Source organism: Phoenix dactylifera, unplaced genomic scaffold (genome assembly GCF_009389715.1).
Source record: "Phoenix dactylifera cultivar Barhee BC4 unplaced genomic scaffold, palm_55x_up_171113_PBpolish2nd_filt_p 000294F, whole genome shotgun sequence".
NCBI lineage: Eukaryota > Viridiplantae > Streptophyta > Magnoliopsida > Arecales > Arecaceae > Phoenix > Phoenix dactylifera.
In genome coordinates this window covers 520,513-592,303 of record NW_024067773.1, presented here as the reverse complement: position 1 = coordinate 592,303, position 71,791 = coordinate 520,513, and the positions used below count along the sequence as shown (strand labels likewise).

The 71,791-nt window shown below is 40.2% G+C and overlaps 4 protein-coding genes across 8 annotated transcripts in view; 3 read left to right on the top strand and 1 right to left on the bottom strand.

The window, feature by feature from the left end:
* Positions 1-25,477: 25,477 nt before the first annotated feature.
* Positions 25,478-26,754, top strand: LOC120105477 (cyclin-dependent kinase inhibitor 1-like). The gene is made up of 4 exons (XM_039117999.1): positions 25,478-25,897; positions 25,984-26,036; positions 26,126-26,320; positions 26,411-26,754. Exons 1-4 carry the CDS (start codon positions 25,511-25,513, stop codon positions 26,478-26,480), a joined length of 705 nt encoding a protein of 234 aa, XP_038973927.1. The 5' UTR covers positions 25,478-25,510; the 3' UTR covers positions 26,481-26,754.
* Positions 26,755-38,268: 11,514 nt separating this feature from the next.
* Positions 38,269-46,772, top strand: LOC120105476. 5 transcript variants are annotated; one of them, XR_005507883.1, is made up of 6 exons: positions 38,269-38,728; positions 41,146-41,226; positions 41,323-41,358; positions 43,429-43,580; positions 43,710-43,957; positions 45,752-46,772. XR_005507883.1 is itself a non-coding variant. In XM_039117998.1 (5 exons), exons 1-4 carry the CDS (start codon positions 38,555-38,557, stop codon positions 43,444-43,446), a joined length of 309 nt encoding a protein of 102 aa, XP_038973926.1. In that variant the 5' UTR covers positions 38,273-38,554; the 3' UTR covers positions 43,447-43,580; positions 45,752-46,772. The 5 variants fall into 5 exon arrangements, 1 of the variants encoding a protein (XP_038973926.1); XR_005507882.1 differs by lacking the exon at positions 41,323-41,358 and having other exon boundaries at positions 38,270-38,728; XR_005507884.1 differs by lacking the exon at positions 41,323-41,358 and having other exon boundaries at positions 38,273-38,728; positions 43,710-43,746.
* Positions 46,773-48,974: 2,202 nt separating this feature from the next.
* On the top strand, positions 48,975-58,803 carry LOC103718666 (uncharacterized membrane protein At3g27390). The gene is made up of 9 exons (XM_008807586.4): positions 48,975-49,332; positions 49,440-49,548; positions 50,766-50,961; positions 51,070-51,203; positions 51,879-52,167; positions 52,235-52,341; positions 52,485-52,659; positions 57,182-57,627; positions 57,911-58,803. Exons 1-9 carry the CDS (start codon positions 49,185-49,187, stop codon positions 58,074-58,076), a joined length of 1,770 nt encoding a protein of 589 aa, XP_008805808.2. The 5' UTR covers positions 48,975-49,184; the 3' UTR covers positions 58,077-58,803.
* Positions 58,804-70,177: 11,374 nt separating this feature from the next.
* The window catches only part of LOC120105475 (prostaglandin reductase-3-like), an 18,327-nt gene continuing 16,713 nt past the window's right edge, over positions 70,178-71,791 (bottom strand). The window contains exons 8-9 of the mRNA XM_039117996.1: positions 70,627-70,713; positions 70,178-70,522 (exon numbers count right to left, since the gene is read on the bottom strand). Of these exons, the coding sequence (XP_038973924.1) occupies positions 70,472-70,522; positions 70,627-70,713 (138 nt within the window). The 3' untranslated portion in view covers positions 70,178-70,471. The remainder of the gene's footprint in view (positions 70,523-70,626; positions 70,714-71,791) is intronic.

The following is a 71,791-nucleotide window of genomic DNA, read 5'->3' as shown; positions in this document are numbered from 1 at the left end:
TTCCAAAAGGAACATCAAGTACTAACCCTAAAGGACCCAACATAGTTTGGGTACCTAAAGCTTATTCTTGGTCTTGATTGCAGGAGTGTCTTGCAGCTAAAAAGGCGGATAAACGATGGTATCTAGTTAGCGACTGTTCAAGACACATGACAGGTGACGTAGAACAATTTGTCACCTTAGAATCTAAGAAGGATGGAGTAGTAACCTATGGAGACAATTGATGCAAAAATAAAATTGTTCTCCCAAGTGCAGGAGAATCGCACAAGTAGTAAATTCTCGGGAGTCCGAGGTCGAATCCTCAGGGAACGAAATATATATGAGATTATTTAGTATAATTTTAGATTAATTAATTTAATAAATTTGTGGATTAAGATGATGTTTCGATTTTCAGAAATTAAAAGCAGAGAATAATATATCAATAAACAAAGTTCTATGAAATAAAGATGGCAGGGATCTGGAATCCCCCTTGATGATATTGCTTCCAAGAAATAAACTCTATGGTTCTTGATTAAAGATTAACTGTAGGATAGATCTAATCATGGTATATGTTTCATGAACATATGAACTCAATTTCTAAGCATTCATTGTACTTTCTACGTCTACGACGAATCAAATACTAAAGCAATCCATATATCAATAATCATAATCCATTAAAAAGCTATCTACGAAATAACTACGCATGGATCAAGAATATATCAGGAAATATAAGTCATTCAAAGCAAAAGTTTAGAGTTTACTTCAAAGAGCAATACATCAAAGGTTCCTCCATCACCCTTCCCTAAGAAATCAGCCACTCATTTTATACATTAGTCCCCCTTTCCTTTTCCCCCTTTTTTTTTCTTTTTCTTTTCGGAAACAGGGTCTCCCCTGTTTCCCTTTCTTTTTTTCTTTTCGGATGGCAGAGGCCCTCCTCTGTTTTTTTTCAATGGGAAAGAATGAGCCCCCACTCCCCCACCGAGAGAGACCTTATATATCCCCCTTGATGGATCTCTCATGCCAGCTGCAAGATACCTGGATGCGGAATCATGGAAGCTCGGACGTGGACGGCTGGATGAGGGATCGACGCTCGGATGAGAGCTGATCGCGGAAATCCCGGGATGCTGATCATCTTCGGACGCGGAGGGACGGCTGGATGAGGCTGTGATTGCGGGTGAATCGCCACGGACGGCTGCGGGATCTGGGGAAGAGATGCGGAAGAGGCTCGCGGGATGTGCTGTGAATGCGGACGCTGGGATCACGGAAGAGCTGAAATCGCTAAGGAATCCAACGCTTGAGATCTGGACGTGGAGGAGTGCTTCGCGGACGGCTGGAATGCGGAGATGCTCGCGCGGAAGCTTGGTCGCCGATGCTGAAATCACGGGATGCCGACCTACACGCGGACGGTTGGAGCTGAAGCGCGTGAGGTGCATGGGATCCTGATCTTCTTCAAATGGATGCACAGAGGTGCTCGGGAGCTTGCATCGCGGAAGGCTTGTTGGGACTTGGATGAACGCGTGGATGAGCGGAAACGAGCTGATCACGGGAGGAAGCTAAGATACAGGGCGCTGAAATCGCTGGGGAGTCCAATGCTGGCTCACGGACGGCTGGATCTCGAGGTCGGGATGCTGGGAATTGGTTGCATGCGAATCCATAAGAGATAGACGGTGAATGAAGCCAGAAGATCCGATCGCGGAAGACTGGGATCTAGATGAGATACGGATCCAGAAGCATGGGATGCACGAGATGCTGGAAGATAATGGGCATGCTGTTATGAACCCCACGGACCGTTGGATCCTTCCGGATAATGAATCTAGGCCCCTTTGGCTACTGCTCCATCAGGCTGAACTTGGTCTGCTAATACTCGTTTTAGTGTGCAAATGTGGCTGACCCATACGGTTGGCTGGTCACATATGGTGATGCATCTTTTTGGACCCAATGCGTATTTTAACTTTAATTTACGATCACCTGCACCCCACAAAAATATAATATTAATACAGCACTTCTATCATCATTTGTTAGCAATAATACTAATTTGAGTGATGTGTAGATTGCACTTTTGTGCTCTCATCAACAATGAAAAATGATTTATCATTGGAAAGGGTAAAATTTTTATTACTTCATCTATCTTTATAGAAAATGTCTTATTAGTTAATGGTTTGAAACATAACCTACTTAACATAAGTCAATTTTGTGATAAAGATTTTAAAGTCACATTTGAAGCCTCAGTATGCATAATCACAAATCCTAAAGATAACAGCATTGTACTTGTAGGGCAAAGGCAAAGAAATATTTACATGGTAGATCTTCATGAATTAGGCAAGAAAAATAGATTATGTTTAATCACTAATGAAGAAAGAAAAAGTGAAACAAGTTGGCTTTGGCATCGAAGACTAGGACATGCTAGTATAGACTTAATATCAAAACTAGTCAAGAAGAATTTGATAAAAGATGTGCCAAAATTGATCTTTGAAAAGGACAAAATCTGTGGTCCATGCTCATTAGGAAAGCAAACAAAATCATCCTTCAAATTAAAGAATGTAGTATCAACCACTAGGCCTTTTGAACTCATACACATGGATCTATTTGGACCTACTAGAACCATAAGTCTAGGAGGGAAGAAGTATGGACTTGTTATAGTAGATGATTTTTTAAGATATACATGGGTTTCATTTCTTGCACATAAGAATGAAGCATTTTCAGCATTCTTGAAATATTATAAGAATATCATAACTGAAAAGAAGCTCACCTTAATAGCAATTCGAAGTGATCATGGAACTGAATTTGAAAATCAATACTTTGAAGAATTTTGTAATGAAAATGGTATCTCACATCAATTTTCAACACCTAGAACGCCTCAACAAAATGGGGTTGTTGAAAGAAAAAATAGGACCTTGGCAGAAATGGCACGCACAATATTGTGTAAGTCAAGTCTTTCAAAGTACTTTTGGGCTGAAGCTATAAATACTGCTTGCCATATTCTAAATCGGGTTTTAATACGACCTATAACCAAGAAAACTCCTTATGAACTTTGGAAGAATAAGAAACCAACTGCTAAATATCTTAAAGTATTTGGATGTAGATGTTTTATTTTAAATAATGGCAAGGAGGATCTAAGTAAATTTGATGCCAAGTTAGATGAAGGTATCTTCTTAGGATACTCTACATCTAGTAGGGCATAAAGAGTATTCAACAAAAGAACTCTTGTAGTTGAAGAGTCAGTTAATATCATTTTTGATGAGTCTGATAGTGAGTCTCCTAGGAGAGAAAATATTCTTGATGATGATGCAGAAATTATTGACTTTGAAAAATTGAATCTTGATGACGTGCCAAATCAAGAAATGGAAAATGATTGCGTGCCACCACAATCTCAAGACTTGCCAAAGGTATGGAGGTATGCACATGGACACCCTAAAGACTTAATCATTGGTGATCCATCTCAAGGGGTAAGAACGCGATCACCTCTTAGAAATTTAAATGATTATCTTGCTTTTGTTTCACAATTAGAACCTAAGACTTATGAAGAAGCTGAAAAAGACACCAATTGGATAAATGCTATGCAAGAAGAATTAAATCAATTCAAAAGAAGTAATGTATGGACATTAACTGAGAGACCAAAGCATAACTCTGTAATTGGAACAAAATGGACTTTTAGAAATAAATTAGATGAAAATGGGGTAGTCATAAGAAATAAAGTTAGACTTGTAGCTAAGGGATACAATCAAGAAGAAGGGATAGATTTTGAGAAAATATTTGCTCCTGTGGCAAGATTAGAAGCTATTAGATTACTTCTAGCTTTTGCATATTTCATGGATTTCAAATTGTATCAAATGGATGTAAAAAGTGCCTTCTTAAATGGTTTTATAGAGGAAGAAGTATATGTAGAGCAACCTCCTGGTTTTGAGAATCATGAATTGCCAAATCATGTGTTTAGATTACATAAGGCATTGTATTGATTGAAACAAGCACCTAGAACTTGGTATGATCGACTAAGCAAATTTCTACTGAATAATGAATTCAGTAGGAGAAATGTAGATAAAACACTTTTTCTCAAAAGAAAAGACAAAAATCTGCTAGTAGTTCAAATATATGTAGATGACATAATTTTTGGTGCCACTAATGATGATCTTTGCAAAGAGTTTGCTAAATTAATGTAAGGAGAATTCGAGATGAGTATGATGGGAGAACTAAACTTCTTTCTCGGATTACAAATCAAGCAAACTAAGGAAGGTATCTTCATTCATCAAACTAAATACACAAAGGAAATATTAAAGAAGTTTGGAAATGAAAATCACAAGGGAATAAGCACCCCAATGAATCCCACTAATAAACTAGACAAAGATGAAAAAGGGAAAAGTATAGATATGAAGCTTTATAGAGGCTTAATTGGATATTTGCTTTACCTTACTGCTAGTAGGCCAGACATAGTGTTTGGTGTGGAAATATGTGCTAGATACCAATCAGATCCTAAGGAGTCACATCTAAGTGCTGTTAAAAGAATTCTTAGATATTTGAGAGGAACTACAAACATAGGATTATGGTACTCGAGAGACTCTTGTCTAGATTTGCTTGCATACTCTCATGCAGACTTTGCTGGTTGCAAATTAGATAGGAAGAGCACTAGTGGAACATGTCAATTTTTAGGAAATAACTTAGTATCTTGGTTTAGCAAAAAGCAGAATTCAGTAGCATTGTCAACAGCTGAAGCCGAATATATAGCTGCCGGCAGTTGCTGTGCTCAAGTACTTTCGCTCAAGCAACAACTAGAGGACTATGGAATTAAACTAGATAACATTCCTATAAAATGTGATAACACTAGTGCCATTAACCTTACCAAGAATCCAGTTCAGCACTCTAAAGCCAAACATATTGAAATAAGGTATCATTTTATTAGAGATCATGTTCAAAATGGAAATATATGTATTGAGTATGTGTGTACCGAGAAACAATTGGCTGACATATTCACAAAACCTTTAAGTGAAGACAAATTTTGCATGCTTAGGAGGGAATTAGGTATATGTGATCCCTTTGATTGAGGAGATATAAGAAGGAACAAGTTGTCTCATGATACTCTCCTTCCATTTCGAAAAATCCATGAAACATTAGTCAAACTAGTTATCTATAGATTCCTTACTCATGTATCATTGTCCTAGTAAGAATTTGTAAGGATTGGAGGAAAGGAAGAATTTTTAAAAGGAATAGGAAGAGAAAGAAAATTTTCTGAACTAGGATCGACCCAAACCAGAATGGGGTCGACCCAAGAAAAATCTGGGGTCGACCCAACGACGGGACCCCACTTTTAAAAGGGGGGCCCGTAAGCGACATTAGGGCACTATTTCATCTTGTCCTCTTCCTAAAACCCTATTTCCAACTTCCAATCTCTTCCAATCATCTCCAAACAGTAGAAGGAAGCTTCCATAAGCCGTTAGGTCAAGATCTTGGAAGGAATGGGACCCAAGCGAGCCGTTGCTAAGAGATCCGGGAGAGTTTCACAGACAACACGTGTTGATAGACATGCTGGAGAATCTTCTACAGTGCCTCCACAAGGTGAGACACATGTAGAGCCTCCTCCTCCTCCTCCCTCCCCCTCCGTACAGCTTGCAAAATATGCGGAGAGATCGGTGACCACGGGGAGAAGGATCCACTCTGAATTCTTGGATCAAGAAGGGTTCCGGTTGGGTGATTGGATCTGAAGGCAAGGATGGAAGTATCTTTGCTCCCTAGATGTGGTGATCTACCCTGGGTTGGTTCGTGAGTTCTATGCCTTCCTGAAAGTTGGAATAAGAGGGCTTATATCTGAAGTCCGAGGAGTAAGGGTTAGGGTTTTCGAAGAAAGCTTGAGTGAGTTGCTTCATCTCCCCTGCAAAGGAGCTACATCGGAAAAATCAGAAAGTAAGTTGAGAGCTCTATAGCTGATGTTTGAGAGAGAGGATTTTGATTATTCAGAAAATCTAGTAGCTAGCTCTCTATTAGCTGAGATGAGGTTATTGCATAACTTCATAGGTCGGATACTGTTTTCGAAGAGTGGAAGATTTGATCTCATATCTGAGCGAGATCTGGTTGTTATGGAGCACGTTATTCAGGGCATTCCCCTGAACCTCCCAGCTATGATGATCAGACAAATGAGAAAGGCAATATGCAATTCGAGAGTCTCCTTGCCCTATGGTATGATACTCACCCTGGTCTTCCGACAGCATGACATATCAGTAGAGGGAGAGATCTCCAGGCATCTACTATTTACTATCACGTGCACTGCACGATCCCTATTTCGCATGGGTTATGAGAAGGTGAACGGGCAGTGGGTGCGTGCAGGAGCTGGGATACATGCACCAGAGGGTGATGCACTAGAGGATGATGCACCAGAGATTGGAGACCCCATCCTTGAGGATGAGGAGCCTGCGGATCATCCTACAGCACCTTCAGAGGCTGGACCTTCGTCATCCATACCTACGGGATGTACAGAGGAGTTTTGGAGTAGGATGACTGAGCTTGTATTAGCTCAGGTGAGGACTCTCTCTGATGGGATGTGAAGCAGGATGGATAGCATGACTGCTGAGATTAGCAATCTCAGAGAGCAGGTAGGAGCATTACGGAGAGAGAGAGAGGCTCATGGTCCATCTGTGCCCCGAGCAGCTGAGTCAGAGGTATCGGCATAGAGTCATCCAGCTCAGCGAGGTCCACGCCAGACTCAGTCCCATCAGGCTCGACCTCCTCTCGCCACTTATGCTAGGAGGATGAGGACTAGATCACAGCAATTAGATACCCCCTAGGCTGATGTTAGCACTTTGATTAGTGCCTAGGATTTATCTAGTTCTCATATATATTTTGTGTTGATCATGTACTTTGCACTTTGATTGAAAATATTGTATTTTTGGCGTTAATGTACTACAATGTTTCATTTTGATCAGTAAAATTTCACTGTTTATTATTTACTACGTCTACTTATCAATTACCATGCACCTATTTGATGATAACAAAAAGGAGAAAAAGCAAGGAAAGAAATAAGTTGACAAACAAGATTGAAAATGATAATAGGAAAGATTATACACTTAAGGGGGAGCGATATGTAACTATGAAAATGTTAAAGTCTAAACTTTTAATCAAATTTCAGAATTTGACACATACCTTTTACATCTCGATACATAATCTGAAACTGTTGCTTTATCTCAAATTTTTGAAGTTTCATCTTTAATCAAATATAAAAGAAAGGGGGAGTAAATCAAAAAGTTCAAATTGGCAATATTTGGATGAAAAAGGGGGAGACTTCACTCTCAAATTTGAAAAGCAGAAATTCAGCAACTTGAGCTCTTCTAAAACTGATTTTAAGTTAAGTAACAATCTGCTCATACTCAATATTTTGTAATCATCAAAAAGGGGGAGATTGAGGATGATAGTGGTATTTTGATGATTAACACAACCATTGAAGGAATATCTAATTAAATATTACAAGGTAATATGATACATCATTACTAAGTTCGTCACTCTCAGTATATTAGTAGAATGAGATCAAGATGTATTTCAATGATTAAAAATGAGATAAAATTTACGATAGAAAAGGGATAGTGAATTCTAAATTCTAATTCGGCAAAGTTTCAAACAAAACGTACTCTCAAGGAGATGATAATAATTTTCATTGTTAAGAGTATGTAGCACCACCATGACATGTATTCAAAATTGCTTGAAGAATATTTCATTGATTATATGGATGAATCTAACCCTAAGTTGCAGCAAAGTGTGGAATGAGTCGACCCCGGCACATCAAGGAACTATCTGGCACACTTCTGCAAAAATGGCATGGATGAACAGTACTTGGGTCGACCCAAGTGGAAGTTGAGTCGACCCCATCTTCAAGCCTCATGAAAACAAGTCTCTGAAATCCCTGAGAGGGTCAACCCCAATAGAACTTGAGTCGACCCCACCTTGAGTCGACCCAAACTGAACATGAGTCGACCCAAAGGTTGTGTCATTCAAAAACTGATTTTCTGGAATCTCTGAGAGGGTCGACCCCAATGGAACTTGAGTTGACCCAACTGAACCTTGAGTCGATCCAAAAAGAGTTGAGTCAACCCAAGTGAAAAACGAGTGAAATGTAAGGTTCTGTGTTTCCTGAGAGGGCCGACCCCAATGTAGCATAAGTCGACCCAAGTGAAAGTTGGGTCGACCCCAGTAAAAGTTGAGTCAACCCCAAGTCTGATGAATAGTAGTTTGAGTCGACCCCAGAAAAGTTTGGGTCGACCCAAACACGGGCAGAAACATAACGGCTAGTTCTGCAGAAGTACTTTTTGTCCTTCCAACAGCAAGTAACGGCTAGTTTTTGAAATCTAACCAATGGGGGGTGTCCAATGGATGAGGAAAACTATTTAAAGGGACACTATTCATCAGAGAAAAGTATCCTTTTGCAAAATATCAAAGCTTACACAAGAAAGACAAGTGTCCTAATCTTCTTCATCCAAGTGCTTCATTCCAAGAGTCAAAAGGAAGTGGTTGAGCAGATTCCAAGAGACATTAAGAGCTCCATCCACCCTTGAAGAGTGAAGCATTCTTGACAAAGACGAGAGAAGTTTCATCAAGCGATAACTATATTCTAAACTCTTCTTTGTAGCTTATAATTGTTATATTTGCTCATCTAGGAGTTTCAACTTTCTTCTTCTTTTAATCACATTGTAAAAATTTGTTGGTGAGCCCGTAAAACCAACGGTGTAGGTTTGTTGGTGAGCCCGTAAAACCAATTGTGAAGGTTCGTTGGTGAGCCCGTAAAACCAACATAGGTTCTTGGTTATCCCGAAAAACCAAAGTGCAAAGGTTTTTGGATTGTGAGCCCGGAAAACAATCCAACTGTAATCCGTGGGATTATAGTGAATTTCCAAGGGATCACTTGGGGAGTGGACGTAGGTGCTTAGGAGAGCATCGAACCACTATACATCTTGTGTGTTTGCATTGTATATTGTTTCTAAATTTCACTCATTCATCGATTGACTAAATTAAGATAGTAAAAATTTAGAGAAACCAATTCACCCCCCCCCCCTCTCGGCTTGTCACCTTGGGTAACAAGCACATCTAATATCTATAGCCAGGGCCCACTTCACTAGGTATGTAGCTAATAGGGGTGCAAATGGGTCAGATCGGACCGGACCATAAGTGACCCCAATGCAACTCAATTTCTCATTTGGGTCCTAATGTTGGATTCATACTCAATCCAATAGAAAATCGGATCAGGTCAAGCTGGGTTTATTGTTAAAATTTCTGATCCAACGGATCAAATGAGTCGAGCCGGGTCTATGTATAATCCGGTCTCAATCCAAAAAATTTGGGTTCAAGTTGGGGTCCAAATAAATCAGAAAGAGTATGATCGTATCTGTGAAATAGAAAGCAGCCTCAATGACTTTTTTTTTAGATATTGAAGAATAAAAAATCGCAAACCAGATGAGGTTTACTGGCTGCAAAAATAACATGCAATGTTCATCAAATCAGATTATCTGGGGAACAACCCATGTCTTCGTACTCAGACTTTTCGAGGCCCATTTACTACTTTCTTGCTACAAATATTCATTATTCTTTACTAAGCCTTCAAAACCAAGTAATGAAACTGCATGAATCATTCCATGTTTTGAATTGAAGCTATAAACTCAAGATGCAAAATATTCCTCACGTACGGGACATGCACAGTAATCATAAGTCACTGAGAGAACAACATGGGTTCAGGCATTTTCAGGCCTAAATGATTTACCTGGTTTGGTTTGGGTCGGATCAGATCGTCAGGTTGGAAATCCAAAATTGCCCAAAATTCAAACGAATCGAGTCAGGTCGGTTGGGTCTGAATTCAACAAACTCATATCCGACCCAGAAAATAAAATGGGTCTAGTTTTAGAATCTGACTCGGCCTCACGGATCCTCCAAAATGGGTTGGATTGGGTCTAAGCAGGTCGAGTCAGGTCATGGGTCAACTTGACCTATTTGCAACCTTAGTAGTTAACAACCACAGCAAGATGTAGGATGGCCGAATATGTTTCTAAAAGAGAAATCTCCAAATTGTTGTTTGCAAATGGTTTCACCATAGAAAATTAAAAAAGAAATAGATGCGAATATCACTAGATAACATCTATATAAAATGGCACAAAAAGAGCAAGCTAGGTCGTAAGGTGATCCGACTTCATCCATATATACTACAATGTGGCACATACGATGCATGTTTTTGTTCTAATTTCTTAAAAAATTGCTAAAAAATAACTATTTAAATAAAAATGGTGATAAATTTTATATGAAGGATTTGAACCTCTGACTTCGATGTTAAAAGCCACACATCCTAGATTTACCCGGTTTTGACATGATAGAAAATCACAATAAAATAAATGTGAGAAAAAAATAAATGCAATGTGGGAAACGTGGATCCGCTTTCATGCTTCATGCATAGAGACATTGCGAGAGTTGGCATTATACAATGCATAGATGATGAGGATATTTTCAAGCTTGAGTTGAGCTAATTTAACAACTAAAACAAGCTTGAATGAGCTTTTGATCAAAATATTGGGACTTGGCTATCCGTGAGTTGAACTTTAACTAAACGAGTTTGACCAACCAGCCATTAAAAGTCGACCATAACTGTTTTCTATTTTTTTGGTAGATAGAACAATTTGTTGTGATTCAAGTATAAGTACAGCTAAAAATATTCATCTAAGCAGGGTCGAAGGAACCGATACCGAGCACCATGCCGATTCTCCGGCAGAACGAGTCGGTATGGGTCGTGTTGAGATCGTACCAAGAGAGAAAATTTGCCGGAGCCAGAGAAGGAGAAGAGAAAGAGAGAGCAAGCGGGGGAGGGAGAGAGAAGAAGCAGCGACGAACGTCGGCAGAGGGCTGCGGAAGCCGAGGATATGGCTGCCGTTAAAAACTTTAGGAATATTTAAGTGAAGTCGGCAAGTGATTTGCTGACTTCACTTAAAAATTTTTAAATTTTTTAGCTGCAACCCGTTCTCCTTTTTCAAAAGAAACAGAAGATACGGCCGCGACCTCAGCCTTCGCCGACCCCCGCGGCTCTCTCGCGGCGTCCGCCGCCGCTCCTTCTCCTTTCCTGTCCTGCTCGGCTCCAGTGAACAATTTTTAAAAGTGAAATTATACTGGTGAGCCAACGGTACGGCTTGAAACGGAAGAACCGTCTGCTCTAGAACGGTTTCATATTCCATGCATCTAAGCATAATACTGGGCATGAGATGAAAAGTTTTCTAACCACAATTGAAAAGATTAACCTTGACATTCGCAATACGACCAGCAAATTGATTAGTCTCTCGATATACATGAAAATTTTTTATTAATGTCTAGTTAGATGATCAAAATATAAATATCTTTTAAACATGAATTATAAGTTATTGGGACCTCAATTGTAAACATGAATTCTTGACCCACCCCTAGCTATTCATAAACAGCCCTGCGTTCCTTGGCGGCCCTAAACCGTAAGATCTCCAAAAGTAAATAACCATCAGATAACCGATTGCAACCATCCTTGCGAATCTTCGATGTGCTTGGCTTTTTCCACGATCAGCCAACATTGCCTTCTGATCGTACAAGCATCAATGATTCCTACGTCTTATCACCTCCATTCTCTCGATTGGACAGTGTCACGCCCCGAACCCAGCACCCGAGTCCGGTAGCCACCGGCCGCATGAGCCCTAGAGCAGTGCCCTAAAAATCATGCAAGGCCTATAGTTAACAAAAATTCTAATAAATCCACAATTAATCTAGTAATTCAAATAGACAAATCCGACATGTCCAGATAAGTAAATTAGTTCAATTACAAGATCTACAAATATTTATCGACATCAAAGAAGGATAAACAAACTAGCTAGCTAATGACTCTGGTACTCGCACTCTGCGCCACTTCCATCCAAATCTATGCATCTTGCAACTCTGATAAGAAAAGAGAAGAGGGGGTGAACTTTACAGCCCAGTAAGAATCCCTACACATCCATACCAATACAATAATAATATGAATTTGAAAACCACGACAAACCAATGCACATATCATAAAATCATATGCCGGCTATCAAAAGCTCGAATAATCAGTATGAATATGCAAGTCAAATGTCAACAAAAATCCAGCCACTCACGTGTGATACGTCATACGATATCTCAAAATCTTCAATTAATGTTTTTGTCACGACCCCCGCCCCGTTTCCGGCGGGCCGCTGCGACGGTCCTGGGGTGCGGGTAGGTATAAGGCCACCAGCCACCGCGTAGAACCCTACTACCTATCAATCATCAATAGATCTTAAAAAATTTGGCATGATACATGCACAAAATGATCACTTTTCCTATAGTGACCTGTCAGGATTATCTCAATACATACAACACACTACCTGTCAGAGCAGCAATCACATAATCTGTCACATAATAAACCTGGACAATATATAGCAATACATTATCACAGGCACACAACTGATCTGCACACATATATATATACCTGCTTCCCAATCCATCCATAGTCAAACCCATATCCACAACAGGATCTATGACTGTAACTATGCACTATATACAATAGAAGGTTTATAATACACCAAAAGGTATAAACCTCTATCTACATTATACTATACTATGGAGCGGCACAGCTAGCAGGCAATCTCTAACCCTGCTCCTCTCTATACAATACCTGCCCTGCAATCAAAAACACCAAACTGGGGAGTGAGTATATGAATACTCAGTGAGTGGAGTAGAGAGTGCTATGCACATGAGACCAGATATAATCATGGCTCGAGGTGAAATCTCAAGATCAATAACAAGATGAACATGATCTCAACATAGAGAATATGGAGTAAGTCATCAATATCACCACAATCAATCTCAACTCATCTGAAGCATATATGGAATAATCAAGTAAACATATATGCTACTCATGAATATGCTCAACAGGTCATAGTACTGAATCATATAAATCAGGTGTCAATAGGCTGAATCATCAACAAGACAGCTATCGGAAGGTGGGTTTTACGCCCCAGGCGAACCAGCAACAACTCCCTACTGCCATATGCATACATCGAATATAACACCACACCAATATGTAAATCATCACTAGACAGCTGTCGGAAGGTGGGTTTTACGCCCCAGGCGAACCAGCAACAACTCCCTACTGTCACATGCATATGCAGGATAAGATACCACACTGATCATATAAATGCTGGCCAGTATCCAGGACAGAAATCCATCTCACATCTATATACTAAACGGCACCTCGCGGGAATTGTACATCCGTGGAAAGCCATACTGCACCTCGCGAGGTCTTACTATGCCCGGCGGCAAGCAGAATATAAGTCGTAGGACCGGCCGATCCTACGCCTAGGGCCGTGTCCCCCCTAGGAAGGGACTGGGCTCCGCCCACCCAGAAGGCTACTATATGCACAAAGGCCGATGTTCAACCCCATCGACTATAGGTGTCCTGCAGATACTGTCAAGCCATGCATAAATGCCATAATGCACCCTCCCAATACTCTACTAAAAAGGAGCATAATCAAGACTACCACTCACTCGGCCACGACCCAATCATAACTAACATCAAGGTTGGGAGTGAGGAATCACGGGAGTACAATGCAACTCAATATACCATGAGAAGGGCTCTACAAGTCTTTGAAATAGAGGAAATGAAATCAATTTACAAAAGAAGTCATTTCACAATTCAAATCCAATTTGACTACTTTTCCGCCCCTTGTAATTCCTCTCAATGTTCCCTCAAATGCGTGCACAAGATAATCAAGTATGGAGAAACAAGATTATAGAGGAATCTACTACAGTATCAATCAATATGCACAAGTGGAATCAATTCACACTTGGCGGTATTCATGAAAATGAATTAAGGATGCTCATGGTGCAAAGTACATAACTTCCACTCACCTGTCAATCTGGCACGGCCTCGATACACCTCCAAAAATCTACAGTAGACAGTGGAAAACTTCTTCTTCTTGTTCCCTAGCTTCTTGCCCAAGTGTGACATGCATTTATAATACATTTAGTCTTGTATCAAGGGTCATAATCTACGTGCCAATTATAACATAGGGAACTTAAATTGATTCAACTTCCCCATTCCCTAAATCTTTTCTTTTCTTTCTCTTTTTCTTTTTCTATTAATTAACTCATCATTTATATGTATTAGGGACTCCCTTGCACGAGTACAAGGTCTCCCTTAGCCTAATCTAGGCTTAATACCCTATTATGGCATGAAATTTCTTATTTCCCACCCGGATAAACAGTAACCCGGACCGATAGCGGGTTATTTCATCCCAGTTTTGGTCCACTTTCCAAACTCCAAATTTTATAAAATTTATACCCAATGTTCTACACTCATTGGGGTTTCCAAAATGGTAACATGCATCCCCATCGGAGGCCGATTGACCTCCAAAATAATTCACCAAAGTTGGAACTTCGACACAGTTTTTCCGTAGTGCCGGAAAAATTTGTCAAAATCCGATTCTTCCTCTTTTAACCGCCTCTACAACCCTTATCCGACCCCTCTAGACTATATCCACCCTTTGTATAGCCTAATGTCATCAAAAGACTAGATAGAGACGGATATTTACCTTTTTCTTTTTGGAAATCGAGGTCCTTGCGTAGAGGGGAAGGAGATCTACGTTTTTCCCTTCAGCTGGAAGTGCAACCGGGATCCCTCTCCTCTTCCTTTCTTCCTTTCCTTTCCTCTTCCTTTCTTCCTTTCCTTTCCTCTCCTTCTTTTTCTCTTTTTCTTTCTCTCTGTGTCGTCTGAGAACCCTTCCCCACTTCTCTCTGTTTCACTCCCGTGAGCCAACTCAAACCCTCCAATTAAATCACATCAAACACTATTCACCCTTTATTTAATATTATTAAATTCCCATTTTGCCCCTAATACTTCAACATATCTACCGTTATGCCATTAACTTTTGATTCCTTCCAATTTTACCCTTACCACTTCAATGCATCTACAACTATGCCATTATCTTTTGATTCCTTCCAATTTTACCCCTTATATCAATTTTAAAGGACTATTCTATCCTTTTTTTATTAAAAAAAAAATTTGGGGTTATTACAGTTTTCAATGCTTTTTCATTCCATTCTCTATTAACTTGATCCGGATCAATTATCTTTCCGACTTTGGGCTACATCCCGGTCACGTTTTCGGCCCGTGACGGGGCAATCGATAGTATTACATTTCCAGCCTGTGACGAGGCAATCGATAGTATCATATTTCCAGCCTGTGATGGGGGAATCGATAGTATCACATTTCCAGTCTGTGATGGGGCAAATGATAATATCACATTTCCGGCCTGTGATGGGGCAATCAATAATAACGAGATAAGCCCAAAGTCTCTACTCATCTAACCAATTCACATACACACATCAATTCCTTTTTCCATCTTATATCCGGCCTAAACTAACCAAGGTCACATTTCCGGCCCGTGACAGGGCAATCAATATAACATGGTTAGTCCATCCACCATATCCATTAGTCCAATTATGTAAATATAAATTATGCTCAGGTTGTATCCATCATATTATCAATTACAAGCAAATATAACCAAAATACGATTTAATGTCATCAAATCATAGGAATCCCATTTATAAATCAATATATGCAGGTGTAGGTTATGCGCATACATGCATCCATCATAACACCAATCACAAGCCAACACGATCAAAATATAATTTAATATAAAACTATTTCTACTTTGTCTGGATTATAGTATATCAAACATATATGATGTAACAATATTTATATCATGCAGGATTAGCGTACAAGGATTCTTATCCTTTGTTGAAAACTCAGACAACTAATCACCCGCCCTCACGGCGATCTATGAACTGGGATGCTCAGAACCCCGCTCAGCGCCCTCTCGTCCAACAAATTGTTTTCCTACAGAATCAACTCATCATTAAAATTTACCCAAGATATATGACAATCCAGAACCCTCAAAACAATGATCTCCCCGGATCCAAGGTTAGGAGGAGAACCCCCAACTAGAGAGAGAAGAAAAAAAAATATAATAAGAGAAAGGATAAGGGAAGACCCAACACCCTTTCTCTTTCTCTCTTCTTCCTCCCTGATAGAAAGGGGGAGGGTGCTCGGCAGGCGACCCACGGCCGGTGATGCCCCATGGTCGTCAGCCTGTGGTGGTGCCGGCGGTGCGCCACGGCCGGCGACGGCCAGCTGGAACGAAAGAGGAAAAGCAAAGCGAAAATAGGGGAGTTTGGTTCACATCGATTCGGCGGCTTGCCGGCCGGATTCCCAAGGAAATAGTGGCCCACGGCCAAGAGAGAGGAAGGAGAGGGACCTCACCTCGCCTTCGGCGAGCTCCTCCGACAAGCTCGACGGCGAACAACCCAAGCTTCTTACGGATCTCCCTTTTTCTTTTTTTTTTGAAAAAGCTCTCGGTTGATGCCCTAGGAGGAGATGAATATATTCTTTTATAGATGGAGATTGATGCAAATTAGGTAGGATTTGATCCCGTCTCCCTCTCCTTTTTTTTTTGTTTCCTCTTCCGATGGATTCGGGGGAGTTCGGTGAAGGAGGAGAGGAGTGAAGGAGGAGAGGAACACTCCAATCCTATGCCTCACGGCTAAACAGCCGGGGCCCTTAGGTCGGCCCGGGTGCAGTGGCCTAGGGGTTAGCCTAAGCCCAAATAAAAAAATATGGGTTCTTACATTCTTTCCTCCTAAAAAAAATTTCATCCTCGAAATTAACATACTTAAGTTTCATACTTTGAGAGATTGCAACCGTCACATACTCCTCGAACTTCTAAACAATCTCCCTCTCAAAATGCAAGCTCACAAGATTTGACATACAAAATCATGGCATGACAAAACTTGATCCTTTCCATATATAACACATAGCAGGTTATTTTGATCTCCTTCTATTATCAGCATAACTCTTTTAATGACTCTGAGCTGTACGAAGTCGTTCTCTGATCACTTACACCTTATCTATGGTCTATTGCACTATCTCTGGGCCTAATAATATTCTCAAACTCTAATGCCACTAAGGCCACAGTCCTTAGTAGTCTTAAACCTTAGATTATAATATCATTCTTGTTACAATCTCAAGTGATTATAACCAAGGCTCTGATAGTTTTTTTTTTCTATCATAATTTTCCACTCACACTCACCTGAACCTAAACCCTAGGATACCTTAGCCTTAAGCTCTGATACCACTCTGTCACGCCCCGTACCCAGCACCCGGGTCCGGTACGCGACCGGCCGCATGAGCCCCAGAGCAGCGCCCTAAAGATCATGCAAGGCCTATGGTTAACAAAAATTCCAATAAATCCACAATTAATCTAGTAATTCAAATAGACAAATCTAACATGTCCAGATAAGCAAATTAGTTCAATTACAAGATCTTCAAATGTTCATCGACATCAAAGAAGGATAAACAAACTAACCAGCTAATGACTCTGTTACTCGCACTCTGCGCCCCTCCCATCCAAATCTATGCGTCCTGCAACTCTGATAAAAAAAAAAAGAAGAGGAGGTGAGCTTTACAGCCCAGTAAGAATCTCTACACATCCATACCAACACAATAATAATATGAATTTGAAAACTATGACAAATCAATGCACATATCATAAAATCATATGCCGGCTATCAAAAGCTCGAATAATCAGTATGAATATGCAAGTCAAATGTCAACAAAAATCCAGCCACTCAAGTGTGATACGTCATACGATATCTCAAAATCTTCAATTAATGTTTTCAATGCTTTTTCATTCCATTCTCTATTAACTTGATCCGGATCAATTATCCTTCCGACTTTGGGCTATATTCTGGTCACGTTTCCGGCCCGTGACGGGGCAATCGATAGTATCACATTTCCAGCCTGTGACGAGGCAATCGATAGTATCACATTTCTAGCCTGTGATATGGCAATCGATAGTATCACATTTCCAGCATGTGATGGGACAATCGATAGTATCACATTTCCAGCCTGTGACGGGCAATCAATAATATCACATTTTCGGCCTATGATGGGGCAATCAATAATAACGAGATAAGCCCAAAGTCTCTACTCATTTAACCAATTCACATACACACATCAATTCCTTTTTCCATCTTATATCCGGCCTAGACTAACCAAGGTCACGTTTCCGGCCCGTTACAGGGCAATCAATATAACATGGTTAGTCCATCCACCATATCCATTAGTTCAATTATGTAAATATAAATTATGCTCAGGTTGTATCCATCATATTATCAATCACAAACAAATATAACCAAAATACGATTTAATGCCATCAAATCATAGGAACCCCATTTATAAATCCAAATATGCAGGTGTAGGTTATGCGCATACATGCATCCATCATAATACCAATCACAAGCCAATATGATCAAAATATAATTTAATATAAAACTATCTCTGCTTTATTTGGATCATAGCATATCAAACATATATGATGTAAAAATATTTATATCATGTAGGATTGGCTTACAAGGATTCTTACCCTTTGTTGAAAACTCAGATAACTAATCACCCGCCCTTACGGTGATCTATGAACTGGGATGCTCAGAACCCCGCTCAACGTCTTCTTGTCCAACAAATTGTTTCCCTACAGAATCAACTCATCATTAAAATTTATCCAAAATATATGACAATCCAGAACCCTCAAAACAATTATCTCCCCGGATCCAAGGTTAGGGAGAGAACCCCCAACTAGAGAGAGAAGAAAAAAATATAATAAGAGAAAGGATAAGGGAAGACCCAACACCCTTTCTCTTTCTCTCTTCTTCCTCCCCGATAGAAAGGGGGGTGCTCGGAAGGCAACCCACGGCCGGCGACGCCCCATGGTCGTCGGCCTGTGGTGGTGCCGGCGGTGCGCCACGGCCGGCGACGGCCAACTGGAACGAAAGATGAAAAGCAAACCGAAAATAGGCCGGGGTGTTTGGTTCACATCGATCCGGCGGCTTGCCGGCCGGATTCCCAAGAAAATAGTGTCCCACGGCCAAGAGAGAGGAAGGAGAGGGACCTCACCTCGCCTCCGGCGAGCTCCTTCGACAAGCCCGATGGCGAACAACCCAAGCTTCTTACGGATCTCCCTTTTTCTTTTTTTTTTTGGAAAAGCTCTCGGTTGATGCCCTAGGAGGAGATGAATAGATTCTTTTATAGACGGAGATTGATGCAAATTAGGTAGGATTTGATCCCGTCTCTCTCTCCCCCTTTTTTTTTTGTTTCCTCTTCCGATGGATTCGGGGGAGTTCGGTGAAGGAGGAGATGGGGAGTCTTCCTCCTCTGCCTTACGGCCAGGGCCCTTAGGTCGGCCCGGGTGCAGTGGCCTAGGGGTTAGCCCAAGCCCAAATAAAAAAATATGGGTTCTTTTTTTTTTTTGGTACATCGGCGACTCACACATGACGAGTGTGAAGATGGCCAACAAAATCAGAAAACAAAATGCTACGCAAGGACGAAGGCACAGCCTCGTGGCCTATCCAAAAAAAGCCTCCCAAGTGATGAGCCGCGAAGGAAGCAACCCAATTAGCCGCACCGTTCGCCTTCCGATATACGTGCGAGGCTTGGTAGGAGACAATCTCTCCCAAAGCTCTACGGATATCGTGAAGCAGCGGCCGGTCCTCAACTGAGCACCCCCCCTTCCCGGATCCACCCAATCACCGTGGTCGAGTCCCCCTCGAGAAGGATGCGATCCGCACCTAGTACCCGCCTCGCATAGGAGACACCCTCCCAAGCCGCCCGATGCTCTGCGGTCACCACTGATGAGTCAAAAATCCTTCGTCCACCTGCCGCCACAAGTCTGGTGTCATGATCCCTAATAATAAATCCCACACCTCCGTAGCTCCCATCCGCTGATACGCTACCATCGAAGTTCACCTTGAGAAAGCCAGGAGGTGGGGGCACCCAGGATACTAGTATTGTCCTGGACGCTGCAAGAGCAGAATGGGGGCCCCAGATGTTCCTGGCCAACCCAGTAGGTGTAGCCTCAATAGAGCCGGTGATCTCCGCCGCAAGCCATAGAGCTCGGTCCGCCACCAACCTCGGATGGTGGCTCTCGCCATCGAAAACCCGTGTATTCCTCTCCAGCCAGCAGTGATAGGCCAAGTAGGCATCACGAGTCCCCCTCTCCTCTCGTACAGACCCCGGATCGAGGCCTCCAAGTGACGTAGGAACTCCTCAGTGGACGCCCACACCTGCCTCTGGTCAGGCTGAACTGAAGCATGTCTCCATATCTGACTAGCTCTAGGGCACCCAAAAAGAACATGGTAGATGGTCTCCTCCGTCGCCTGACAAGCTCCACATCCGGCCGGAACCCTCACTCCCCATCTCACCAAAACCCCACTAGTAGGTAAACACCCCCAAGCCACCTTCCACAGGAACAAGGCCACTCAGGGGTGAATGTGCATCCTCCAAATCCAGCCGCAGTCCATCTGTCTCGCTGAGGGCCCTCTACTGATAAGTGCTAAATAATGCATAAATTAATATCTTATTCATAGCACTTATCATTATTTTAATTCATATATTTTATAAATTCAACTAAAAAATGTGTTACCTTCATTATTGCATTTTAATAAATTATTAAAGGTAATTCAAGTTTTACTTATTTACTGATTGAGTCTAATGTATGCAGGTTGAGTCAAACTCATTTGAGATGATCCCTGACCCAAATTACATGCACTTCGTGAATTAAATCCTCTCAGATTCCCTCTTCGGCCGTTCATCCCAATTCTACTATTTTCGTCACATCCAATTCGACCTTTCGTTCTAACATTTTGAACCTGTATCATGGATCAGCCTTTATGTGCAATCAGTCATTCAAGTTTTCCTTCTCCTCATGTGTTCACCCATAAGGACTCTTTCCTTCCACATAACCAAACTTTCCCTGTTTTAGCTTTAAAATAAAGCCATCTTCCAACCAGTTGGAGTCGGCCCACGTCTTCCCGAGTCGACCCAATCTCCTTCATCTCACGTTCCAACGTCTCCCCATCGTATCTTCATCACATGCTAATCTCCCACGGATAAGCTCCAACTCCCAGCCGAACTTCATCCAGATCACTTCACAACCACGGATCCAGCGTCATCTCCTCCCGAATCACTCGCGACCGTGTTCATCTCCCAGCGTCCTAACACTCATCCTCCGCTAATCTCACGCACGTCTCTCTTCCCTTCTGAATCCAAGGAACAGAGTCTCCCCATGTATCAAATCCCTTATATCCGGCGATTCATCCTCATCCTCAAGCTCCTCCCAACATCCAAGATCTTCTTCCGGACTCCCAGCTTCCACCGTGAAAATCTTCATCCCGTTCGCGTTCGGATATGCTTGATTCAACCATCCACATGAGAAATCTCACACGGTATCTCCCCTGTTCTTGCAATCAACCTTATCCCAACATCTCAGCAACCATCCTTTACCGTCCACATCATCCTAAATCCCAGCATCCCCTGTTCCCAATCGGATGAACATTCCAAACAACCACTCCCAGAACCAAGTTCAGATCCCATCCTCTCCACGATAGCTTCTTTCCGAGCTTCACGGCAACCAAATGTATCCTCCCCTGTTTCGGAAACAGAACACAGTCATCTTCCCATTTCCGTGGATCACATCCCAACCAACCAACCCATCTTATTCCGTTAGATGGACTCCAGCAAACTTTGTGAGCATCGATTTCCTCTCAGCCGAATCAAGCCAGCCATCATCCAGATTAATCCCAGCCGAATCCAAACTCCCGTTCCAAGTTCATCTTTATCTCAGCACCAAATCCTCTCCCACTGCATCCACAGCAACGGCAGCATCTTCGAATCCCCTGCATCCTCATCCACCGACTGCAACAAATCCACAGCATGCAACCCGTGTTCTCGCCAGCAAGAATATCAAGCTGCAACAGTCACGGATAGACTCAAATCCTCTCCCACCGCGTCCAAGGATCAAGGGATAGAAGTCATCTGTTCATCTTAATCCTTCATTCGGAATAGAGGAGCGAGAGGGAGTTGCAGCCTATAAAAGGCTCAGGCGTGAACCGAGGAGGGGCATTCTTCTCTTCCATTCATTCCTCCCCCACCGGGGGGGGGGGGGCATTCCCTCTTCCCCCACCGGGGGTTGCTCCCATCATCTCTCGGAGGCCACATCCCACGGGAAGAAGAAGAGGAAACAGGGGAGGGAGTGAGCCACGGGAACATGAGAGAATAAAAAAATAAGAGGAGAGAGAAGAGTTTTGTTATTTTGGGAATATTTCAAAGAAAGAAATCATGAAGGAAGAGATGGGAGCCCGCTGCTGTGCTGCTGCTGCCGTCTCCAACTCCATGCAGGGCTGATCTCTTCTCCAGGGCTGGATGCAACCCTAACAAAGGGCCAAGGGTTTTTATATTTTTAATTTCTATTATTGGAGTTGTATAAACCTTATTTTGCTTCTAATGAATATTTTATTTCATCTCATATTTAATTTCTGTGATTTTAAATATGAAGTTTATACAACTGCTCTTCATGATCATTGAAGTAAAAATAAGATAGTTCATGCTTAAGGAAGATGCGATGTGCTACCACCTTAGATTAGGGTAGACATTTCATGCTAAACTAAAGATGGATTATGCCTAAATTACTTCTGTAAAATTTTATTCGAATGCTTATTAGGCTTGTAACCAATTTGCATATTAATCCAAGAATAAATTAAAATATAAATAACCCTTGTTCCGATGTTAGTGGTGAATTCCATGCCCTAGGTTCGCTTAAACTGATATCCTTTTAATTGCATTTTCTTTTATTAAATTTCTTAGTTTAATAGTCTTCACAAATTCATCGTTTTAAATATTTTTATTATTAAAGAAAAACAACTGTACCCCAATCCCTGTGGATCGATACCCGTAATCACTATCCTACTAGATACGTGCTATTACGTGGTCTTTAAAGTTGACTATCATCTACCAATCGACAAGAGGTCCCGAACTCTCACAGACGTCCTCCCTGTCCTGCTCCATACCCTCCTATCCACCGCCTCCCCCTCTGGGATCGGCAAAGCCAGGACGCGCTCAGCAAGGTGCTCCCCGAATACCTGTCGAACAAGACTCGCATCCCACCTCCGCTCCCCCTGGGCAAGTAAGGCACACACTCTGCGTCCCTCCATCCAACCATGGTCAATCTCGGTGGGCCAACCCTGCAATGCTACCTTAGCCAGCCATCTGTCCTCCAAAATGCTGATCGTCCGCCCATCCCCAATTTCCCACCTGATCTCTGGCATCACTCCTGGGGCGCGAGCGCAGATCTCTCTTCAGATAAAGGAAGCTCCTCGGCCAGTACGTAGGACGTAGTGGGGGGCAGGATCCCCGTACTTCGCCCTCAACAATGAGCCCCAAAGGCCCTCAGGCTCTAGGAGAAATCTGGCTGCCATTCTGGTCGCCAGTAACTCCCTGCGCTCAACCAATGAATGAATACCAAGTCCTCCCCTGCTGGTCGGCTGGCAAATAGACTCCCATGCCACCAGATGAACGCCGTCTCTGCCTCCCCGACGTCCCCAGATGAATGTGCGAAACATCCTCTCCAATCCCCGGATCACTGCAAGAGGGACCAGGGTATTGGAAAGCAAGTAAGTGGGGATGGAGCTCAACACTGACCGTACCAAAATAACTCGGCCCATCATCGACAGTGCACCCGCCTGCCAACTCTCCAAACGGTGGGTGATGCTCAGCTCCATGGATGTACACTCCCTCCGACGTAGACGGCGTCCCGTAATAGGTACCCCGAGATATGTAAGGGTCCCCTCCTGCTCTCCAATCCCTAGAAGACTCATAATAGACTGCCTCGCCCCATGGTCAGTCTTCGGGCTAAAGGAAATGGCAGACTTGGCCAGATTAACCTGCTGACCCGACATTCCACAATATGCCCCCAAGATCCTACTAATGGCCCGTGCTGATCTGCTCGTCGCGTGAGCTAACAGTATACAATCATCAGCGAATAACAGATGAGAAACCCTAGTTGTCCCGGCCGCCGGGCCATAGACCTCCAACTCCTGCTCATGGACGGCCTGTCTGAGTGCACGGGACAAAGAATCTGCACATAGAATGAACAAAAGTGGTGACAAAGGGCAGCCCTGTCTCAATCCTACCGACGACTCGAAGAAAGACGATGGTGAGCCGTTAAACAATAAGGCAAAGGACGGGGACAATATACATCCGAGCACCAATCTGACCCACTGTGGGTGAAATCCAAACCCCTCCAAGCATCGCCGCACAAACTCCCATCTGATCCTCGAAAGTTAAAAAGAAAAAAACATATACCATAACTTCGACTTAACCAGAACGCAAGGGAAGCCCCTCTCTCTCCCCATCCCTTTTGTCCTATTTTGGGCCCACAATCTTTCCAGTTGTCGTGATCCCTGTCCTCCCATCCGTCCGATCCGTGGACCACAAATCCTACCAGTGGTCCCAAAAACTTACGGTGGCGATGGGTGCACCCAACTACCCCCGTGTGTTTTACTTTTAACCTAAATTAAACCTGGTCGAAGTAAAATGCCAAGATTCTCTCTGTAAGCTCCCTGATCCCTATTATATTATCTTGGTCTCCACTATTCCGGCAGCAACTAATCAACCTTCGGAACACATGGACGGCCATGATCACATGCAAACACTGCAGCTCTTTGTTCCACAACGGACGTTGTGTAATAGACTTAATTAATACGTTCATTAAACCGAAGCTGTTGTAAGTGTCTGTTTTATTCGGTAGGCAATGCTGTTTCTTAATGTCTGTTAATACATCACAACAGTGTCTCTACTGTTCCAACAAGAACGAACCAATCCTTGAATACACGTGGACGGCCCTGGTCAGACGACCAGCCTAGTAGTCTGTGCTGCATAACGGACGCTGCCTAACGACTGGTGAAGTTAAGAGCCCTTAGCCATTAATCTTTGTCTCCCTCTCGGCGTAATTATTACGGCCATTAAACGGTAGACTTTATTGTCTGTTAATGCATCATAACGGCTGTTATCAACATTTCAAATTGTACGCTCTGCCGTTATGAACTTAATAACGACCGTTATAACATTTCAAATTATCACGACGGCCGTTCGATTGCAATTGGACGAGTGGCCTCTGCCGTTGCTGGTGGGGCCCACCTAACGTGCCGCCCGTTGGTAAACGGGAAGCTAAGACTGTTACTGGTAGTTTCGTTACTAAGGCGACGATAGAGGGTATTTTAGGAAATTCAAGCCGCTCCCGACCAGCCCCACGCCACACGGACTCTGGCCACCGGAAGCAGCCCGTTGCCATCCCATCTGTTAGGCGCACTAACAAGCGAGGTGACCGGATATCAGGGTATCCGACCGGATGAGCCGGTGGACGAAACGGGTTGAGACGGTGACACGTGGCGCTTCATTCCTCTCGAAATCCCAACGTCCAGATTCGCCTGACGGCGCCGTTCTGTACCCCGACGTCACTGTTCCGTTCCGTGCCCACAGAAACCCCCACCTTAGAAGTACATCCCAGCGGACGGCAGGATCTCGTCACCACCCCCTTCGCCTCGTTTTTTCCAGAGAGAGAGAGAGAGAGAGAGAGAGAGAGAGAGAGAGGAGAGGAGGAGGGGAAGGTCTGGGGAGTGCATGAGGAAGTGCAGAGGGGTCGGGGGGGAAGTCGGGGTGATGGAAGTGTCCCAGGTGGTTGGGATGAGAACGAGGTCCCGGACCTTGGCCCTCGCCTCCGCATCTGCGGCGGCGGCGGCGGCGGCGGCGGAAAAGGAGAGAGCGGGGTCGAAGCGGAGGAAGGCGGCGGAACCTGCCGGGGTCCAGAATTCTTACCTCCAGCTCCGGAGCCGGAGCCTCGTCATGACCCCCCGGATCGCGAGGACACCGGCGAATCCCGGCGGCCCGCGGGCTCGGGGCCCTAGCCCAGCCTCTTCCGACCGCCTCTCCCGCTGTTCCAGCAACGCCTCCAGTGAGGTCGTGTCCGTCGAGGGCCGCCGGCGGCGCCTTCGATCCGGCGATCGGGAGGTAGGCGGAACACGAAACAAAGACGGAACTGAGCTCGTTAGGGTTTCAGCTGATCTGAATTCTTCGTTTTTTTCTCTTTTCTCCAGGGTGACGACGATTTGGAGACGTCGCCATGTTATTTCGAGCGCAGCAGAGAGAGGTTCTCCACTATTTCCCATTTGCCTCCCATTTATCTTATTCTGTCTTAATTTTTGTGATTTAACTTGAATATTTTCTATCTTATTTTAGGAAGGAGACGCCGCCGCCGAGCGAGCTGCGAGGGGAATCGTGCAACCTGGAATCAACGGCGGGGAAGAGAAAATCAAGGAGATCGGCGACGGTGGAGGCGGCGGCTATAGCGACGGTGGAGGCGGCGGAAATCGAGGTGTTTTTCGCGGCCGCGGAGAGAGCCGCCTCCGAGAATCTCCAAATCTTCGGCGTCAAGTAAATCCCCTCCTCCGTTCTCCCTCGTCGTACTTTCGTAACGACATATCCGGCTGCCCTAACCTGAGCGCCGTCCTCTCTTTGTCGCAGGTACAACTACGACGTCTCCAACGACGTTCCATTGGACGGCCGGTACGAGTGGCATCGAGTAAAGCCATGATCAGAAGGGAGGGGAGTAAAAAGAAAAAGAAAAAAAAAAAAAAGAAATGCAAAGTTGTTATCTTTTTTCATTTTATTTTAATTTTAGGGAAATAATGTACAGTTTTGTTGTAAGTTAACAATCATCCTCTTCCGCTGTCCCTATCCCTCTGGAGTACGAGATATACGGAGAAGCTTCTGAACTGAAGCCCCCGTCCTTTCGTCTCGTTTCAGGTGGGCAAGAGGAACATTTTAAACTCCAATAATTTGCTCCGCCCTAAATCCTCCCTTCTCTCTTCCCCTTCTCTACTGCTTTCAGTTGACAGTTTGCATCTTGGGTTGTTCTGGGCGTCGGCGGAGGCGCGTCGGCCTGAGAGGAGGGAGAGACCGCGTGGGAAGGAGGGGTGAAGCACGTGGTGAGCTGGCCGTCACCCAATCATCTCCAGGCCTTTTTCTTCATCCTTTCTGGATTAAATGATGATTTTTTTTAAATTGTTTAGGGTTATATTTGATTAGTTTTTTTTTCTGAGGATCGCTTTGGATCTGGTGCCCATGTCAAGAGACATGGAGGCTATCTCAGGGGGGGGACTCTGGGAGGAGAAGAAGGAATGTTAGCTTCAGAAGTAATTTGAGATCCAGGCTTTGTGGCGAAAGGAGAGAGAGGTGGACTTTTGGGGAGGTAAAGGCTTGGGACGTTGGGAACTGGGGAGAGAGCCTTCTGTGGATCCCTAGGTGTGCAAACTTCCGAGGAAGTCAAAAGAGGCGAGGGTGAGAACGTGGTCGCCTCAGCAGTGGATGGCTTTGGCAGTTTGCTGAATTTTTTTAATCAACTACTTTTATCTTTCCAGTCAAGGGCTTTTTTTCCCCTCTCTATCCAAGCTACCAACAGTTTTAGCTTAGCTTTTTTGTGTATGTTGAAGTGCAGGCTTGCAGCTATAGGTAATATGTTGATAAAGCTTCCATTTTAGTAGCTAAGGGAGTGAGGGGGAATATTATTTTTAATGACATTTTGTTCGGAAGGATAGTGTATGTACTTGCAATTGGGGTGAGATGGATTAAACTGATACCAATTGGACTATTTGCTCCACAAACATGTTGTCAGTTGTACTTCTCATTTTTGGATGCGGGAGGTTTATGGATTGAAATCGTAAGCTTGAACTGGAAATGTTGAGCAAATGGATGGCGACAGTGGATGAGCAAGAGGCCCTACAAGTGTTGTACCTGTCCCTTTTAACTGTTATGGGAGAGCATCATGATTAGTATACTGTTAAGCACGTGAAAGCGTGTACTAATGAAGTGCAATTCTCGTTGGAGTATGGAGGAACAAACGAAATGAAGGATTCACAAGATTTAGTCGACATGATTTATATACTATTTTAAGACCTTATGATTTTAACATCTTTTTTTCTCGAGTCTTGAGACATGATAGGAAAATGAGCATGTACGGAGATGGCTGGGAGTTTGCACCCTTGAATAGAGGAAATGATCTCATCTCATGATTTATTTTGGTGATGTGGTAGGAAATAAACATGATGATACTGTATAATCGTATTTGTCCAAATCACAGTTGATATGGCCATTGGGATATACTCTGCAACCCTTTAATGTTGTCGGATTAAGTCAAATCTGACCGATCAATCTAATGTCACACATCATTCGATGTGCTGGATGAAATCTTACAAATCGGCCGGACAGCCATTCAGCTCGATGCTCATCTCAAGTCAACCCGAATCCCTTTAGCTTTGTCAGCGACTTCAGTACTTCAATCACACCGAGAGTTAAAGATTATAATCATGGCCAATATGTGCCAAGTAGCTACAGTTACGATGCAACCAAAATGAATATTGCACATCTTTCAACAATTATCACACAATCACAGTTCGTTATAATACGACCTCCAGGAGATTCCAAACTCCATAGCGATATATAGATTCAAAACCTCTGCATGAAGGGTTAGACAAAAAGATTATTCTTATTCCCTCGATTTTAGTTAAGTTACTTATCTTTCGTACACCCAATACTTTCTCTCTATCTTAAACATTGGAGGGCTTGGCAGATTCGGTGAGTTTTCTACCCATTGTTGTCTTATAGATCGACAGGGGCAATCCACCCTAGTAGTCTGGAGATTGGCAACAACAGTTAGATATGGTGAAATCATGATATAAAAGAGAGAGCTTCATTCTTTGTTCATCTACCATACTTCATACATAAGTTCGAGTTGTGCTTCTAGTATTCTTTCTTGTTTTCATTGAAATTCTTTATTTTCATTAAAGTACATCAAGCTTGCTACCACAGTGAATGATTTTTAACTAGTAGTGAGCATGAGTGATCTCTTTAATATTTTCTAGTTTTATATGTGCATGGCGTGGACGTTTAGTGGTGTTCTATATTGTTTCTATCAAAAAAAGTAATTCTTTTTTCAAATTTATTGCAAGTTTATAATTAATAAAGCTGAATCCTAGTAGCTCATCTTTTGCCTTGGCTCCACCGATTAGCCTATCGACTCCACCCTCGCTGCCAACCTCGGCATCTGCCTCATCCACATCAACACCATGATAAGGAGGTCGCCAACAATATCATGTCCCTCTTATTTTGCCTCCTCCTCCAGATCACCTCCTCTCCCGCCACTCCTCCTTTGCTGCCTCTTGTTGGCTTGACAATGGGTTGTTAAAAAAAATAGTGATGCTGAATATGTTTGTGTTTCTAGAAATCTTAAAAAAAGATAGAAACAGAATTTCTATTTCTAAATTGTTTTAAAAGGAAAAGTGACAGTGATATCAAATATAGCCTTAATGAACACAAGGTGAGAATAGGCTTGGGGAGACCTGGTTTCACCCTTGTTTGTCCTAAGGATCAGCCTTTCCAATGTTGCCACTTTTCAGGTTATTAAAGCACAACTAATTAATTAGTTCTAAGGATGTGCGAGCATACCATCGGCCTGAGTAGAAAAGGGTAGATAAGTTTTGGGTTATAGTGCCTTGAACCTTCAAAGACTTTTCCTGTTGAAATGCTACCTACTTGAGAAAAAGGCAGCGGTGATAGATTAAGCTATAAACTAAACTACTGATAATTTAAGATAAAAATAAATTTAATTGACAAATAAAAATAGGGATTTTAATGATTGTTCATCTAAAAAGACCGTTACAACTTCATATATATACATTCTTTTCTATAACTAATAGAACAAATGGTCCACTTCTATTCTAACATTTGTCATTATTGTTTCATGCCTCCACTACTTATAACAGTTATGGTACCCCTCCATTATCTGGGCATTACTCCCTATTCCACATGATCTGCATCTTGGTAACCGTACGTTTATCACTTATCAGTCATTCCTCATTGAGATAGTTTGTTCTTGACCTACTAGGGTGCTTTGTTTTATGTTGAGGATTTGTTCCCTTTGTCACTTTGATCTACTTGGGAATTGTCTCATATCCTGCCGCTTAGCCGGCAGTTTGGCCTATGCTCATGCTCAATTTACATGGCAGTGCTCTATACTTGGTCAGTCATTAATATTCAATTTGTACTAAGTCTCCTGTTAGTATTTCATCTATGCTCGGTTTGTACTCTGATGTCTGGTTCACGCTCGATTTACTATTCTAGCTCGGTCTACATTATCGAACTTCCATACTCTGGCCAAGATCTTTGGATATGTGATGATTCCTCTTCTTCATAGAAGTCACTGTTTCTTAGCCTGTTTTTAGTCTCCTCACCAATCTGTATTTGATTGGACCATATCTCTTAACCGTTCGCTTGGATACGGTGTAAAAATTATTGCCTATAGCCCATCAATTAATGATCACAAGGATGATAGGATATACTTGACACCAAATCCAGCCTCAATCCTGTGTTTGAAGAATTTTCCACACACCAAAATTTCATCATTATTTTGCACCTCTTTAGTTTTGTAAATCATAATCGATGTGCCATGTATTTATATCAGGGAGGTTTTTCTAAGTGGCATACTATCTTTACCTTATCCTAGAGATTTCACCCTTGCTTGGCATCTTATCCATATGTCTTTCTACGGTGCGCCCAGCTTCTATAGTAACGCCCAGCCTTTTTCTTTCATTTATCCCCACCGTCTTCTTCCTCTTGCAAAAATCTAATTTCATTGCTGCTCGTTCCTATGTTCTGAATTAAACTTCATTCTTCTTCTATTCGCAATCCATTCCTTCATAGCCTTTACTGAGATAGAATCTGTAGTGAAGCAAGTGGAGTAGCGATCGGAGCAACTCGAACGCTCTTGGTTTTCTTAAAGCTATTTCTCCTTAGGTACTCATTCCTGACCATAGTCTTCTCATTCTTAGCCTAATGGGATGTTACATGTTATATCCTTTTATAGGTCTCCCTCTGCTTCCAACCAATCTTTACTTCTTAGCCCTTAGGTACTCATTCCTGACCATAGTCTTCTCATTCTTAGCCCTTTGTTTGCGGTTGCCTTCGACCAATTCGTTGCACTTGAATCATGGAATGTCAAGTCCTAGTCTTTTGGACCTCAGAATTCTTTTAAACCTTAGGCTGACTGACAAGGAGTTTAGCATCCTTGATGTGGAGTCTGGCTGTGATTTAGAGAAAAACGCTCGCTATACTAGTTACATCAACACCTTTGATCAAAGAATCAGCTTATTTCTAAGCAAGAATAAGTTGCCCTTTTACTTGTCGGGATTTGTAAGTTTCTTTTGTGCTCTTGCTTAGCTAGAGTTGTCATCAAGACCTACCTTCGACTGGCTATTGCTGTGTTTGAGGATCGGCCTAGTATGATGGCCCTCTAGTTTTTGCCGGTAAGAAATTATAAAATATATAAATAAATCTATCTCATCCTATCAACTTAAGCTTTTGGGATAATTGGTGATTTTAACATGGTATCAGAGCAGAGGTCATGCATACTTACCAAGACTTGCTCATTTGGCAGTCCTTGTCTTTCATTTTCCATTTACTTCAAAAATTTTTTTGAGAGTTCGGCTCGCTGGACCCACTTTTTTTTTTCTTCCCTCCTCGCGACTCTAGTTTCCAAGGGTTGGTATGTCTTTTAAGGATGCCTAAGCTATGTGGGCATTGTGAACATATTTTCTAGTCACATGAATGGGATCTAAACATGGGCCATATTATCGAACAGTCTAGCAATAACATTGTGTTTTGTAGAACATGATTCTTTCAACTTTTTTGCCAGACAGTTCGGCCTTGCTCTAGTAATCCCATGTTCATCTATTAACTCCCTTATCACCTCCTTTTAATGATCCACACTTGATAATTTATCCGGGCTTATTCTCTTCAACCATCTTCTTCTATAGCCAGCATGCTTAGAGTTCCAATTTATCACTTTCACTCATAAGCCTGCCATGACTGAGAACGTCTTGGCTTGGTGTGATTCTTATCTGAACAAAATCCGATCCTATAGAGTCACTGCCATCCTAGCCCATATCGATGTTGATTCTCTTTTTGCTTGGATGATGAGAATGGTTCATCCAGTACCTGCAAGTCGGAAAATAACCAACCTATTTTGCAGCCTATAGATGGAGTGGCGTTGGTCTTCCCTGAGAATAAAGGTAACCTCCAGCATCTTTGTAAGGCAATAAAGATGCATGAGAAGTTTTATGGGGTCAATACGTTGGATATCTTAAGGATATTAACTCGAGTCAGAGATTGTTAGTCGAGTGTAGATCGGAGATTCCGGGTAGGATGAAGGTTTAACTAGTTGGCCTACCATAGAAAATTTAAAGAGTGCCTAACTCCTCATCAGCCTGCAAAATATTATAATATAATAATATTATTACTATAAAATAATATTACTAATTATATAATAATATTATTATCTTAGAATGTTTTATAATAATACGAATTACTTGTGTATGTTATTTTATCATATTATATTAAAGTATTATTATTCATTACTGTGTTAATAATATTATTACATGACCATTACATAATAATACTAGTGGCAACGACATTTTTGAAATTTTGTAAATATTTTGTTATTACGTGACCATCACATAATAATGATTTGTAATGGGCAAAAACGACCAAAATATATTGCAACACAAATTAGTTTATGGCATCTAATTAAAGTTTTAGAAAAATTGGGATAATTTTTTTTTTTATCCAAACTTAAAATGTTGTTTATATAATTTTTTCTGGGCAATACCATCTTTTTTTTTTTACTGCTATATTTTTGGCTATTATTATATATCAACATAGGCAGGACACTCAGATCATTATTTATGGTACTTGTTGTCAGGAGCGCCCCAATATATTTGGAGGCCTAAGGCCATTTTGTCTTTGAGGATTTTTTTTTGGGGTAATTAATCACCGCTACATTTAATGACCGGTCTCTAATGTTTAATCCCTGTTGACTGATTGTTTAACAATCAGTCCAGCCATATTTCAATACTTTATTATGAGACGAAAATACCCCCTAAAAATATTAAAATGCTCCTAACCCTTTTGATCTCCCATTCCCAGAAGAAGAAGAAGAAGAAAAAGGGGCAGCCGCCACCGACCACGGCCCGTCCCCGCCCGAGCTCCCTCCCGCGGCCGCCACCGGCCCCATCTCGCTCCCTCCCGAGCCCCGTCCCGCGGCCCCGCCCCCTCCCGTGCCCCTTCCCCTCCTAATCTCTCGTTCTCAGAAGCAAAAGGAAAAGAAAAAGGCATGGCCGTCGCCGGCCCCTGCTCGCCACCTCCCAAGCCCCCTAATGCGGCCTCGCCCCCTCCCGCGGCCGTCGCCGGCCCCTGCTCGCCCCCTCCCAAGCCCCCTTCCGCGGCCTCGCCCCCTCCCACGGCCCGCCCCCGCCCGAGATCCCTCCCGCGGCCGCCGCCAGCTCCTGCTCGCCGCCTCTCGAGCCCCCTCCCACAACCGCGCCGCCATGAATGCCCCCACCCCCGACCCCGCCCCTTCACGAGCCCCCTCTTGCGGCCATGGCCCACCCTCCTCCTGCATCTGTCGCGGCCCGGCCTCTTTCTGGAGCCACCGGCCTTGCAGGAGGAGAGGTGTTCTCCGCCGCCGCCGACGGCGGCCCTGCCCCATCCCGCGGCCCCCTCCAACAGCCCGACCCCCCTCCGGTGCCGCTGGCTCGCGGGAGAAGAAGAAAGAAGAAGGGAAGAAGAGAAGAAAAAGAAAAAAAAAGAAAGAAAAAGAGGAAAAGAAAAAAAAAGAAAAAAAATAAATAAATAAATAAATAAATGCATAAATAAATAAATATAAATAAACAAGTAAATAAATAAATAATATATTCTAATAAAATAAAATAATTATAAATAAAAAAGGAAAGGAAAGAAGAAGAAGAAAAAGAAGAAAAGGAAAAAAAAGAAAAGAAAGAAAAGAAAAAGGATGAAAAGGAAAGAAATAAAGAAGAAAAAGGAAAGAAAAGGAAAGAAAAAAAAAAGAAAAGAAAAAAAGAAGAAGAAAAAGGAAAGAAAAAGAAGAGAAGGAATGAAAAAGAAAAAAAAAGAAGAAAAGAAGAAAAGGAAAGAAAAAGAAAGAAGAAAAAAAGAAAAAAAGAAAAAAGAAAAGAAAAAAAAAGGAGAAAATGAAAGAAAAAAAATTAAGTATGTGCAGAGAAGACTTAAATGTGTACAGAGAACACTTAACTGATTTCTTTTTCTTCTTTTTCTTTCCTTTTCTTTCTTTTTCTTTTAACTTCTTCTTTTTCGTTCCTTTTTTTTCCTTTCCTTTTCTTTTTTTTCTTTCTTTTTGTTTTTTTTCTTCTTTTTCTTTCCTTTTTTTTTTCTTTCTTTGTTCTTCTTCTTCTTTCTGTTCTCTTCTTTTTCTTTCCTACTCTGCACATAGTTAAGTATTCTCTGCATCACACAATTAAGTGTGTGCAAAAAAAAACTTAATTGTATACAGAGAACACTTAACTGCGTGCATTATACATATAAGTGTTTTTTTGTATACAATTAAGTCTTCTCTGCACATACTTAAAATTTTTTCTGCACACAGTTAAGTGTTCTATGTATTACATAATTAAATTAAGTAGGAAAGAAAAAGAAGAAAAAAAAGGAAAGAAAAAGAAAGAAAAGGAAAGAAAAAGAAGAAAATGGAAAGAAAAAGAAAAAAGAAAAGAAAAAAAGAGAAGAAAAAGGAAAGAAAAAGAAGAGAAGGAAAGAAAAAGAAGAAAATGAAAAAAACGAAAGAAAAAGAAGAAAATAAAAGAAGAAAAAAAATAATGAGTGAGTGGCAGTTAGGTTAGTAAGCTTAGTACACAGGTAATATAGTATGGCACATATTTAAGTAAGCTTGGCATTCAATTAATTAATATTTTAACACTTAATCTAGCCTGACACAGTTTTCTGTTTTGTGCATACAGTTTACCGTTCCCTGCATATAGATATAGTTTCTGTACTCACAGTTTAGTTAAGCTATCTGATTTTGGTAAATGTTTCGAATCAGTTACAACGACGTGATAGACCATTAATATAGGTTGTTCTTGTGAGCCAAGACTTATCCTAGCATGGCGCATAGTCGATTAAGCTTGAAACACACTTAATTAACCAATGCACACACTTAATTAACCCCGAAACATAATTTTCTGTTCTGTGCACACAGTTTACCATTTTCTGCACACAGGTATGATTTCTCTGCATACTGTTAAGTTAAGCAATCTGATTTTTGTAGAATGTTTCGAATCAATTACAATGACGTGGTAGATACTTAATATAGGTTGTTCTTGTGAGCCAAGTCTTACCTTAGCATGGCGCATAGTCGATTAAACTTGAAGCACACTTAACTAACGATGATACATACTTAATTAACCTCGAAATACAGTTTTCTGTTCTGTGCACATAGTTTACTATTTTCTGCACATAGGTATGGTTTCTCTGCACACAGTTAAGTTAAACATGCTATATTACTTGTATACCAAGCTTACTAACCTAACTGCCACTCATTCATTATTTCCTTTTTTTCTTTTTTTTTCTTTCTTTTTCTTTTCTTTTTATTCTTTTTCTTTCCTTCTCTTCTTTTTCTTTTCTTTTCTTTCTTTTTCTTTCCTTTTCTTCCTTTTTTTCTTTTCTTTTCTTGATATTGATAGATACAATGGAAGAAAAGACAAAAAAAAAAAGAAGAAAAAGAAAAGAAAAAGAAGAAAAAAGAAAGAAAAAGAAGAGAAGGAAAGAAAAAGAAGAAAAGAAAAAAACAGAAGAAAAAGGAAAGAAAAAGAAGAGAAGGAAAAAAAAAGAAGAAAAAGGAAAGAAAAAGAAGAAAAAAGGAAAGAAAAAGAAAAAAGGGAAAGAAAAAGGAAGAAAAGGAAAGAAAAAGAAGGAAGGAAAGAAAAAGAAGAGAAGAAAAGAAAAAGAAGAAAATGAAAATGAAAAAGAAGACAATTAAGTATTCTCTGTGCACAATTAAGTCTTTCCTGCACACAGACTTAATTGTATCCAGAGAATATTTAACTGCGTACAGATAGCACGTAACTGTGTGCATCACATAGTTAAGTATTCTCTGTACAGAATTAAATCTTCTCTACACACAGTTAAGTGTATACAGAGAATATTTAACTGTGTGCATCACATAGTTAGGTGCTCTCTATACACAATTAAATCTTCCCTGCACATATTTAAATTTTCTCTGCACACAGCTAAGTATTCTGTACATCGCACATTTAAGTTAAATATTCTCTGTACATAATTAAGTCTCCTCTGCACACACACTTAAATCTTCTCTACACACAGTAACTGTTCTATGCATCACACATTTAAGTATTCTTTTTCTTTTCTTTTTTCTTTTTTATTGTTTTCTTTTTTTCTTTTTTTTTCCTTTTTTTCTTTTCCTTTCCTTTTTTTCCTTTTTCTTTCCTTCTCTTCTTTTTCTTTCTTTTTCTTTTTCTTTCCTTTTTCTTCTTCTTTTTTCTTTTCTTTTTTTTTCCTTTTCTTCTTTTTCGTTTCTTTTTTTTTATTTTTTCTTCCTTCTCTTCTTTTTCTTTTCTTTTCTTTTTTTCCTTCTCTACATACAGTTAAGTATTCTCGGCATCACACAGTTAAGTATGTGCAAAAAAGACTTAATTGTATTCAGAGAATACATAACTATGTGCATCATACAGTTAAGTGTTCTCTGTACACAATTAAATCTTCTCTACACACACTTAAATTTTTTTTCTTTTTTTTTATTTTTTTATTTTTTTTTCTATTTTCTCCTCTCGTGAGGCCGGCGATGCCAAAAGGAGTTGCGCCATGGCGGCAGCGAGAGGAGGCCCAGCCGTAGTCACTTTATTTATTTATTTATTATTTTATTACAATATATCTTATATATTTATTTATCTATTTATTCGTTCATCACATATATATATGTATTTATTTATTTATTTATTTTTCTTTTCTTTCTTTTTTCTTTTTTATTTTCTTCTTTTTCTTTTCTTTTCTTCTTTTTTCTTTCTTTTCTTCTATTTTCCCCTCTCGTGAGGCTGGTGGCGCCAGAAGGGGGCCGGACCGTGGCGGCCGTGGGAGGGGGTCCAGCCACAGCAGCTTTATTTATTTATAATTATTTTATTTCATGAAAATATATATATATATATATATATTTATTTATTCATTCATTCTCATATATATGTATATATTGATGCATTTATTTATTTATTTATTTTCTTTTTTTTCCTTTTCTTTTCTTTTTTTTTCTTTTTTTTTCTTTTTTTTCTTCTTCTTCTTTCTTCTCCTTCCGCGAGCTGGCGGCGCCGGAAGGGGGCTGGGCCGCGGCGGCTGCAGAAGGGGGCCACGGGAGGCGGCCCGAGAGGGGACGGGGCCTCCGGCGGCGGCAGCCGCGGCTGGCCAGCGGAAAGCACCTCTCCTCCCGCGAGGCTGGCAGCTCCGAAAAGGAGCCGGGCCGTGGCGGATGTAGGAGGAGGGCGGGTTGCGGCCGGCGATGGCCGTAGGAGGGGGCTCGTGCGGGGGCAGGGGCGGGGGCAATCTTGGCGGCGCGGCTGCGGGAGAAGGCTTGGGAGGGGGCGGGGCCGTGGGAGGAGGCTCGGGAGGGGGTGAGCCGGGGCTGGCGGTGGCCGCAGGAGGGAGCTCGGTAGGGAGCAGGGCTGCGGGAGGGGGCTCGGGAGGAGGTGAGCCGGGGCCGGCGACGGCCGTAGGAGGGAGCTCGGGCGAGGGCGGGCCGTGGTCGGCGGTGGCGTCTTTTCTTCTTCTCCTTTTGGGAATGGGAGATGAGGAGGGTAGGGGCATTTTCGACCTTTTCAAAAAAAATAAAAGGGGCTCAAGGACCGGGAATTAAACTTGGTAAAGATATTGGATGAAAGATTTTAAGACCGGTCAACCGGGACTTTTTGTTATAGCGTGGTCTTTTGGAGGGTGGGAAATTAATTATCCCTTTTTTTTTGGTGTAACGACAGCTCATATACTGCAGGTGTGAAAATGGCCAACAAAATAAGAAAATAAAATACTACGTAATGGCCCTACAACAGACCTACTCCCAATCCAAACAAAATCACCGGAGTGGTGGGCCGCATAGGAGGCCACCTAGTCGGCCGCCTCGTTGATCTTCCTGAACACGTGTGAAGCCTGGTGGAAGTCGCACTCCTCCATCAACCTGCGAATCTCAAAAATCAGTTGCCGATTCTCTGCAGTGCGTCCCCGTCCTCAGACCCATTCAACCACTGAGGCCTTCCCTTCAGTGCCGGCCTAAGGCAAACTCACAGGTAACCTTTTTTCTTTTTATTTTGTCTTGGAAACTTTTTCTGCGGTGGGCCTTCTTTAGGCCGGGGTCTTAGGCGACCGTCTCAGTCGTCTAAAGGTTGAGCCAGTCACAGGATGACTGTTGTTAATATCAAAAAGTAAGGATTATAACGCCGTTATTTTAAACCTCACGGCCAAGGTGAACCTCGTTCGCCAAAGCTTATCCTGCGCCTCCAGCGAAAATTAGCGCGGGCGCTATCCAGTTATTTTAGACCTCGAAGCCAAATGGTGGCGAGGGGCTTCTCTTCCCATTTTCCTCCCTACTTTTCTCTTCTCCTCTTTCCGAAATCTCAGACGATAATAGGGTTTTTCTTTCGAAGAAATTAGGCTTTACGGATTCGATCATCGGAACCTTGAATCGCCTCTGAACGACGAGATTAAGATTTCTGGAGTCCCTAGCTCTATAATCTCCGGGAATGTGGGAACATGGAGGTCGGTTCTACTCGGGGAGGAGGGAAGGGTTGGGAGGCAGGACGTGGAAGGAATAGTGGTGGTGTTCGCGTGGCTCTCGAGCGAGGCGAGGGATCTGAAGCCGTATATAGATATCTACTGGTCCCTCGGGTGGAGCTGCCTCGTCTGCCATGCAGATTTCCTCACCCTGTAAGCTCTACTCCTTAAGTTCCGGGTTGTCCCTTGCTCGCATCCTTTGCCTCTTAGATTTGAATTGTTGGTGTCTGTTTGATCTGTTGACACAGTAGAAAAGCATTAAATAGTTGAGCTTTATGTGTAATCATAGCTCTATGGAGTTCTAATGCAATAATGTTGCAAACTTTAACGTGGTCATACTCAGTTGCCAAGTCAAAATACATCAATTTTTGTTTGTCTTTCTTAGTTTTCATACTAAATTATTATGTATAACTTATAGGGAAGAGGGATGAAGTGTCACAAATAATGCCTTTGATTGAATTTGGAGTCTCCACAAAATATATTATTTGTTTATGTTCGTTCGTGCAATGTTAGGAAGCTTGCTTGCTTAAGGGACTAGTCATTTTACTCGAAGGTCACTGGTTGCCACACTAATATGTAACTGTTATTGTGAACTACATCAATAAGCGTGATGTTTTATTCTTCTGTTACATGATTATGGATCTGTTCCAAAGGTGTTCAGCTCATTGAATATGTTGCCCTCTCTTGGAGTTCAATTTGTTCTACTTGGAAGAATGTTACACCATCAATTGATGCTGTGCAGGGTTGCTTGTAGAATAGAATAATTATAAAATGCTGTTGTTATATTCCATGAATACTGTTGATCTAAAGTTATACCAGTGAATTCGGTCAAAATACAAACTTGGATTAAGTAGAGGTGCATTTTTTTAGTTTGATTTTTCTGGATTTGAAATTTGCAGTCCATGTGCTTCCCAGAAAACCATTTTGTGTACCAAAACCGACACTGCAGTAGAAATGCATTTAAGTGTCAGTGAAGTTTTATCAAGCTAAATCATGGTTCTAGAGATACACTTTTTAGTATATATGGTACCCTTTGTGTGTTATATTTCTAAATATCTTTTTAAGATGAAATATCTTGTGAAAAAGACAAATTCGATTCTATATCTGGATCCCTTCACTTAGATTTTAACCAACAGACCAGCAAGACTTATCGCTTTCCATTTTAAGCGAGATCAGCTTAAAGATCAAGCTGTGATCCAAAAGGTTTGTGAATGTTTTATGACCAGCTTTGAACTTACTATCAAGCTTCTCATTTTATGAGAATTCCTAGCCAAAGCAACTCTGAGCAAAGTACAAGCCTATTATGAAACCTAAAAGCCGTGACCCTATCTTACTGGCAGAACAGTGTAAGAACATGCTCTGGGGAACAGTCATTCACCTACATTTATCACAGAATTTTTCTGACTCATTAAAAAAATGAAATAAACACTTATTTTCTTCTAGTTCCTTCTGGGAAATTTTGTTTTGAGTTAACTTATCTCTGAAAATGGAATTGGAACATAATTTTGTTTGTTTTTTCAATTTAATTTGATAGAAGAATATCTTTGCACCTGATAAATAATAGCTAGAACTCAACTATTTGCCAATAATTTACATTAGCGAAAGTCAGGACATGGCTATTATGGTTATATGCTAATATAATAAAAGTAAAATTATTGTTGAAGCTTTTAAAATAAAATATTCTAACATATGATTCTTCTGAGTAACAGAAATCTACTAATTTTGCAGAGCAATAATTTTAGAAATTGAGTACATTTTTCTGTCTTGTAAACTATTCTCTGCAAGTGGTTATGTCTAAATTAGGTCTAATACTTTCATTTTTCGACCTTTTAAGTATAATCTCCAAGAGAACTTTCTTTAGCCTTATATTGACAAAAATATTTTTATGTAAGAAAATTTCATTCATGATCAGAATCTTTGAGGCCGATAGCTAATGGAGGGTCAATTCCAAGGATTTTGCAGTGTGAATTTTAAGCCCCCATATTTAGCAACGGGATTATCAGACTTAAAGTGGCTCTGAGTGAGCTTTTATTTACATTTAATTTCTGTATCTCTGTGATTCTTTGCATCACTCTATGAATTGAATCTTTATTATTTTAGAAGGTCTATAATAAATATCTCAGAACTTTTTGAGCACATAATTTGTAACTTATGCAGATTTTTTTCTGATAAGGCCAGATCACTAGCCTGTGGTGTTCTTGATGAGCTTGTTAAGGTATTATTGTGGTATAGCAGGTTCCATTGGATTATTTTCAAGGCATATTGTCCTGTGATTATACAATATCTTTTATGCAACAAAAGAAACTCTAGTGATTATATGCTTCCTACTGTACCCAAAATGTTCTTGGACTTCGAATAAATTGTAGTCCACTTTTTGGATGAGCTTTTCCCAGAATTTTCATCATATAGCTGTACCTTTTGACCTGGATTGAGTGAAGGTTTGTCCTGGTGAATTCCTGATTGCTGAACCTTGCACATTTGAATCCCTAATGCCGTCTTAATAGAATTTGACATCAACTAGTTGGATTATAATTTGTTTTCATCTTTTTGGTGCATTGCTGGGGAAACAGGAACTGGAGTATAGGCCATTGCCTATTGTACTCGCAACTTTTTCTGGAGGTTCAAAAGGTTGCATGTACATGGTTCTTCAGGTATAAACTTTGATGCTGGACACCATTCAATAGTATGCTTTATGTTTAACTTTCATTTCTGTCAGCTAGTTCTTGTTCTTTTTATTCCTTTTCCAGTTGCTTGAGGGAGAATGCGGTGGACAAGTTAGTCTGGTACACTCATTTACTTTTAGTTGCAAAGCCAATTGCTTTTTCTTACATATTGATACCAACATTTAGCATGCACAATACATGGATTTTTGAAAAAAAAATAATAAAATGGGGCATAATGGCGGGGATTTGAGGAGAAAGATGGTTGGTTTAGGGTCCTTTTTAATGCTCTCTTCCGCAGAGTGACCTATTATGTTATTTAGGATCTAGCATATAAAATAATTAGGAGATAGATAAAGATATATGTAATAAAATTAGAGCTGATTGGATGATGTGGAGAAGTGCATCCGTAATATTATGTGATAGGCACATAGCTTAGAGGCTCAATGGAAAATTTTATAGAATAGCAATAGTTGTATGGCTATGAAAACAAATTAAGTGTGCTAGAAATCAGAATATTAAGATGAATGTGTAATAAAACTAGTTAGGATAAATTAAGAAATGAATATGCGAGAGGAGCTGTAAGAGTTACACAAATTAAGAGCAAAGTGATAGAAGATCGATAGAGATGGTATGGTCATGTATAATGAAGGTTTAAGAAGGCTTCTGTAAGGAGAGGTACATTAGTGGGTGCTGAGATTTGTAAAAAAAGAGAGGAGGAAGACCTAAATTAACATGGATAGAGATTATGTGGAAGAATATGGAGAAACTTGGAATAACATCAGAGGTGGTCCTGGATAGAAATACGCAGCGAATAAGGATTGATGAAGCCGATTCAAATAGTTGGGAAAAAAGCTAGATGATTGTGCTTATGATTATGATTTTTTCCCATAGGGAAGGCGATGAGATTGACCTGTTTCCTTTTCTACTAAGTTATCTTATTGAGACTTGAAATCCCAAAAATAATACTCCTCATGCCTTAATAAATTTCTCTGTTCAAGTTCATGATTACGTGGAGAGTTCAGCTACAAAGGCTACAAAGGCCTCGACACATTAGAATGGCTACAAAAGTCTTTCCCTCTTAAATAATAAAGTTGCGAAAGTTGTGTCTGCATATTAAAGAAATTCAAGAATATAAAGGTTAACTGATCTATATATTCATGCCTTCACTATCTATTTTGCATATATCATACAGAACCTGCTGAAATCTATATGCAAGGAACTTAGTTGCCACAAAATTTAAATGAGCCAGTGATTAATGAGGTAGTATTTTATGCCTATTAATCTGCTACTGTACTTGTCCATGCAGTTGAAGTGGTAGGTGGTCTCCATTATCGTTAAATTCTAAAATTCATGATCCAGATCTTACAATCTGGATCAAAATGGCCCTAAGCGATCCCAATCTCATTTCTGGATTGGGATCAAATTAGGAACATAGGATCTAGATCCGTATTATGAATTAGACAGACTCTTAGTTATGTGACCTGGGTACAAAATGATGCGAGGCCCCATTTTCTATAATTTATTTGACCATATGACTTTAGTTACTTATGACTCATAAATTTTGCATAGTAAAAATTAGTAAGCCTGCTATTGGAGTTTATGGAATTAAAAGTAAGTGGTCGATTTTATATTTTTAAAAACTAAAATTAAATCTTATCCTTCTTTCCTAAGACATTTTAATTAACTTGATATTGACGTAATAGGTAATATATAAATATCTTGAATTACTATAAAGAATGTTTGTTTCATAATGATCTTATGTTGGTGGGAACAAGATATCTTATATGTATGCCTTTTTTTTGTAAAATTTCATACATGTATGCCTTTTTGTTCTCCACTAATATTATCCTATATACATTTAACTCATTATTTAATTTTCGTTTTTATTTTATATTTTTAATTTTTGGAAGAAATCAGAAAAATCTTACAACTTGCTTCTGATCCACAATCCCATTGGATCTCACTCACTCTATGATTTATGAGTTGTATCTTAACAGCATTGGTTGTCTCTATTGATTATCCCTTCCATTTTTTGGTTTTGATTATGGGGTATTTGTGATTCTAAAGGATTTGGTTGTACTTGTCAAGCTTGTTTGCTATTATAGGAACAGATATATGTGCACTACTTATTTTAGTTGTGTTTATTAAATTCGAGATATTTTTAATTTACATATTATTTTCCTTCTGAAGGATGATATCAGCTTGTAAGAGGCTGCATCTGCGGACAGATATATTCAGAAGATGATGACCTTGCTCCCTACCAAATCATCTCTAGTTTTGCTCAGCATATGCAAGAGCTTGGTGGCAATGTCAAGCTAATGAAATGGAACAACTCCTATCATGTAGGTGCATCCATAACTAGTTTTTGTTTTCCATTCCAACATGACATTATTATTTTTTTCCTTTTTGATTAGATCCAACATGATGTTATTCAACTAGTAATGTTTGATGGTTTTTTCCCCGAATTGCAGAATATACCTTGGAAGAGGAGTTAACAGAGAATAGTTGGTATGAGTGCTGCACATGCTTGAGAATGAACAATCCATGTGAAGCTTTATCTGTGTTTTATTCCTAGCCGTGTATACGGTGTAGGGACAAGTTCTATAGAGCATATGCTGGCTGGTTGCTAGCATAGTATGGAATCTATGGATTATATTGCCATATTGTCCTGACACTTGGCACATGCTGACATGAAAATGATGCACAAGACCACTAAAATGTACTAAATTGGCAGCTTAATGTGCACTAGCTAAGCCTTTTTATTTTGCATTTCTATTGATTTTGGTTTCCTTTCTAGTAGGAAAACATATCTCGAGTACTTAGTTACAATTTTTGACATATTTATGTACTCTACTGAAAAAGCATAGACATCGAAGATTCATTTTGGAAGCTTAACATGAGTTACATTGAACTATGAATAGTTCGACTAAGATCAAGCTTCTGTCCAAATCTTAATGCCCTCCACACTTCCATTCATACTCACTAGGAACTAATTTTTCTACAATGCAGTGTAGCTAATAGATGTCCAGAATTGACCACTCCTCTTCTAGGCTTCTAATAATGTCCTGGGTATGCATTGTCTTTTCTACTGCAGAGATTACATCGCAGAAGTGTGATGAAAATCCATGTATCTATAGGCATTATAATTTCCATGTTATTTTATATCATCTGTACATGCTAGAGAAGTACCTTTACAGAGGTCACTAGACAAATGTTGCCTCACATTGCAGCATGGTGCTTTTATATGATTTATAACACAGCACAATTTTCAAAAGAGATTGGTTAGCGTTACAGAGGAAGAGTGTCATAAGAGGTTATTTTTGATTGTATTAAACATTATCATTCTAGACTAAGGATCAGCCCTAAGCATATGAAATTGTTAATAATTTGGTGGTGTCCCTGTGGCTCTCTATATGTTGTTTGGAAAGAATAATTGCTTATTGATGAGATGATACAATATCTAAGTCAGTAGATATATGTAAAGTTTAATGTGCAAGTTTAGTGGAAATACACGGAATAAAGTTTAGTGCAAGGATCATTTATTTTTATTTTTATTTATAAAATTTTATATGATGTAGAGATGGTACTTGGATTTGCTAAGGAGGAGAATGGCAAAGAGACATCTGATCAAATGATTCCCTACTGGATGAGGTTGAGAGGTTCTTGAGGTGTCTTATTTATTTATCACATGCTTCTGAGCCTAAAGGAACACTTTATAGGACATCAAAATGGCCAATATTCTATCATGGTTTACAATGTAAACTGTAAAGGCATGTAGGAGGGGTGCACGACAAAACCTGAAAAGATTTGTTTTGGAATGAACACATTTAGGGAAGGTTTGGGGGGGAGGGGGCGGGGGAGGTCAGGTTTGTCATTGCTAATCATGTATCAGATATGTGAAGAGGCCTGATTAGACTCAAGACAGAGAAGAAAATATCGGAAAATGTAAGATTAAGATGGGGTGAACTTGTACCGATGCAGTAGGCAATAACGGTGAATATTCTCCATAATAGGTATATGCTTTGGAGAAGAATTCTTATTTTTTAGATTAGTTTAATGGACTTGTTGACTGTATTATTGTTTATTGATGGAACCATATGAACCATATGCGATGTTTGCTTTTCTGAACTACAGATAAACTAATTTGTAGAAGTTTTAAATAGTGATGTGTCACTGGATGGAGGAAAAGGTTGGATATGACATGGAAAACAATTACAAAATAGATTCCACAAAATTTCCTGAGCGATATTAGTTTTGAAGATGCAGTTATTGTGACTAGACACTGGAGATGCATCAAACAATTGAATGGCATTCTCATGAACATAGTTGTTAGATGTGAATTTAGGAGCAACATTAACATTTTAGCAGTAGATGTTACAGCAAACTGAAAGCAATACAATATTACTGGCATAAAAAATAACTGTATCGTGTCGTTTATGTATTGTAAGCAATTTCTGTCAATTCTATTATGCTGCAAAATTGAGATGTCATTATTATATTTTGTTTTCTTCAGTGCATTACTCGTATCACCAAACTGAGTACAAGGATGCTGTGTCTGAGATGCTCGTTGGAGCAACTATAACCTATTCTCAGAGAAGGCAACTAAATGGTGAAACACTGGGCACGGGAGGTGCATGCAACAAGATATCAGAGTTTGCAGTCTTCATGAAGCAACAGTGTGCTCAAGTGAGAGTGTTAGAAGGGTAGCTATTGGTCCAAGTGACCATTTCTTCTTGCCCAGCTCAATGGAGTCTAGTGAAACTAAAGATGCTGCGTCTTTGCTCAAGGAGCAGATGGTGGAGTTGTTCCATCTACCTAGTATCAGTCCCAAATCCAATGGGATTCTGGGCCAAGTCCTTGAAGAACATCGAAAGGTTGGAGTATTTAGACAGTGTTCTCCTTGAATGGAAGGCAGATGCATGCTTCTTCTCATAGGCATGACCCTTTCAATCCTCTCAAATGCATACGCCGCCCTAGATTGTAAGGTGGAAACTCTGATGAATTTCAATGTGAATTTTGACTGCTACCATTGTTCGGCCTTAGATCCCTGGATTTGCAGGAAGAGAATGACAACTGTGCAGGAGCGATGAGGCATGTAAATATTCTGTTTAACCTTGTAGCTTTTTTCCCCCCTTGGCACATATTTTACGGTAGGCATGAATTGTTGATAGTTAATAACAGTGGGTAATTAATTTTATAAATGGGGCTACGTGGGAAGAGTTTGAAACTTCATGCATGACAGTTCTGGGCCTTAAAGAAAAGATTTTTTGGTCGTTAGAACTTCAAGCCGCCATGTGTAAGGGTTGTCCCGAATGCCAAGCTTCCTGGGACCAACTTCTAGAAGTCTCAAGGATCACAGAATTTTCTCATCTTTATCTTGTAACCATGATTTTTAAGTCTTTGACCAAGAGAATGCGTCAGCTCTTGGGCCATAATCTTGTAATTATTTCTCTCTAAAGGTAACAGTTGCCTGTTCTATTGGCACCAACTTTCATTGATTCCTGAAAAAAAAAAAGTCTTCGCACTTGTAATAATGAAGATCCTTCTTTGGTGTTGGCAGCTTTTGAAATTATAGAAACAGATAAATAAAATAGGAGATAAATGTTGAACTTGAGGATTATGTGTCAGTGCAATTATTGAAAAAGCATCGCTGGTTCTGGTGCGTAGAACTGTGCAGAAATTTCCCGGTCCAAGCTTATTGCAAGACTGGACAATACCTCTAGGCGCTTCGAACCCAATTATAGTCCTGAACCATGAACATGAAGAGCCGATAAGGACATCAGGCATTCATAACAAGGCTCAGGAGTAAGAGGAGACAGAGGAATGGAGAAACCAGAGGGTTATCAGAGTCCAATTATGCAAGAAACACTTATCACAGTTGTCAGGACTGTCTGGGTGTTCAAGCATACTGCCTTTCTATTAGATATCCTCTTGCTCGGATTCGACAAAGATATTTTTACTTGTTGCCACCAAAATCCAAGCTGAATACATCGAATGAGCGGGACAATTGGTGAGTAGTCGGATATGCTTGGATGAAGAAGTTTGCTTGATGCTAGCTTTCAACTTGAAAACAAAGAAGAAACACCAAAGGATTACCAGAATTTGTTCAGCCAGACCCTTTAATGCCTTAGTCAAGTAAAATTATGGAAACACAATGAAGCTTTGAGAAGAGTGAGAATAACCAAAAAAAAAAAATATATTTGGAGGTGCCTATATGCTACTTATATAAGATGAGAGTTGGCGTCCATCACCAAGTAAAGAGAATATGCATTTTAACAGCTTGATGACCTTCTATATGTCATGCACATCACGGAGTTTAACTGCACACGTTGGTAGGTTGAGCTATAACCACCCCTTGTTGGAAAGATTTTAAACATCTTTATGGCACCTTTAATGAAGATTATGTAGCGAGCTGCCATTGATCAGTTAGATGATGTCAGCAGAGGTCAGATCCGAGATATATCACCACTTATTGTCTATTGGGGCTCGATAACTAATGATTAGACCATTATAGTTCATGCGGCCTTGTCATGTTTTTTCTTATGTTTTTTTGAGTATAGAGGACATTGAATTGGAGTCACTAGTTGGTTTGAAAGGTCAGAAGAAAAATGATGATATTGAATTCGCTCTATTTTCGTCGTGCCTGATTGGACAGCACAAGAACCCATTTTAGACTATATAGAGCACATCTAGAATGCATGGCTCTCCATAAACAAGGCCCCAAATGCATCGTCACAAAAATATGATGCTAGATGTGGCGATGGTTTGACGCGAGAGAAACACATCTATGGGGTGGCTCCACGTACTTACATTCATTCTAACATTTCGGATATGATCAAGTTCTCAGCATTGACTTATGAAAGAGGCCGCAGAAATCATCATTCGGCGACCGACTCCTTCTTCCCATGGCGTTGACAAACCGAGTTCTCCCATCTCAACTCCTCGGTCTCAATCGCAGATTTTGCTGCCAAAATTAGCCATTTTTTACCGCACCAAATCAGCGAAAGGTGCAGAAAAGCTGCCCGTGTTCGGATAACTCCCTTTCCTGAATCCCAACGTAATCGTAATGATGTCCGATTGTGCGTTGAGATTATCATAAAAAATTGCACCTGAATCAGACGGAGCCGATTGAGATATCGTGATTGCCAATGTGTGATGATAGGTCCCCATCATTTCAGGTGTTTGTTTCGTTTGCTTTGGAACCCAGTAGGCTGGTCCACCTGCACCATCACAAAACACACGCAACCAGGCTAAGGATGAGACGGGGGAAATTTGAAGAATAAGACTCGGAACAGACAAGCAGCACAATGTCAAACCTCCACGATATTTTCCTTTCTGGTCCCAAAAGACGTCATTGATGTGGAAGACTTACGTTGCAGATGCTGATTGGTGTACCACGCTGTTTTAGTACAATGCATGGTCCAAGCTCATCCTCTTCCTAGAGAAATGGCGGCAAGAGTGCGTTGCCGGCGCGGGCAATGATAAAATGTGCCGCAGGTACAAGGAATAATCAGGTACTAGTCTCATTAAAAATAAATAATATCTCATTATTTATATTTAATCATAACGGTCACGTTACGACGCAAGAAGGCGCGCGGGCAGGGCAACCCCCGATCCGAACGGCGATGGCCATCGCACTTCACGGGAACGTCATCCTTTGAGACGACCGAACCGCGGACAAGTATTTAACCTCTTCTAAACAAAACGAACCATAAATAAATAAATAAAAAGTTCTTCTCTCCAGCGTCCGCCTTCCCTTTTTGAATACTTCTATTTGTTCTTCTACTATCTATCGGATTACTTAATTAATTAGTTAACTAATAGTTTGTGAAGCTTCTCTGCGTTTCTCTCTCTTCCCTTCCTTCTTCCCCACTCTTCTCTTTTCGTTATATTTCTTCTCCTCGCTCTCTTTCTCTTTCTCGTTATATGGTGGTTTTCCGACGGAGATGGCATCGTCGTCGTGGCAGTTGGATTCGCTGATACGCTGGGTGACGACGAACTACGCGGAGCCGTTGGATGCGGTGCAGAGAACGGTGAGGATCGCCTACGTCGTCTTCGCCTTTTGCGCCGCCCTCTTCCTCGGTGCTCTCAAAGGTCTTTCTCTAATTTTTTCTGATATATATGAATACATTTATTTTCCTTTTAATTTTCTGTTCAATATATCTAAATTATATTTGTGCTGTTCTTGTTCTTGGGGGCAGCTCTGGTGGTGGGACCCATCGCGGCGCTGCTGCTGATACTCGGGAACGTCGGGGTGATTCTCGGCCTCTTCCCGGCTCACGTCGCCTGGACTGTCTACTCTCTACTCAAGTTAGCCATCAATTCTTTCTTCAATCTCTTTCTTTGTTTTTTTTTTTTGCTTGTTCTTCTTGTTTTTTGCTGGTAAAGTTCTTTGAGATTTTAATTGTTTTTGGGATTTTTTGATTTTTTTTTTTTGGTTTATATTGATGGAGGCAGTTGATGGATCGATGGATTCTCGTCGAGATTGGATTATGAATGCCAAATATGTTGTTCCTTTTTTTTTTTTTTTTTTTTTTTTTTTTTTTTTTGGTAAAAAATAGGAGGGGAGGGGGAGGGACCAGCCCACCCGCGTAGCAGCCCCATTACTGGGCCCCCCTTCCACTAGGGAATGTTCGATACAGGTCGCAGGTTTCGCGTGCCTTCCCCGACCCGTGGGCTCACCCCACTGGGTTCACCGCCTCACGTGTGGGTACGTCACCCCAGCGCCACCTTGATACAAGTGGAAGGAAAGCATAACCGCCAACAAGCCAGCCGGGCGTGGGGCATCCGGTCCCCTAATTTAATCGACGCCCGCGCGTTTCGAACCCGGGCAACTTGGGCGGAATTATCGCCCCTTACCACCAGGCTACTACCTTGGTGGCAAATATGTTGTTCCTTCGCTGGATATTCTGAGTATTGATTTTTGCAAACAGAGGAAGCACTTCTAGATAACTGTTTGTTGGTATAGAAATGGGTTTTTTTTTGTCGCAATTGTTTGGTCAAGGTATTTGGTGTCATTGCTTTGGTTTTTGAGTGAATGAAAAATTAATCTTTAGAAATCACAATGCTCTCTCTCTCTCTCTCTCTCTCTCTCTCTCTCTCTCTCTCTCTCTCTCTCTATCTATCTATCTATCTATCTATCAAGGATGTTTCTTGAACTCAGCTAGCTAATGAAATGATCATCCATTGGAGGAAATAGCAACAACAACAAAAAAAAAGATAATTTAGAGATGGGAATATTGGACATTTTTGTTGGGATTAGTGTTGAAGCTTTCGTGGTTCGATATCTTAAAGATCATAGAACTCTGCTCTCTCTCTCTCTCTCTCTCTCTCTCTCTCTCTTTTCTATAATATTTTTTAAAAATCTTTGATTTTATCCTCTTTATGTTTGGACAATGCTTGCTCTACCAGATCACATTCTCTTTGATTGAAACTTTTAGCTTTCTGATAGAACTAAAATGAGTTCTATGAATTAAATATAACTAATGAGACTGACATCCTAATCTAAGCTGTCTTTTTGATTGCAGGACTAATTGTATGAATGCAGCTCTTAAATTTGCATTTCTTTTTGCTCTGCCTGTATTGTTTGGCCTCTGGTTGGCCTTAAGCATCTTTGGGAGTGGCCTGGTCGGAGTTGGTTATGGGTTCTTCACACCATGGGTGTCAACTTTTGAAGCCTTCCGACAGAACAGTGAAACAAAGAAGTTCCTTCACTGCATTGTGGTAAAGAGAGAAATAAGCTCATATGTCGAGCAGTTCTTTAATTCATTTTTTTTGAGTGTTATAAAAAATTGAATAATAGCATCCATATATTATCTCACAATTAACCAGGATGGAACATGGGGAACCATTAAAGGGAGTTGCACGGTGGTCAGAGACTTTGCAGATTTTTGCTACCACTCATACCCGCTCTACTTAAAAGAGTTACGGGAAAGCACCCATGATCATCAACCACATTCAATCAGGTAGGATATCAACTCAACTTATTTTTCTCCATTGACTGAAAAATTGCAAGTATGTTGGGCTTATTAGTAAAACAGATTCATATTAAAAATGTCTTGCGCAAAATTATATATATTGGTGAATTTTTATGCAACACTAGACAATAATTTCTACACATAGTAATGCCTTGTATTAGCATAAATCAGGTGTACTTACAAGAGGAATAAATGAATCTGTAAGGTTGCTAGATTGGTTGCTAAGCAGCTTTGTAGAAGAAGCCTCTCATAAGTGATTCTGTCTTGCATTTCTTTATATTGACATGTTTCAGTGTGTGATTATATATTATCAATGTAATGGCATTAAATTTGCTTGTTATGTGAGTTTTATAACTCATAGTGATTGGTAATCCTAAATATTATGGTGCATGACAATATAAATGCTCTCTGGATTGATGAAGATAGAAGTTACTCTTATTGAATGAAGAGTGATTTTGTCTGCAATAGTATGCATTAGGTAAATACTTTCTAGTAGTAGTTGTAACCTAGTTTACTTTAATGGTCTCTTCTGTCTATGTCTTAGTTGGCTGGCAGTTTTATTTATTTCCAAGTTCTAACATTTGCATACACTGGATAAGTTTGCATTGCTGAAATCATTCTTCTACATTCTATCTGAAATTCCTCTTTCAAAACTATGTGCAGGCTGATGGAGGTGCCTTCATGTATCGTTGTGGGCTTGATGGGCTTAATTGTGGATATACCACTTTACACTGTTATTGCAGTAATAAAGAGTCCATATATGCTTTTCAAGGGCTGGCAGAGGTTGCTGCAAGACCTGATTAGTCGAGAAGGCCCATTTCTTGAAACAGCTTGTGTGCCAATTGCTGGTCTGGCCATCCTTCTCTGGCCACTTGTCGTTGTAGGGAGTATCCTATTGGCTATCATCTCCGGCATCTTCATTGGGCTCTATGGATCAGTTATTGTGTACCAGGTACCTATCTGTTCTTATGTGGCCTGCTATATGCAGATGAACTCTAATTCTAAAGCATCTTCTATAGGAGAGATCTTTCCGAAGGGGAGTTGCTTTTGTGATTGCAATGGTTGCAGAGTTTGATGAGTACACTAATGATTGGCTCTATCTGAGAGAAGGGTCTATCCTCCCAAGGTAACCGTTCATTGCTTTTTCTTTGTATTTACCTTTAATTTTGTCGAATATGCTGTTCAGATATGTGGCTAAAATACTTAAATATTTGTTTTACCTTTCTTTTAGGTAATTATTTAACTTTAGCTTTCTTGCTGCCAAGCCAGGCCTCGGTACCGAAAGAGGAAAGTCTCACACTCAACAGAGTTTTCTGTTGGATCCAGCACTGCTAGAGGAGTTAAGATTGGTTCTGGTTCTTCAAATGCACCTGCAATGTTGGTTCCAAACCTGGCTCCTTCAAGATCTGTGAGAGAGGCGATACAGGAAGTGAAAATGGTTCAGGTTGGTTTTCTATTAACATCCTTTTTTTTGCCTTGACATTTCTTAATGTCATAAAATGTTATTATGTTGGAAGTCAGGACATCTATGATTTCATTTTTGTGCCCTAGAGATTTGTCAATTCCTTGTATTAAACCTTGGTGGCTTTCCCCTTTCTGAAGGCCCTTTCTGAGTCAAGAAGCAGTTGCTTGTTATTGGATGCATAAGCTTAAACTACAATGAATCAAGCAAGACTCTCTACCTGCCAATTGGCCTTCAATATTTTACGTTTGGCTCCTCATGCCTAGGATTCCTTGGTTGGAGTTTACCACCAATTTGTCAAGGGATGGTGTTTAGATGATTGTTGTAGAAGCTGCTTGATCCTTCCATGGCTATTATATTTACTTAAAATTCATTGCAATAAATTTAATAATGTTATGAATCTATATCTCCACACAAGTTTTTGTTAGTCTGATCCAATGTGGATTGAACATTTGATGAGATTAATATTTGTTAATTGTAATTTACTGGGGGCTATTGCAATTAACACCATTGTTATGTCATTGGCTATTATATTAATTGGTGGAAATACGAAAAACTCTAGGAGGAATATCTATTCTCAAAGTTTCCTATACCAATTAAGAGAAAAAAGTAAGATTGTTTCCCTAACTGCACTCTGAAGGCAAATTTTGATAAAGAATGGTTTCTTTAATCTAAATTGCAACTACTGAGGTTGAAGAAATATTGTTTCTTATATTCTCCAAAATATGGTTGGCGGAACCTTCCTGAACTGCCCAGTTCGGAGTGTCCCGAGCTGTACCGGTGGTTGATCGGGATGGTTCCGTTATTGAAACCGAGACCCTATTGCCAGAAGGGAGGAGGAGAAAAAAGAGAGGAAAAGAGAGAGAGCGAGAGAGCGGGGGAAAGGGAGAGGGAGAGGAAGGAAGAGAGAGGCTAGGCCGGCTGGGGCCGGCTGACGATGTCACGACCCAGATCTGAAGATTTGTCGTGCCCTAGATCCAGAACATAATATGGCTGTGCTACCGAGGGGTACTGCCTACGATAACACGAAGCCAACATTACATTTAACTTCCAATTTCATCTCAAATATAATAGAATAAATAGAAATTCAATTTTATTATCCAATAAATGTAACTAATATAAGTTCAGAGCGTCTAAATCCAAACATAATACTAAATCCATAATCCTCAATATTCGAAAAATCATTGACTACAAATTTATAGTCAATTTAAAATGCTAAAATTCTTTTACAAAATCGCCAAGTTTGCTAGTGCGAACTCCAAGCTTGGACCAACCTTCGTCCTTGCTGATCCTATTCGCCTAGAGAAAGAAAAATAAAAATAGAGGTATATGAGTGACATAGCTTAATAAGTAAACTTTTCACCATTTTATCGGATCAAGTATAAATTTTTACATGTCAAGGCATCATTTAAAGAAAATAACAGAAATTACAAAATAAAAATTTCATAGTACAATATATTAAACAAATCATAAAGCCGATCATGCATGCATAAATCATTCATGAATCATGGTTCCTAGTGTATAGCATAAATAAAATCATAAAGTATTTATCATTGATCAAATTACTGCTCTTAGACTAAATGCTAAGGTCACTATTTTGTTTATGACAGGCCGTCATCAACAAACATCAACTACTATTATCCGTTGGTAGGGTTATATACCAACTATTGTTACCTGCTGGCAGGGTTGTATGCCAACTACTATTACCGCTGGCAGGGTTGTATGTTAACTACTATTACCGCTGGCAGGGTCGTATGCCAACTACTATTACCCGCTGGCAGAGTCGTATAAAACTGAATGTCGATCTACCCTACTTTCAGGGGACATACATAGCTATTTGAGAGCCTTTTTGCCATAGTCATTAAGACAATTTTTCTTAAGGCATATTTCTTAAATCATATCATAAATCATACATGAATAAAATACTAATTGACTTTATAGTGTTCATAGCCCATAAATAAGCATTTAACAGTAGAATAATCATGAATTATTCTTTTCATAACATAAATATGAACTATCATGGATCCATTAATTCACAATAAATCAAAGGGTCCCTCTCTGGCCTCCTGTTTCAAATAAAATACGGGACCGGTCACGGAGATCCAACTCTGCATTTCCCCGGCCTCCGCCTCCCCGCGAAGGCTCCCTGGCTTTCGCCGACCGGCTTCGGCCGTTCTTTCTCTTCTTTCCTTTCCCTCTCCCTCCCTCCACCGCTCTCTTTCTTTTTTTCTCTCCCGTTCTCCCTCTCCCCCATCTCTACTGTGTCGGTACTGGGCCAGCCTCCCCCGCCTCTACTGTGTCGGTACTGGGCCAGCACAGCACGACGCAGGGCTGTATCGACTCATGCCATCGGACAATCGGTACGAGGCCCGGTACGGCCATAGCAGACTTTGCTTCAAGACAAAATGAGATTTACAAATCACCATAGATTATGCTTCAAGGTAACATAATTGGATTAAGACTGCCACTTACCAAAAAAAGAAAAGAGTATTGTTTAATATTTTCCTCAAATTGATGAGCTTGACTATCTAGGATGGACTGTTTCTGCAATTTCAATTTAAAATCTAATTTAGGCACCTGATATTAAAAATTTGATTACTTGTTCTCATCATTTATTTTACGCATGAGGTTGTCACTTGCAGCACATCTTGATATTAAACCTGCAACAACATCACATCACAAATCCTATTAAACATTGTGATTGAAAAGATAATATATGCTCCTATTTTGAATCATGAAACTTACAATTTCTAGGGACCTAAATTTGAATTTAATATTTTTCTGAGTGTAGAGGTCCAAGTTGGGGGTTTATATGTTGGTGGATTGTTGATTGTAGAAAATGAGGCAAAAAGTTAGAAATGGTATCTTGGTTTAATTTATTTTAACTATAGGCATCTATTTATGAGAACTTTTTAGGGTTGGTCAAAGAAAGATCTTAACATTATTCTACTACAATACAAATTTAGCGAGGGTGCTTAATAATTAAATTCAGGTGGGTAAGGAATTTTGTTTCTTTAGAAGAAGAAAATCAAATCTGTTAGGACACTTCTATGCGAGACTTTCTATCTTAAGTCATATTATTTTAATTTACTTCGTGCCTTGGAGTTATTAATACAGAGACAAGTGAGGCATAAAGTTATATCCATGCAGATTTAGTGTATGACCATTTATACAAATTAGAGATGACCCAGGGTTAGGAGTTGAAAGCATGCTTAGTTGTCATTATGATGTTGCCAAAATAGTCTAAGATAAAAATAAAAATAAATTTTATGGGTTTATATTTGTTTATTTAAGATTATCATTTAAAAAGACTTTGTATATTTCTATGTGAGTATTGGTCAATACAAACACAGGGATTTATAAAATTCTCATATCAAGCATATAATTAATTAAGCAAAATGAGATTATGAGTTGGATAAATGACTATTGAGTTAGGTAATGTTATAATCGGTCGTGTACCAGATATTACAAGAGTGGTGAAGTCTTCAGAAAATTCTATAATAAGCTGGATAAAAGCTAAAGAAGTAATTTAAAAATGTCATTTGAACCTAAGATGGGATTGTGTGAAGAGGGGAATCATAAATGAATGTAAGATGGGATTATGTTAGGACTGAAAATATAAATGAGAGACCAGATCGTAAAAAGAACCATTAACTCAGATGCATTTTAACATGAAAGTACTATCCTTAACCGGCATATCCATAGTCTTGTAGTAGTTATTGTGGTTTCCTTTCTGATCTCTCTTTTCTTTAATGAGTTTTTACTAAACATACTTGAAAGAAAAAGAGATAATGGAATTCACATTTTCACTAAAATAAGTTATAGAGAGCCTATTTTCCATTTTGAGGCAGAGGTGGAAAAAATTGCGATCTTTTTTCTTCTGAAGGTATTTTTCACCTTTGTTCAAGGCTTGGAAGAGCTTGGTCTGAAGGCTCAAGTATTGGGCCGTGAGCTTGATCTGAAGGCTCAAGTATTGGGCCGTGTTGACCAGTCATGTTGTCAGGCTTATTTCTGGGCACATTGAGAGTAGAGCATTTAATTCTTTCTAATATTGTTAAAAATTAAAGTTCGGAATTCCTTGAATTTTTAACTATTCTTTTTTTCCTTTTAATGGACGCCTCCATCTTGCTACAAAAGGGAAAAGAGATTAGGAAAATGTTACAAAATGCATGTGTCATGAACTTACACAGATATCTATTGATGTTTACTTCTTACATTTATGTGTTCATGGATGGTGTGTGCCAACTAAGCATTGGCAAGAACAGTTTAACTGTAAATATGGCATCTGATATGCATATATAGATTCTTCTATGTATCTGTTACCATAGGTTTGCATTTCAGTTTCTTGATGTTCATAGTTTGGCATTCAGTTTCTTGATGTTACTGTCTTTCACGTCTTCCTTGTGACTCATTGCCAATCACTTGTGACCTTAAGTTCTTGTTTCTTTTAAGCTATTCTTTCTCCCAATGTATAACTATGATTATCGATACTTTGGTTCAACAGATATGGGAGGATTTAATGAAGTGCTGTGAGATGAGGGGCAAGGAACTTGTAGATGCAAATATTATAACATCAGTTGATCTAAATGAGTGGTTAAGAACAAAGGGAAGCAACCAAGAAACCATTGGCCTTGGCCTGCCTTCTTATGCTTTCCTACACAGTCTTCTTTATTCTATAAAGGCTGGATCAGGTGGATTCTTGCTAAGTTGTGGGATTGAAGTTACCCAACTAAACCGTCCACAAGATCGGCTATTAGACTGGTTCTTCCATCCTGTGATGGTTTTGAAAGAGCACATTAGGGTCATAAAAATGGGAGAAGATGAGGTGAGGTTCTTGGAGAAATTAGTTCTCTTCATTGGTAACATTCCAAGCATTGACACTTGGGACAATGGTTCTGTGGCTCCTCAAGATGCTCTCAGGGCTGCTCAAATTCAAGCCATTAGCAGAAGGTATGAATATCATTTGAATCTTAGCCCAGCTCTAATTGACTTGATGCATCATTTAGAAACAAATCTACTGTTTTATGCAAATACAACTGTGCACATGATGATAAATCAAAACAGTCATGATTTTTGTTCACACCAATTAAGAAAATTTATAAATGTGATTCAGAGGAGATTGTTGCACCAAAATCATTTTTGTTCACAACAAGAGCATCATTTAGAAACATGCACACGAACACACAGAAAGCAGGAGATGCTTTTGTTGGATGCTGACAGTGGCCATTGGCAGGTTAGTAGGCATGACGAGGGGCATATCAAAGTTTCCAACCTACAGAAGGAGATATAGGCAGGTTGTGAAGCAGCTGATCACTTACTCTCTCGACCAGCAAGGATCCTGCAGATCACGTTCAACCATATCAGTTTCTTCAGTTGAAATTATGCCTGCTGAAGTATAGCAAATTTTTCTTTGCTTATGCACACCAATACTCATAGTTCTCGGAGTGCTTGTATAGGTGATTTAAGCAAGTTTTGTACCCTTAACAAATTTAGTTTGTAGAGCTTGAATGTAGAGGTGGTAGCACTTGGCAACCGAAGTAGTTGCATGGCAGTTTTTCATCTGTGACATGGAAGAATTCTTGAGCTCAAAATCATTTTAGCTATTGTGCGAAGACAAGTCGTGTGCATATATAGCAGTTCCCACTCAGCATTAAGAGATGCATACGGAGGCAGCTTGCATAATGTTACCAGTTGTTTGGAATTATCTTGGCTTGGGTTTTAATTCCTCCTTGATAAAGGATATAGGGTTAGACTGATGGTCCTTGGTCCTTGCTGATATTTCCTTTCACATGCCTGGTTTGCACTGAGAAGGTAATTGCTTATCTCAGTATTAGAAGCAAGATTGGACTGCAACCCCTTCCTAAAAGAGGAAAAAAGGGGGGAAAAAGAGAGGAAATAACTGTCGAGGAATGGAGGAAGATTGCAGGTGGGCATTTCAGCCATTTATATTAACTTGATGTACATGCATCCTTTCTTTTTTTTTGTTTTGGTTTTTGGTGGTGGATACGATGTGGAAGCACACCGAGTAATCCACTTCCATTCATCCAAACATTCACAAGCTAACTCAAATATTTGCATCCTTTTACTAGCATTAATGGAAAAAATTTCATCTGGATGAATTGTAAAGTTCCTCATGTAGATTTGCATTGTTATTATTATGTTTGACTAAAACTAATCATGGTTGACCGTGAGTCCGTAACTACATAAAGTTGACTTTTAGTAATCATTGTGAGTATTTTTAACTCTGGTCGGCAGTATTTGCATGACACTTGGAATGAAGCATGTGTGATGCCAGATATCTCTATTTTGCATTTAATTTTGAGATGGAACATGCGGGGCTATGTTTGTCCAAGGTCATGGTCTGAAACACAATATCTCTTTCAAATGTAAGCTGAAATAAAGATACTCTTGTTTCACTAGATGCATCCAATTTTCTTTTCTTTGAAAGCTTGGAGAGTGGATTGCAATGTGTCCATCAGACGATATCTGTGAGGACAATATAAGCAAACTATTTCAGGGATTAAAATGAAAATTTGAAGAAACATGAATTAATATGCAAATATGGACAATTTTAAGAACTAATCTGAAAAAATCCCTCATAGTTAACACAGCTCACAGGCGTATGCAATTTGCTGATGTGCTGAAATTTGACAGGTTTCAAGCATAAATTATATGATTTACAAGGATGCAAAAATGAAATTCACAGGTTATAATATCCTTCTCTACATTGAGATGGAATCATTCAAGGACACTTTGAGGTTAAACAAAAGGTTTTACCTTATCTTATGTTTGGCTTGGCTATTTATGACACAACTTAAATAACTTCGGGCTTTATTCCTGATAACATTTTCCAACAAATTTCTGTCCCATCCCAACTAACTAAAATCCTTCGTAAAGAAAAAAATTATGTACAAAAAATTTTAGATGGCTAAGAATTGAATTGAACTACTAACGTATTAGAAAATAGAGTTCATGTAAAAATTAATAGAGACATAATGTTGCTAAGGTTGAATAGTTATGGGAGAATACAGAAAACATAATATTGCAGAATCTAATGAGTCCGTGACATAAATTTCTCTAAAGCTATTGATATAAAGCCCAAGAATTTTATAGAAAGTCAATAAAATTAGAAAATATATGCAACGAATATCCATAATCACAAATATATTTCAAAGACTCAACCACCATGCCTTTTCTTTTGTTTTTTGAGAAAAATAATACTTAAATATTTTACATATAATAAAAATACAAATCAAATGCAAAAATTAATTTGAAGAAGTGTTCTTTGTTACCATATATATTCCTCTTCCTCTTCCTAGTCACTGTATATATGGTCCCCTTCAACCCCACTTGAATTTGTCTTTGCTCTTTACTCTCACCACTCTTGCCATTGCCAGAAGAGGGTGAGCAGGATGAACGTATTAGTTACTAGAAGTATGCTAATATAATAGACGTATGATGCATGTGTCATGGAACTGATATACATGTACTTGATCTGATGCATATCAAAGACTGACCTAAGAAGCAAAGAGATTCAACATTGGGTTTCAAGATCCAACATCAATCAAATATGGGTAAATTTGGAAAATCTGATATAAAGATTAATTAGTCATCTTATCAAATCAACAGGAGGTTATTTCTACAACCACTTTCCATATTTATACCAAATCAAATCCTAGCAAATTATGGGAAATATTCTTTTCTACGGTTATTTTTTTTGTTTTAAAAAATCTCCGACTTTTCACTAACAAACGGATGTGGATGCATTCATGGATAGGTTCAAGGTTTCCTACATCTATAAATAGGGTGGCAAGCTATTGTAAAAGCCATCTTGTGTTGAATTAAAATTCTAGTTCTCTTTTCCTATTATTCTATGTGCCACGTTTCTTACTTTTGTTGTTTTTTTCTCCTATTTTGCTATTCCATTGTTAGATAGATCTTCTTTTTCTTTGAGGAGAGATTGTCATGTGCACTATTATTGGCATCAGAGCGTTTCAGTTTGTACATAGTGTTTTACATCAATATTGAAGCCATCGTTTGCTGGAGCATCAGTAATGCCCCCATATTGGAGATCGATCTAGTAGATGTGGAGATCCAATATTTATGAGAACACTTAATACAACTACAGGTGGAATTTGTGTCATGCCCCGAATTCGAAGCATGACAGACGCCACATGCCAGTACGGTGGACAGTACAGGCATGCAAGTCTATAGATTATATCAAAGAAATGACATATTCTTAAAATTTATTTAAGCATTAATTTATTTATATAGTTCTTACAATAGTTTCAATATAATATGTGCTAACATAAAACAAATATTCTAACTAGTCTAAACTAAAATGCCAATAACTGAAGTATCTCTAGAAAATCTAGCACACTCCTCAGTCCTGTGCGATCATGCATCTGGATCTGAAAATAGAGAAAATATGATAATGAGCTATATTGGCCCAGTAGGCAACAGAATACCCCAGAGTGGGGTCAAAGCATGGCAAATATTTAAATAAAACATAAAATAATGACCAAAAAAATAATCAATAAACATACTTTTTTTGAAATTTATTATTACTTTTATAAATCTTTGATACCAAAATTTGAACATTAATAGGCTATGGCTACGAAACTCCATGGCACGAGTCACACAAAGAGCCAAAAACTACTATTATTAACCATCGATGGTAATAGTATCCATTTAACTACTATCTAATCACCGGTGGTGTGGTGTCAAAATCAGTTTGTTATATATTACAAGTCAACAGGCCAACGAATAATCTCCATTGGTAGGGCCAGATCATAGCCATGTTGAGAATATATATATGCAAACAAAATTGATTTTTTATAATTTGCCCAATTACATTTTTCAGATTTCAAGCATATAACATAATTTTTAAATTGATTATTAACATGTCTGACCTATTTTACTAAGTACAAAACAAATATCAGAATTTAATCAACTAATAATTATTTTACCAAATAATTTAAAAAATATACTTTGAAGTATTAGGTTACTTATCTCTTTTCGTTTTAAATTCTATTTCAGGCAAACATGTCAGATACCCTTGTTTAATATTATAAAATATTATTAATTTTAACATAATTTTGGAAGTCAAAATTAAATACTACGATCTCATGTCCTCAGATAAGCTCGGTCTGGTGATAGTGCTTGACTGCTCCGGTTGGTCTGAGCCAGTAGGATTCAATGAGTTGGGTAAAGATCATAAGTGGTCAAATCTAGCTAGGGTTGAAGTATTGGTCGATCTACTGTCCGAATACTAGGGCGGTTTAGGGTCTCCAAACTAGGTCAACTTGGATCCAAGCAATAAGAAGAATTGGGGTTACATTAGGATCTCCGAGCTTCTCTAGAGGGAGAAAAAAGGAGGAAAGAGAATCTCAGTTCAGGTCTGAATTTGGTCTGATCTTGATTTTGGGCCTGGTCCGAGTGGTTCGGATTGACCATTAGGGTAAAGATCTAGATCTAGTCAGAATTTGGGCTTGCTTAGAGAGAGAGATTCACAATCTAAGGCTAGTTGAGCTTTTGAGCCTGATACACTTAGTTTCGGGCCTAATCCATATGATTAGGTCCAATCAGACGCATGACCTATTCAGTCTGGTTTGACCAAAATAGGAAAAAAGGGATTTGGCCTAGGTCGACTTGGATCGATCAATAAATCTGGTCCATGAGTCAAGTAGAGAGAGAAAAAGAGGGTTTCCTTTCTTTCTCTCTTTTTTTAGCCCAAAATGAACGGACTTGGCCCATAATGTATGAACAGGGCCCAAAAGCTATACCACCTATAATGGATACGACCCAAAATGATGAATAGGGTCTAAATTCAGCCCACGACGACCCAATAGAGTGAACAGGGCCCGAACTCAACCCATAATGGACATGGCCCAATAGGGTGAATAAGGGCTATCAGGGTCCAAAAGGTATACGACCCACAATAGACATGACTCAACAGAATGAACAGGGCCCAACTCGGCCCATGATGGACACGACCCAATAGGGTGAACAAGGCCCAATAGGGCTTAAAGGTATACAACTTACAATAGACAAAGCCCAATAGGATGAATAAGGCCCAAACTCGGCCCACGATGGGCACAGCCCAATAGGGTGAACAAGGCTCAAACTCGACCTATAATGGACGCAGCCCAACATAGCCCAAAATCAATGAAGTGGGCCCGAATTGGTGAACACGGCCCAAAACAACCAAAAAAACTCTTCATCCTGAGAACTAAGAAACACGAAGGAAAGGAGAAGAGGAAGAAGAGAGGAAAGAGTAGCCGGTGGGGTGGCTGAGCCTGGGTTGTCGAAGGCCAGCGTCCGGTTGACGCCCAGTCGACAGTAGTGGCGGTCGGCGGCCGCTGCAGCGGCTGGCAAGAAGAAAGAAACCGAGATCATTCTCAATTTGGGTTCGGAATATGGGAAGGAAGCTCGGATTATCTAGGAATAGAAGAACAAGGGAAAGGGGAGTTGACCGGTGTGTCGCCGGAGGGGAAGGGTCTCGGTCGAGGGTAGCCAGTCCGGCGGCTAGTGATGGCAGCAACGCTCGAAACAAGTCTTGGAACAGAGAAAATAGGGCCATAGAAAAAACTTTGGATGGAGCTCGACCGGGGGCGGCATGCCCGCCTCCAGAGAAGGAGGGAGGAGAGGCTTGACGAGGCTCTCAAGGACGAGGGGGTTGATATTGGAAGGAGAGATATTTATACAAGGTTCTCGAAGGGAATCATGGCTTGTTCACCGCTGCAATTCACGCAGCAATTATGCGGGATCGGGGGCCATTCAAATGGCTGCGGGGTTGCCGTGAAGCTGCTGCGGCATCTCCACCCTCATTATGCCCAAGCAGAGGATCGCGATCACGATCCTCTGTTCCATTTTTTTTCTTTAAAGGGCCATGGGCTTTGAAGTCGTTTGAGCCTGCCAGCTTCAGCCCTTTTTGGGGCCTATTGTCACAATTTGATCGTGCAATTGGCCATGATTGCTACCTTAGAAGATTACATTGAGAGGATGATATGCTATGAGATGCATCTTTCGAGCAACTTGTCAACCCTTTAAATTCTCTCTAAATAATGGTTTTCTCTTCTTTGAAATTTTGACCTTTTGTATCTCAACTTATTCTATGAGATAGAAGATCACTGAATAGCTGCAATCTGGAGGATTGAGAGGTCCTTTTTGACATGATAAACCATGACCTTATAAATGAAAAGCATCATTTTTAGTCTCAATGACGGTGTGATGTAATCTAGTGAAATGCCGAATGGTCATGTGCAAGACAAGGATCTTTGTGTCCCTTTGTCTATCCCTACAACTCCATGGATCAAAGGGTATGCATACTTCATTCTTGAATTTTCCAATAACACCATGGGATATTGACTCTATATTCATAGTGGTGGATGGTTTTACCAAAATGGTTCACTTCATCCCTTCCTGGAAGATGATGAACGCTTAATGTAGGGTGGATTCGTACTTTAGAGGATGGTTCAAACAGATGGGTTCTCAAGACTATCACTTCAAATTATGATATTAAATTTATGATTCACTTCTGGAGGATTCTATGGCAATAGGCTAAACTTGATTGTTCTTGCAGCCAAGGAGAGATTCTTTGCTGGAACTTACAAAAAGCTAAACAACAAAAGATTGGCCCTTGTAAAATCTTATGAAAGTCAACGACGATGCTTAACACGTGGAGCTTCCTGAGGGCTATGATATTTCTCCTATTTTCAATTTTGTAGCTCTTTCTCGACTTTCATAAACATAAGGATGAAAAGTCTGACTCCAACTCAATTACAAACAACTACACCAAAAAATTCAATTGAGCAGATCCTGAAGGAACTCTCCAACATCATCGGACCACATCCCACTGAATTTTGAATCTCATAGGTGAGTCAACAAAGTTGTCTCTTACTTTGTTGGAGAAATACGTTCAAAGCTTTTAACTCAAGACGAGTTTTCTCCAACCCATGAGGAATGTTGCACGTGAAATAAATTTGGCTGACATGTATTTGCTCCGGTACTTGTCGAAGTTTGACCAAATTAGCAAAGGGGTTAGATATTGGGTTCGGACCTAAATCAATAGCTACAGATTAGGAAATAATCTTACAAAATTGATTAAGGCTGATATCAATCAATCATGGGCAAATGAAGGGACCCAACATCAAGATTCCAAGATTTATTCCAATCAAGAGGAGATTACTTCTACGACCACTTTCCATGCATCAAATCCTAGTAGATTACGTAGAATTCTTTTTTAGATTATTTTTTTAAAGCCTGTTTGGAAAATCCAGTAAGATTGGGCTGGACTTTCTATTGGATCATGGATTACACAGCGTATTTAAATAAGTCCAATATAAATCCAATCCCTCTCCAACTTAAATTCTGTGGGAAAAAAGAAAAGACCTCTATAGGTTTTATTATTATTATTATTTTAATCTTATAGTCCAATAGGCTAATATATGGGATTTAGGCCAAGACAAGAATAGGTCTTTAGAGAGAAAAAAAAAAAAAAGAAAAGAAGAAGAAGAAGAAGAAGAAGAGAAAGAGGCCGAACAGGCCGCCCAGCTCGATTTCTGTAGACCTAGCCCAATTTTGCTAGATTTTTCTAATAGGCCCTTGTTTGTAAAAGTATCCTAGCAACGAGAAATGAGTGTAGATACATTCATTGGTAGGTTCAAAAAGGTCCTATAACTGTAAGACCATCTCGAGTTGAACTAAAATTCTAGTTCTCCTGTATAAGTTGAGTTTATCATATTTGATGTTTTCTTCCTCCCACCATTGCCACCACCCACTCCTCCTCCTCCTCCTCCTGTTCTTTCTTCCAGATATAGAGTAGAAGGAAACAAAGCAAGGAGGGGAGGTGAAGGAGGGTGAGCAGGAGGGGCTAAGGGCAGCGATGGGCGTAGGCGTTGTGGCAATGGGGGAGGAGAACAAGAGGGGGAGGAGAAAGAACAGGAGGAGGAGGAGGAGGGAGAGTTGGTGGTGGCAATGGTGGGGCCTGCTCCAATAGTCTTGAGGTGTCAGCTTCTCATGCAGGTAGGTAGAGGAGAAAGAAAATATAAAATATATAAATAAATCTATCTCATTCTATAAGCTTAAGTGATGATTTCAACAGCAATTATGGGGTGGCTCCCAAGATGAAGATGGTGCATCGCCACTAGTTGGCAAGGTAGAGGAGGAAGAAGGGAGAGCAATGTTCATAGTATTTACAACAGGCACCGCACCTTCAAACTTGCATCAACTTCTATTCCGTGATCAATCAAGAGAACTTAACCTAGGATATTGTCAAGAGTAAAGCATAAACTTATTTGGGTTGGATTGCAAATAACTACAATGTGGAATTTAATAATGTAAAAACTCAGTTTTGTAATTAGACCTAAACTGCGTTTGACCTGGTAAAAACTGGGTTAAACTGGAAAGTTCTCAAAAACACTGAGAGGTTTTCAAAAATTGGTGGTCAAGGGACTTGGTAGAGACAACGAGTTTTAGTAAAATAGTAGTATGAAAATACTTGAAGAAAGATTTAAACCTCTAACTTCTTAAATGGTCACAAATCCCTCAACCACTATAATACAATTTATAATAACTTTATGATTTATTATACTTATAATATCACTAAGTGGATAATTTGTGAATTTTTTACTTTTAAAAGAGCAGGATTGTCATATCTTCTAATAATCAATTCTTTTCAATAAATTCTTTTTCTTTTAGGTAGGAACAAATAAACATGTACTTCATATTATTCTTTTGGATATTTTTAACAATTTACTATTTAGAATAACCAGAAATATCAATAAGTTTTACATATTTTCCTACATCATATATACCATACCTTCCAATTTTTTCACAAGCAGATGATTCACGATATTTTCTATTTATGTTGCAATTAAAGACTAGTTTAAAATGTAGATCCCCATGATCTAAATATTAATATTTTAAGTAAATTAGTTTTTTCAGTATTTATGTATATTTTTATAATATAACTCATTTTTCATACTTTTTAAAATTTTTAATAATATAGTTTAGTTATAAATTAAACCGATTGACCTGAAACAAAACTAGTGAACTGGCTCCTTGGCCAGACCATTCTATGGATTAGGTTTGATGTACCCAAAATTTGATCCTCCTATCATGGGTTGACATGCAGCGAGCCTTTTGAAAATATCCAGATTTCAAAACTTTTTGAATCCTTGGTAGGGTCCACAAATAAGAAAGGAAGATATGGCAATCTCTTGATATTCATCCCCAAATCATGATGGATTCAGGCTCCCTCCTTAAAAACAAAGCTAGAGGGAGGGGGAGGGGGTGGGGGGCGAGAGAAGGACTAGCTAGAGGTTCCTAAGCACGGAAAGTTTCCAATGAGAGGCTCTCAAGCTTTTATGGCGACAAGCTCTTGTATCTACTTCTGTGCCTGACTCCTCTTCCATGGCCATTCCCGCACACTATCTCCTCTCCAGGATGGGATCCGAGTCCTTGGAGACTGGAATGCGAGTCTTCGGAGGCTGCCCTTTTGTCCCAGTTTGCGCTCCCAGTCCGTGCATGCTTGGTGATCAGGACACAAGTCTTCAGAGACTGGCACCCGTGACCTCCTACCAGAGCCATACCAAGCTCCCAAGCCGAACTCCTAGTCTGTGCATCCTTGGTGATCAGGACCCAAGTCACTAGAGATGGGGACCCGTGACCTTCGACTAGAGCCATGCCGAGCTCCCAATCTGCGCTTCCAATCCGTTCATCCTTGGTGATCCGGATGCGAGTCCTTAAAGACTGGGACCACGACATCCGACCAGAGCCATGCCAAGCTCCCATGCCGAGCTTCCATTATGAGCTCCTAGGCCACACTCTAAGGCCGAGCTCCCATTATGAGATCTTAGACCGCGCTCCAATGCTAAGCACTCCGAGCCAAGTAATCCAGGCTAGAAACTCAAGACCTAAAAATCTAGGAAGATCACTCGACTCTGATGCTTATTATGCTTTTGCTATTCATGCTATTGTTCGAAAGCATTGCCTGACTTAAGCATCAGAGAAGGCCTAGCTGGAGCCACCTTGGCGGGCCTTTTTCTTCTCTTTATGTGTAGACCCGTGACACTCCCCAGTAGTTGTTCCATCTTCTACCACTATGGACCGAGCAGGTTGATCTATGCCATCTATACCTTCAAATCATCAGAGCATGGTCAGGCAGGATTTGAGCATCAATAGATTGGCATCATCTATGGAAACAAGGACACATCCCACTTTCTTTCTTTGCTAGATCTGAGTGCGTTCGACAACGATCTCACTAGTCAGGTGCATCCCACTATAACCACTAACGAAAATGCTCTCAAGTGTAACAGGCCGGATGAGCCATTTAATGACTCCAAAGAAGGTCGGGCCCCGCGCCGAAGGTTTGACATGCCAACAACCTCTCTAGGTCGAAAACGACCTAAGCAGAAGGCCAGACCCTGTGTTGAAGGTTCGACATGCCAACTAACCTCTCTAGGTTTAAAATGGCCATAGTAGAAGGCTAGCCACCGCGCCAAAGGCTTGACATACCAATAGACCTCTCTAGGTTGAAAACAGCCCAAGAGAAAGCTGGTCCCCTCTCCGAAGGCTCAGCGTGCCAACCGACCTCTCTAGGTCGAAAAACAGCCCAAGCAGAAGGTCGAAACCTATGTCAAAGGCTTGGTGTGCCAACTGACCTCTCTAAGTCGAAAATGGCCCAAGCAGAGTCAAGGTGACTTGAGGAAGGCTGCTAATCCATGTGGGAAGCCCCATGAAGTTTCTGCATTTAATTGCACTCTTGATCTATGACTTTAAGAAGATGGGTGAGGCAAGATGAGCTTGAACCTATCTATAGTTGGCTAGCTTGACTACTTCCTTCGCCCGGGACAGAAAGAATATTTCGTACTCGGAAATTTGGGGGGGGGGGGGCAAGTGATGTGACTAAAATCTGATCCTCCAATCACAGGTCAACATGTAGCGAGCATTTTGAAAAGATCCAGATTTTAAATCTTTTCGAATCTTTGGAAGAGTCCACAGACAATCTCTTAATATTCGCCCCCAAATCATGAAGGATCCAGGCTCCATCCTTAAAAACAAAGCTAGAGAAAGGAGAGGGGAGAGAGGAGGAGCAACTAGAGGTTCCTAAGCACAAGAGCTTTCCAACGAGAGGCTCTTAAGCTTTCATGGTGAAGCTCTTATAGCTACCTCTACACCCAACTCTTCTTCCACAGCTAGTCCTGCACACTATTTCCTCTCCAGACAAAATCCGAATCCTTGGAGATTGGGATGCGAGTCTCTGAGAGGTCGCCCTTCTATCCGCCATTCCCGCACATTATCTCCTCCCCCAGTCTGCACATCCTTAATGATCAAGATGCAAGCCCTCGGAGACTGGAACCCGCGACCTCCAACCAGAGCCATACCGAGCTCCCAAGCTCCCATGTCGAGCTTCCAAGTCAAGCTCCTAGTCTGCGCTCCCAGTCCGTGCATCCTTGATGATCAGAACACGAATTCCTAGAGACCAAGACCCACGACCACCAACCAAAGCCATGCCGAGCTCACAGGCCACACTCCAAGGCCAAGCTCCCATTACGAGCTCTCAAGCTGCGCTCCAATGCCGAGCATTCTGGGCTAAGTACTCCAGGACATATACTCAAAAGTCTAATAATACAGAAAGATCCCTCTACTCTGATGCTTTCTATTCTTTTGCTATTTCATGCTGTTGTTCCAAAGCATTGCCTACCTTTAGCATTAGAGGAAGCCCAGCCGAGCCACCCGACGGGCTTTTCTCTTCTCTTTATGTGCAAGCCTGCATCACTCCACAACAGTTAGTATTCCATCTTCTACCACCATAGACTGAGCGGGTTAATTTGCACCATCCACTCCTCCATTTCATTAGAACATGGTCAGGCAAAATTTGGACATCAATGAGGTTCAATAATTAAAATATTAAAAGGGTTTCTTCAAACTTCTTCAATATGCTTGCATATTTTTTGTAATACAACATGATTACTATATTTTTACTGTTAATATATTTTATTTATAAGTGCAGTCCAGCTAAATGTGTTGGGACAGGCCCAGTAACCTGGTGACCCGTCCTCTTAGATGGGTTTATCTCTACTCCGGATTTGATAACTATAATATCCGGCGTCTAACTTCTCTCTCTCTCTCTCTCTCATGTTTGCACATGTTTGTCAGTCATTGGTGGTGTATCTGGAATTAGTCAATTAGTTCCTTGCATAATCTTAGTTCCAAAGATGGGCCACCAAAACTAATTCGCAGCATCAGGGCCTGATCCAAATTGAGCAAAGGCTGCCGCTTCACTATATCGCGCAAATTCCAGTTTTGAACTGCCACGAAATTATTTCGTAGCTCTCTACTAAGCAGACCCGACGCAACTGACAGATAAGCCAATATTGATAACTGATCTAATTCCACAATAAAAGAGCTGTTTCCGAACAGATTTGTCCATATGTAATGGGGATCAAATTGGTGGGGTTAGGCCGATACATCTCCAGCTTGTGTTTCAAATAACAAAATCTGAAGGGTCACTGATATTGCTTGAGGAAAATAATCACTTTATTGCTATATGTTTAACACCAGGCATCTTATAGTTGTTTGTTGTTCATTCACATTTGAGTTCTTATTCCAACTTGAGCTCCAAACACCCTGTAGCAATTAATTTCTTACCTTGATAGACCGATTCCAGATCAATGTTTTCCTGAAATATTTTGATCAATATGGAGGACAGGTCTGTAACTATTTGAGGAGATACCAAACAATATTAATGCTGCTTGCTTAACATTTGACAGATGATAATACTCATCACTTATAGCTTTGCTGATTTCTGATTGAATGCCGGATCAACGCACACAACAACCTGCAGTTTGTGTTGTCTCCAAATTAGAAAATAATTATTCTACTGATACAAGAGTAAAATTAAAAGATGAGAAAGGGAATGCAGATTCTCATAAGCTGAATTACCTTGCCAAGGCTATCACCAGAATGGAGATACTCTACTGCATCTGCTACGGAACCAAGACCCAAAAATTTCTTGGGATCCACTGCTACCTGCAGAATGAAATTTATTTAAAACAAGCAATTTGATCGGCGAGAAGCCATTATATGCATTCCTCTGGATATCATTGTTATTAGCAAAATGTACACCTAGAATGTAGGTGTTTGGAGTGTCATGTTTAAACTCTCTAAAAATTGTTTCCAACACTTGGTTGCCAATTCAGCAGTAGATGCCGGTGTTTCTTTTTGGGGGCTCCTAAGAGGTTGTTTGTTTGTTTGTTCTTTACAACGGGAATATGCGAAATGGAAAGGTGAACATTATGAAAACAAAACGATACATCTGAGATTAAGTTGCACAGATCTCTCCCCAAGCCTTTAGGGTCAGAATAAGAAGAACTATGCTTCTCTCTCCGCGCTCCCCCCCCCCCCCCCCTCTCATCTAGTTCTTTTCTCAGGTCCATCATCTTTAAAATTTGGCCCCCCATGGTCACAGTCTGTCACATACATACGCATACATACATAAATATTCAAAATTTGCCCCCCATGGTCACTGTCTGTCATATATATGTAAATATATAATGCAATAACTGCATCTACAAGTTCAACAATACATCTCAAAATTCATGTCATATAGGTGTGATAATATGCTCATTTGCAAATTTTTCTACAAAAGCAAACTGTGATTCTTATGTTTTGCAGCCATGGTACCGCTAAGAACCAAACTTCTCTTCATCGGAGGGAAAAAAAACAACACCAAATATAACGTTTCTCCTTTTTGGTATCATTTATTTGGGATGGCAAGTATGATATGAATTAAAAAACATTCTCACGTTCAATCTTTCTTCATGCAATTTGGATATTTTTCGGATATACAAAATTGCAAATCAGCAATCTTTATTTGCCATTAGGTTAATGAGTTATTCATTTTCTTCAATTAAAAAGAGTTTAAAGAAACAACAACAAAAAAAAAAAATCACGCTTCAGTTTCTGGATCCTTGCCGAGTACTTCTAAATAACATCTTGTAGTTAAAATTGCATGTTTTGTATATATTGATACTTGTAGCATATGGCAAGAAGAGTATTAGGCGCATTTTTTAAGTGTCCTATTTTTGAAAAATAACAGAGAAATGCT

What these genes read in the sequence shown, in the direction of transcription:
- LOC120105477 (XM_039117999.1), top strand. Translation starts at nt 25,511, where the DNA reads ATGAGGAAGTGCAGAGGGGTCGGGGGGGAAGTCGGGGTGATGGAAGTG. An exon ending in TTCGATCCGGCGATCGGGAG is followed by an intron (nt 25,898 to 25,983) that starts GTAGGCGGAACA and finishes TCTTTTCTCCAG; the next exon opens with GGTGACGACGATTTGGAGAC. An exon ending in TTCGAGCGCAGCAGAGAGAG is followed by an intron (nt 26,037 to 26,125) that starts GTTCTCCACTAT and finishes ATCTTATTTTAG; the next exon opens with GAAGGAGACGCCGCCGCCGA.
- LOC120105476 (XM_039117998.1), top strand. Translation starts at nt 38,555, where the DNA reads ATGGAGGTCGGTTCTACTCGGGGAGGAGGGAAGGGTTGGGAGGCAGGA. An exon ending in CATGCAGATTTCCTCACCCT is followed by an intron (nt 38,729 to 41,145) that starts GTAAGCTCTACT and finishes CTGGGGAAACAG; the next exon opens with GAACTGGAGTATAGGCCATT. An exon ending in GCATGTACATGGTTCTTCAG is followed by an intron (nt 41,227 to 41,322) that starts GTATAAACTTTG and finishes TTCCTTTTCCAG; the next exon opens with TTGCTTGAGGGAGAATGCGG.
- LOC103718666 (XM_008807586.4), top strand. Translation starts at nt 49,185, where the DNA reads ATGGCATCGTCGTCGTGGCAGTTGGATTCGCTGATACGCTGGGTGACG. An exon ending in CTTCCTCGGTGCTCTCAAAG is followed by an intron (nt 49,333 to 49,439) that starts GTCTTTCTCTAA and finishes TCTTGGGGGCAG; the next exon opens with CTCTGGTGGTGGGACCCATC. An exon ending in GATCAGTTATTGTGTACCAG is followed by an intron (nt 52,168 to 52,234) that starts GTACCTATCTGT and finishes CATCTTCTATAG; the next exon opens with GAGAGATCTTTCCGAAGGGG.